Raw genomic sequence first — 70,398 nt, forward strand, 5'->3', positions numbered from 1 at the left:
TATATAAAGGGAATCCGGAAACTCAGTGAAAGGAAAAACGCAAAGTGATGATGGTTCAAACAATCTTGAAAAAAAATGTCTTAAAAAACTCCAGCCTTGTCTACAAAGGAAGACCAGTAATTATTTGGCAACAACGCATAATGCACTAGCATTGCTGTTATAGAGTGGGACGGCGTGTTTCCTTTTGTGTCTGGTGCAGAAGTGCACAACCGCGTATCGCATTTGTATGCAAGAGTCGATCTAGACCTCTGCTACCTCTGTGACGTCATTTGATTGTGCACTTCTGCACTAGACCCTTTCTTTTTGCGTGCGGTCAAACGTGCGTTCAATTTGATGCTTTTGAGCGCTACCTTGCCTTGTACAGTATTTGTCGTTTTTTATTTAACAGTGTAAACTGGTTACTGTAATTGGATATAGTAGAATAAAGGCAAATCGTAAAATATGGTAGTCAAGTAAATCAGTTCAAAATATTTAAGCTTCACAATTGGAAGTTTTACCCTTCAACCCAAGAGAATTTAAGAAAAGATGTGACGTTTGAGTTTGCACGCAAATCTCCGAATGTAGCAGTCTGACAAAATGAGAATTTTTACGCAGATCCCGTAACGTATACGCCATGGTAGTACGACCAAAACACATGAACAAATGTATGGAGTTTGTAACGTACCACTACACTAACACATTTCAATTACATCATACAAGTTATGCTACACACTGCATCAAAAAAAGCCAAATATGATGTAATCGTTATATATGACGCAATGAGCTGTATAGTTGCATGGAAAACTACCTAAAACCAGTGTAAGACCAGAATAAACAAGGGTACCTGCGGGAAGGTGTGAGCGACAAGGCACTGCATACAAAATTACGGCCTCCAATCTCATCAATAAATGATATGGGTTTTAATACTGTTTACTTACTTGACTGGTTGCAGCAAATATTTTCGGGGTTAAATCATCATCCCTTGTTCTGGTTCTTCGGATCCAAAACAAAGCTTATTTGTCATAATGAGTTATGTCTTGTCACGCAATTACTGAACTAAATATTTACTGAATGTTTGTTTATTTGATTGAATGCAGAATATTTTAAGTTGGTTGATAATAATTAAACCGTCATTTGTTTGCATAATAAACTGTTACCCGACATTTGTTTCCTGCTACAATGGTCTGCGGATTTTGCGGCATACAGACAGTGACCCAATCGTTCAAGATAAGAGTATTCTGGATGCAATGTCATATTGTGTGGCAAGTATACACGTGAAAGGAAAATAAGGAACGGTCACATTTCACGTATCACGTGACCTTTTTCCAGCGCTATAAACGACTTCTTAGCACGTCATTCAAATTCTATTTCTTCGTGTTATTTCAACAATTATGTCAAGTTGGATTCTTGGGAAAATTGTTCATGGCATGATGCCATATAGCGAACAAACATGTTGTTTATTGTCAGCTTGATTCCAATGGATTTATGACTTTCTCTCCCGTTTCTAAACAGACCCATCCTGACACTAATCATCAAATTAACGTGACCACATTTGTCGGTTGCACCACTTTCACTTAAGGTCGGACAAAACAACACCAAAGAGATTGACAAAGATAGATTACGCTGCAGACCATCAGGATTAGTTAACTCTTTAACTTGTTTAAGTCGCGTGTAATCTGATTGTGATAGCACGTTGGTAAACCGATAGCTTACAACCGGAATAAAATCCTATTAACCAACAAACACCTGGATAAATGAATAAAGGGGGATTGCGAAACGCAAACAAATGTTCGGGATAATCACAAGCAAAATCCGGTCCTGCCAATTCGCGTGCGAAGCGGTGTAATAATAACGGCACGAGACACAACAATACACTTTTATTTCATTAAATGAACTTTTCGATAATGGAAAAGAAATCCCAGGTTAAACAACTGTTAAGAGGCGCTCTCATTTAAGGAACAATGTCACAGATTTTAAAATAGAGTTGTTTACAAAACTTTCAGCTAAAACACTTCCTGCAGACGACATGCTAACAACACTTTGTCAAAGATAGTTCAACCTTTTATTTTTGTCGTGACGTTTAAGTCTTATAATGATGTTTAAGTTTGTTTAAGATAGCATCTATTAATGAAAGAACCATCCAGTTTTCGACTCCGACTTTCAAACTTGTCACCTGTGTTCAGCGATGCGTGAAACCGCTTCACAGGATGACCGGTTTGAATTTTCCCAGCCAACTTATCTGAGCTGTCATATTCACACGCCCACACGGCAAAAGCGTTCCCATAATTGGGTGAATACGTTACGTCAAGCCTCCACTGGGTTCCATCCTGATGTGTTTTAAATCCACTTCCGACAATGTAAAAAGGTCTCTCACCCTTGTTGTTCACCCATTTTTAAACTCAATGAACCCAGAAGCTGAAAATAAAAGCTGAAACGTTCTCACAGTTCACCACAAGTGCCCCAAAGCAGCTTGGATATAAGGATGGGCCAGTTTTCAATAGACGGAGACAGAGGGGGAGTGTCAATGTTATAGAGCAAATAGTAAATCCGGTAATCCATTACAAAACAGCAACAAGAACCTTAAACGACAATATCTGCATTGTTTTGTTTGCAGAAACTCACAAAGGTTAGAATTACTTCTTAAGGAGAATTATTTCCAACATCCTGACTTCTTTGTCATAGGTTCGCAAAATGACAAACCTATAAAGTGCCGACCAATCAACGCAAACCTTCCGTGTCACGTGTTAGATTGAGCCATTTCCGAAAAATAAACACTGTGTCATAAACATCTTAAAATAATACGGTGACATTTCTCGTGAACAAACTTAGACATGACTACAAGTTTATAATGGCGACGTCGAGTGGTCAAGAAGTTGACATATTTTCACACAGACTCGAACATATACAGAACAGGTCAAACGCATCCAACCGCGACTAAATTTTTGTTTTGAGCGAAAGGTATTAAGCTGCGTCTGGAAGTCAAACCTATAGCAACCGGTTTTGTCTCGATTTGACCGGTTGTTTACGTCAAAAACGACGATACGCAAAACGCCCGACAATACTAAGATTGTTCCAATGTCAACAAAGCACAGACACTTGTGGTGTCCTATGGTAGGGTCAACTTCCTCAAATTTTCGGGACAATTTCAATTAAATAAACAATCTTTTGACGTCATTGTTTTATTGTAAAAGAGAACAGGTAATTTCCAGAAATAACTTCCGATTCTTTGTTTTTTAAAGATTTGTCACTCCGAATTGGTATTACGTCAGCATGACAAAGACAAACAGAAAAAATTGACTTAACTTTCTGCTTCGAACAAACCGGAACTATGACACGGATGTGGTTTTGTAGGATGGATGCGTATTGCTGAGAGGATCGAGTTACTTTCAAATGATAGACACAAATCTATCTTCCAATTTGTTTGGATGAAAAGATAAACCATCTCAAACACATCGTTTGTTTCCTCCTACGAACTGTTTAGAACTTACACAAAATTGTGTAAGATGTCAACTGTCTTGTCAAAATTCAAAGCAGTTTATTAAAAGCACACCTGCTGGTTGAAAGTTCCAGACAATCTAAACTATGATCTAAGAAGTCAGGGCACGGTCACTGTTGCTCTTTTGTTCAGGTTCAAGGCCACCCTGACCTCTGATATTGTTACATCACAAACACAGCTACTTTGATATTAGGTCGAAACCGCAAAAATTAATCAACCAGCGATATAAGTGATTTTATCATCAAAACAAAATTCTGAACGGTTTTTAATCTTTTTTATGTTTGTTGTATTGTTTTTGCTTTTATCTGTCAACCATCAAATAAATCTATAGTCATTTCTCCATTCTTTAAAGATCAATTTTTAAAGCAGCAGGCCGCATGTACCAGGCCACAGTTTTGAGAGAAAATTAATCGAATAAATGTTTATAAGCTAACACATGTACCATTGTACCAGCTTCTGTGTTATTATAGGATTAGTTCCAAAAATATCAAGTTTTCGAAACGCTCCTTTGTAATAGAACCATTTTTGAGGTTATTATAACTTATATACTCTCTGTATAAGTTATACTCATACTGCAAGTTACGCAAGTTGAACTTTGTCCAAAACAAGGTTTATTTTTTGATACATTTCAAAATCAATTTAGGAACGAGTTGTTACTAAAAATCGCAGAAATTTCCAGCAATCCACCAATCAAGAGGCATCAAAATATTACGTCATGTTTACTTGAATGGCCAAAATTGCGCCACTTTGCCAAACTCGAAGGGAGCATTCCTGGCTATAGATGAAAAAACAGTTCCAAAAATAAAACATGGTTGTTGGTGTGGGCCTTATAGGGTCTTACAGCTGCTATTGCTTATCGATTACTTAGCGGTTGTAGCCATTGGTATTTCACCGCGTTACGAAAGACGATTACATAACTATTTGTGTTGCAGTGAACGCAGTTGCCGAAAGTATCTTACGTCATGTGAAACAACGCAAAACTTTTAAATACGCAAACAAACTAAGATGTAACAACAGTAGAGGTAGACGTATTAAAAAAATTTCTTTTAGAGCAAACCGTTCTGCATTGATGACTGGTGAAAAGCATTTCACAAGTTTTACGTATTTTTCCGTTTGGCCCAAAACCACGCAATGAAATTTGTGCTTTAATAAGTATAAGCGGGGATTTTAGGAGAAACGAAAGTAATTCAGTTGCTGCCTTCCTTGCGCACATCGTGACAAAGTTCAAAATGCGCGACTCGCTTGACCGCGTTTGAAAGGTTTAACGTTAACCCCGCTGCTAAACGCGTGTCTACACTTCTTTTGAAAGACGACGTCAAAATTTTCCAGGCTCAAGTGTGTAAGATTATGCCGACTTTTCTTTATAAAAACTACGACATTTGAAATTTTACTGCAGAACTTGGAATACGGTTTGTGCAATTCGTGATGAACCTCGCGTTAAGAGATCTATAATAATCTCTGTGTAAGCTATATAACGGTATTTTTAGCACAATAGGTTATTTTCGATGACTGCGGTGAAAGCACTTGAATGGAAAAACAAAAGAAAATTTGCTAAAAATAGTTGCATTGAATTTCCATGCTAAGCCCGTTTCCTGTTTTACTACTAATGCTAAACAAAACAAATTCAACACTTTACAAAACAATTCAATAAACCCTAAAATCTAAGTACTACGTGACTTCACAGCTAATTTCATGTTGGGTTTTAGTTTGGACTATTTATGTTGTTAGAATTACTGTATTAGCTATGGTGATTATTTATAGAATAGTACACCAGCATATGATATCACATGTCTGATAAGTTGAAGGTATTTCCTAAAATGGTATTTTTATGACGTTGTTACTGCTGACTTCTATTCTGTAAAGTGTTTGACCACCAGTTTGGGGCTGAAAGAAAAAAGTATTACTGTCGCTAAATGCCGCTATTGAACGTTTTTAGGTCCGCTTTCCTTTCTAGTGAGTGGCAACTGTTCAAACGGGTTGGATTCAAAACCTGAATAGTTCAGAGGCTCGTATCACCAAACTGTCATTTGGTACTAATTTACTATGTCACTATGCTCGTACAAGGCTTTAACGGTGCTTGACGCTTGCTGTATAAAAGTCTTGGTGAACAGTGTCACATAATAGCACAGCAAAAGATTACAAACAAGTACAAATAATAACTGCATCCATTGGAAAGCGCACGAAGATAATTTGGACTCGAGCGACGATGAATCATCACTGAGCTTAAAGTTGAGCAGGCACTTTTCCAAATCAGAAGGTAAATTTTTTGAAAAGATCTGCGTAAACGTGAAACTTCTTTGTGTGATCTCAATGGAATTCGAATTGTCATCTTTTAGAAATGACGCCAGTATTATTGAAAACAATTTTCAACTGTCAGAACTAATTTTGCTTTCAAAATAATCAGGAAATGCAGGATATAATTTTCATAGACGCATTCAGTCTTCGCAACTGTTGTTGAAAACAATCGTACAACATGACATTTGTAACTAAAATTTTTGTAGATTGGATCCACGGCGCCCTCAGTATTCAACCAAGTATTTTGCATATTAGTTTAATAAAACAAACGAATTTCCATAAACGACAACATTCCACATGATACAACCATCCCGAAAACTTGGAACCCCGCAACAATTTATTCATCGGTGAAAATTGCAAGTAATGCAGGCAAGGTTTTGTCTTTCAAGATTTCGTCATTGGATGTTGCGTCACTTGCGTGGTACGATGCAGCAAAGAGCGATTCCTACACAAACAGTGGCGGAAACTAAACTATTTTACCTATACTTGCTATACCTCTGAGAGGTTAAATTCTATTTAAGTTATTTAAATGATCTTTGTGATTTTTTTGAGCATTGCCGTGTTGCTATAAAGTCTGACCACGAAATTTCAGGTGCATTACATATTGTCGTGTGACACAATATCCTTTATGAGTTTTCGCAAGTTCTTATTTTGAGAACCGAATAGGTATTTTGCTATTCCACTTACTACAAAAGACGCTATGTATTGATACTATTCCACCTACGAAGCTGTACGTTGCTAACCATAGCAGCATTCGTTTGTATTGTACACTTGATGAACGGAGTCAAAACCCATAAGTTTTTGTTATGAGGTAACCGTTATCACATGCCGCGTCATTAGACTGCTAATTCATTTGGACAACTTTTTGAGGGGATTCTGAGTGACGTCATAAAAGACCTTTGTCGTAATAAAGTTTGACGTAATACATAGAGCCGAGGATATGAACGGGCTGGGGATATGTTATGAGGTAATCGTTATCACATGCCGCATCATTGGGCTGCCAATTCCTTTGGACAACTTTTTGAGGGGATTCTGAGTGACGTCATAAAAGACCTTTGTCGTAATAAGCCTTGACGTAATACATAAAGCCGAGGATATGTGTGGGTTCGGGTTTAACCAGGGGCGGACTGGACCTTAAGTTTTTGCCGAGAAGTTTTCTAAAGGGGCCCCGCAAACTTAATGTTGAAGCAAAAAGTTTTTACCACATTTTGTTGCTTCAAAACCGTAACAAAATTTTCTGGATTTATGCAAGTATTTTAAAAGAGATTTTGAAAAATATATATTTACATAGTGGAATCTCCTACACAAAAAACTAAGAATAGTTTTAGTATTTATAAACATAAAGTACAAAAATGTACACTGTTTTGCGCAGTGTCAGTCATAAAACCAAAATTTTATACATTGCCTAGGCTGGGAAATACACGGAAGGTCTACTTCGAAATCTATAAAAGCCGAGCTAACAATTCCCGGAAAATCTTCCTAAAATGGTTGTAGCCTCGTGTTTTGAAATTCAGCAACTAATGAAAGCTTCATGCAGCAAGAATGACGCAAAAAGATAAACGTAACTTTCCAAACAGGAAAAATGAAGTGATGCTGTTTTACCACATCCTTCAGTTTTTAGCGAAGGTAAGGTTACAAGCTGGCTTCACCATGGAGCCGTCCCCAGTGCTGTTGTGGCAACTTCACCCTGAATTACAAAGGTTTTCATGAAAATATTAACCTTTCAAATCGTATAATAGCATCACTACGCCTGTGACACGTCATCGAAAATGATGTAAGTAGAATGTATTTCTTTTTAAACGCCCATTGTTTAGCTTTTGTGATGTCATGATAACATCACAACAGTGGAAGCTACTTGTAATCATTGTATCATCAACCTGACGTAACAGAATATTTACAGTTAACAAAACCATAAATGGAAACTAGCAAAGGTTGATCTTTCAGAAGCAACCGACGAAAGAAAGTTGACTCAATGATAACCAGGTGACGTATTATATTGTTTGATGCGACTGCGAACAAAGTTCCTCTTTCCATAAAAATTATATAAGACATATGTCTTCATCCATTAGATCAGATACCTGAAGTGAAGACCAAGTTGCAGACGCAGATCACAGAAGCTTTATAACAGCGACGACCTGTCGACAACTTTTGAAGCATTTCGAAGAAAACTTCTACTTTGATTAACTTGTCTTTAGTAGAAAGACAATGATGCTGAAAATTATTTTAGCAATTTTTGGTTTCTGCCTTGCTGGTGAGTAGATTATGAGCGTTGTTACAGCATAAGATTATGAAAATGTGCTATCGCTAAATAAATTTATGATCCCTTTTTTATAAACATGGTGATACTAGTACTCAATTTCAATAGCTATTTTTCTAACTTTTTACTGTTCTCAGAAAAGACATGTTGAATTGAACTTTTAAACAAGGTTTACCGGGACAATAACTTATGACATGAAGTACCTGCTTCAAATAAAAGAATTTGCAGTCGATTTTATTTAATGCTATGATCTGTCGTGTAGAAATGCAAACAATGTGTGCAAACGCAGCAATAACGAGAACCTCTAAAAACACAGCACAAACGATTTCCGTGTCCACCATACAGCGGTTTCGTATGAATTTAGAGCTAAAGAAGTAAAGGTGAAAAATTGACCCTCAATCGTTCGCTCAGGACTCACAAACCATAGGTTTCATGTAGAACAAGGAAATGGTTGATTGTAGAAGACGGGGACGAACCATTTTGTTCTGGAGGGCCGTTTGGATTGTAAATTATCTTGATGGGTGAACCGTGAAAATTTTATGGACATGATTTAAAGAAAACAATGATTTTCCACACTCCTTGTCAATAAATACCTTATATTCGTAAAGCGTGTGATAAAGGGAACGCAAGAGATTTCTACTAATCTAGATGTTTTATTACTATGCTCTGTCGCTAAGTCGACCAAAAAAACTGTGTCCTGGTGACTCGGCAGCCTGATGAAATCGAAATGATAAGTGGGCCTGACGTTCCTCTCGTCTGGAATAAGAACGTTACTGTTCTCAGTGCAGTGTTCTCAATACACTAAATACTGGGCTATAGAGTCTGATGCGATTGTAGAAAACATTTTCAAGGTATCAAAGACGGGGTTTCCGATGGTGTATACTTTATCCCACTTTAAATGAAAAGCGTATAGCCAATATGGTGGTTAAAAATGTATCGTAAAGCAGTTTACGACCCAACCAGAAACAGTATTACGCGTTTGTTTTGTTATATTTACTGAAGCTGTAGGATGTTAAAACAAAGCAAATTTAATCTTTTAAAGGGATATCGAGGCGCTCACAGTAGAATCTTTTGCGACGACACAGCATAGCTCACCAAACTACGGTAAATGTGTCCGTTGGGGCGTTGTTTTTGTAATTTTAATGGTGTAATTAGTAATAGTAACAACAATATTTTTTGTTCTACGAGTGCCACCCAGTATTGTATATACTATATAGTATATACACTCTTTTTTAATGACAAACTTATTGAGAAACTGTCAAGATCGCTTTAGAGAAAACGAAGTAATTTAAAGATGGCATCGGGCCAAGTAAATTTTTATTTGTTGGTATTTACACATCCTGCCGTTCTCCAACGGGTTGGTTTTTACTGTAATAAGCATAAAACTACAAGGTTCTGCATTTTCATGTAAAAAGAATTAACAGTTAGCAAGATTTCAGTCGTTCTAATAGCTTTAAGTCAAACAGCCTAATAAGAATCTTACAGAGCTTTAAACTAACGAAATAACTAGTTGAACCTCAAGCATAGTGCTAGTGTTAGTGCATGATTTTCCTTTCTCCTAACTAGCCAAATCGTAGGAAGTTATTTCTCCGGTGAATACAGGTAAACAGTTGAGAAAAGTTACCCATTAATAGCTACTTGTCAGAGCACCACAAGGTGTTGTAGCAGACGGAAAGTTTCCAATGGAAGACAGCGCAACGATGAGAGAAAAAAATCTCAAAAAACTTGGTGATTCCCCTACCAGGTACTTTACACCTTGAAGACGTAAATATTCGATGCTGCCCAAAATTTTGCATAAACGTTTGGGCACTAGTACAGAAAGCGCATGAGCACCTCGCTTTGCAAAAGGTTTATTAAAGATTATTTGAAACTAAGCAAGTTTTTCAAGCTCTGACCAGAATTTACTTTGAAACGAGAAACATGAACTTTGAAAGTTATTTGCTTTTTCTCGTTTGCTTAACTGCACAAAAAGTACTAGGTAAGATTTTTATGTTTTTAATGTGGTTAATCAATGCTAATAAGTTCTGTTGTGTTGCTGGCTATGATTTTACTCAAAGCCAACGAACACATAGTTAAAGACAAAACAAATAGTCAAACACTGTCGGCTCGCGTATCTTTGTTTTTGCTTCGGTAAGCACAAACAATTGTATTCAACAGTGCTATGCGTTTCATTAATTGATACTTCGTCTATAGCTTCAAGCGAACTGTGAGAAACGACGCTGGCTACCTGCAATTTTTAAACAGGTTATTCTGAACATACTTTCGCAAAACAACTTGTAGCAGCCAACGAAGCTGTATCCAACACATCATATCTGTATAAAGAAAGTTGTACAATAAATTTACTTAATCTATAGCGTACAAGTGATCCAGTTGATGCAAATTTACTCATAATATTCCAGGTGCCTTGGGGGCAGGCGAAAGATGTGCGACACACATTTTATGTAAGGACAATCAACATGGTCCGCTATTTCTATGCACGGAACGAAGAATTCGGTGCTGCTACAACCAGGATGAATCGTTGGTGCTAACTGGGACCGACAAGAAATGTTGCCATTGTAAGTGTTGTACTCATACATCATTCAAAGCTCTTGCAAAGTGTTATTATAAAAAGTGTAAGTTCAAAATTTCCTTTGAAATATTTCCAATGCAATTCGCAGACGCGGCAAACGCCAATTACGACCCTGACACCCATCTTTGCAATGGGACCGAAGTTATCCAAAAAATGCCATTTCTAATGCCATGTGGCCCTAACAAAGTGTACCACTTGGGAAAAGAAACTTGTCGAGAAACCCTCAATGGGTACATTGTCGAGGGTAAGTGGTGCATGCCTAGTTTTTACCTGTTAAAGTTGCTATTATTCACTGGTTTACTTGATGAAAGAAACCGTATAAAAACAACATTTATTTTACAGCCAAAAAAGTTCAAAAGATTGACTCAATTTTATGCGTTATTGGGGAGTTAAACTGCTGCCGGGGTTATTTGATTCCATCGAGCCATCTGTGCTATCACGGTAAACCGATTGAAAAAAGAAACCCTTACGACGACGACGGGTGCGGTGAACCGGCAATCACATACAACACGAAAACCCATGTCAGTAATTATGATGTTCACGTTGTACAAAATTAATCTCGACATAAAATACAAGTTCTCAAAGCCTTGCTTTGCAAAATTAAAAATACATACAAATACAAAAAAATTAAATTAAATATAATTTTTTAATACAGGGCTGCGTTAACAAGACTGTCATTCCATATCCTCCTGACCAGAAAGAAATCTGTGGCAATGAATTTTACAACTCCACTAGGGATACCTGCTGTGTTGGGGTCTTATATCGCGGATACAGCCATGGTTATATTTGTTGTGGCGTCGCCTTACACAAGCAAAAACAAAATTATATGTAAGTTTTTGACTTTAATTCGTATGTTGTTATGTGACGAAAAGCATATTGACATTCGGTTCATTTAGGTGTAAAGGCAAGTTGTACGAACAAAAACCGACAAGAAGAAATGTACATGACCAGCAGAATATTTATCCCTACTTCGTTTTGGTTAAGAATGGAAGAAAGTGCCGTTACAGGGGAACTTTAGTGGTCCCGGAAACAGACCCAATGAGGGCAGGTTTTGAACGAATTCAGGAAAACTTCGTGGTAATTTTCAAGCAACGCAACAAATGCATACGTCTGCAGCCAAAATCTTTATACACAATCGTGGTTTCTAGACCTGTTCGTTCAAGCGAAATGTCAATGATATTGGGCGGTAACAAGTACGATGTGCATAAGTTGTCTAAAAAGCTGACAAAACGAATGCGGAAGCTCATTAATTCAGACCCAAAACACCGACCGAAACGTTACACAGGTTGATCGGTATTTTGTGTCATTATTTATTTTTTTTATCATATTAAGTTATTTCATTATTCTTTATTTATTTAAAATAATATTTATTTCAGTAGCCTATGGTCTTTTTTTCTTTGTTCAACGGTTGTTTACACGTCTTAGAAAAAAATAGTTAAATGTAACACACGCAGTGTAATTACTATGTACTGTAATATCAAGGTGCCTTTATTCGTTTAGTTAAATTTTTCTTTTCAAAATGCTACAAAACAAGGTGTTCGTCTCGTCTTGATTTTTTGTATCTGTGGATTTTAGTACAGCCCTTGTTAAAATAAGATAACGTTTGCACCATAAATACACACGTGTACAGCAAAATCTGTCGCCAAATATTTTTATACTTTTATACCATAGTCCATAAAAGCATAGTTTAGAAAAATAATATCTTTTCATATATATATCAAAGTGACGTTGTCTTATTGTTTAGTCTCCATGTCTTATTACTTGCTGTATTTGCATATATATATTTTTGAGATACACGCTGGTATATATTTGTATTTTACAAACGATCGTGAAAATATCTCTCCGCTGTAATTTAATTTATTCGAATGTAAACAAATAGTTGTGCATTTTATGTATAATAAAAGCTTAGACTATTTACATCTGTGCCCAATTAACGTTATTGAAGCAACCATGCATTTATGATCGAATAAATTATACAGTGAACGAATGCGATCATTGTGAAATCTCCATTAATATTTAAAGGAAAAGACTAAAAGCTTTAATATCACATTTATGAATGAGGACTCATTACAAGACCAGTCGTGCACCGGAATAGAAAGGGTAACGGAATAAAGTAAAAACGCCCAGAATTAAGGCGCCTTGACCGTCTCCTTCCGCTGAGTTAAGTCGCAAAATCACCATCAAAAAGGTGGGGCCAAGTATTTTATTAAACCAGCGCTATTCATCGTGAATATTAACAAAAGATACAAAAGTGTGCATAATTTAATGAAAACAAAATACTGTGGAAACGTTGGACGGCTAAAGCGTAGAAAGCAACTTCACAAACCCAGAAACGAAAGACGTGGCACTAAAATATATAAAATTTTAAAATGTTAAAAACCAATAAAAGAACCATGCTGAGTTCAACACAATACGGCAAGAAGACAGTAAACGAAAATAAACTTGGAACACATTGATATCATTTAAATTAGTGCAGGGGGTGAGTGAGGTTGGTTGAATCACACGACATTCTGATAAGATCATAATAAAGCTATCAACGGTTCAAAGTCAAAACTTCGAAGGATTGTGGTGGCCGGTAAGGTCAATTTGCCGTAAGCAAAAACTCAGCAAAAATGGTTGTGTTTTTTACATATGTTGAATTACTCTCATGTGGCAAATTTTATACTTGTTTCTATTTCCCCTACTTTATTTCAAACGTTTTTCTATCAAATAAAGACAAGGACATGGTGCATACGTAAATGCTAAACTATATACTAGAAAATGAGTTAAAAACTGGGTTTGATACGACATCATATATTTTGTCTGTAAATGTGGGATAAAGTTTCTACATCCACTTTCCTCTCCTCATATTCGTCTTGATCATCTCCTCCTGGATGGAGCGTGTCCGTTTGCGGCCGGTTTTCGAGCAGGGATGTGGCGAGAGGCGCGGGAATTCTAAAAATCATCAAATCAAAATCATTTTTGATATTGCAAGAAAACGGGAAGTGCAAAATTTTCTGCGTAAGTGCCGATTTCACAAGCATTTTCTCACCTTGGATCAATTGCAAAGCGGAATTAACAAAGAAACGGACTGTTAAATAACTTATACGGGAGTGTTTATGTATGGCGAGGTTTGTTTACAATAAAGGAAAAAGACTTTTCAAAAAAAACAGTTGCTGCCGTGAAAACGATTAAATTTCGATTTAGGTTCGACAAATTTGAATTGAGTTACACTTGTTCAAGTTGGGACAACCAACTCAAAACAAACAGCATGCTGTGTTTCTTTTTTTTTAAGAAGGAAACAATTTAATAGTTTTTTAAACTTTGTCGGGTCACTGGACAATGTCAAGCGCACTTGAAATTTATTTTTGTTGGAATGCGTGGGTGTTCTTAAGATCGTAGGGGTTAAACACTTCATGTGTACATTTAGTTTTCTGTTAATTTCTTATCACTTTTAAAACAGCAGTTAAAAAATGTTATGTGTATTTTGTACACACACAGCCTGCCGCAGAGGTTCCCTACCTATGACCCGCGGTGTCGTATTGAGTTTAATTTGCAATGCGGTCCGCAGTAAAATCAGTTTTGTCAGGTTCAATAATAATTAATTAATCAATACGTTTAGTATCTTTCATCTTGATTCAGATTCATGTTAGTGGTCACCAAATTGCTTGTATCTTATCTGTTACGTTAAACCGCAAGTGAACCTTTTTTCGTCTTGGTTGCTTGTGTGACGCATATGGCAGATGATTTCTTTAACTTCAAGTTATCTTTGGGTCTCTATGGACCGTTGCTCAGCCTAAATTCCGCAATAAGAATCCTAACTTAAATTTTTTAGAAAACTCGTCAATTCTATTCAACACTATTGTGCAAACTAATACAATATTAAAATTACCGAAAATCTTTGGAATAATCAAAAAATTTCAATTTATAGCCTTCCATCTCTTGTGCAATGGGCGTGGGGTATTATTCAAGTGTAGATGGGCTGTATCGCTGGATTGTGGGTACCGTTATCTTTTCAGCGCACTCCCGTTTACTGTGCGCTCCTACAAATGCGTGTTTCTGGCACTGTGCTTCCTTGTTTCTTATTTTGGAATTTCAAAATCTTTTCTTTGGTTATGGCCCGCTGCCCCAAATCGTACATTTTGACGTAGCGACCAGCAGTCCAATAAGGTTGGAAAGTCCCCGGTCCATTGGCATATCCGATCCACGTATGCACACAAGTAAGTTCAACTGTTTCGGGTAGCTCAATCTTCTACATTTCAACACGTGGTTCTTGTACATTAATGTACAAAATATATACATAATATATAACGCACGTGTACATACCGTTGTATACATAAAAGCGATAGGATTGTCTAGCACTCTAGCTAGATAAAAGACAACAACACTCGACAACATAGAACAATAACATTCCCAGCTTTCAATTGATGGGGATTTTGGCGTATGGGGCAATGTATGCTCGGGAAAATATTGCACGTAGTTTTCAGTTTAAGCCCACATATGTAAATCTAGTCCAGTGGTCAACCAGTTGGGCATTGGATTGACAAGAATAATAATAATTATCTAAACCGTAATACCGTAACCGATGTTACCTGGTGAAGAAGCACAATATATGATTTATTGATTTTGGCGTTAATATTCGTAACAATGCTTGGACAGAGTAAGGAGAAAAGCATATTTTTAACCACCGGCTAAGATAAGAAAAAAATTGTGTTTGCGATGAAATGATGTCAAACGTTTATAATATAGGTCATGAAAAATTTTCTATCGACGTTACGGTTTATAAATACCTGCTTTTGCTTTTGCAAAAAGTATATTATCTACAGTTAAAATTAAACATGGCTTCTACACGGTAACGGTACAAAAAATATCCACCCCAGATTTTGAGTATAGGATATAACAGTATTGTTTTCATATTATAAAAGAGACGTCTCAATACAAAGAAACGTTTAAAATAACTGAACGGTTTACGTCAAGCTTTAAGCAAACATTTCCATGCCAACAGTTCAATAGTTCACGTCAGGTTAACTTTGTAAACATTGACCCGACAAAATCGGTTTTGCAGAGTTCGCAAACAGGCGCTTTAGAAACCCATCAAGCGCACTTTAAAGATTACATCACAGAGTTGTGACTATGATGTAATCGTAAATAAACAATTGACTTGCTTCCGTTAAGCGGCAAACAGCAATAAATCAAATTACGCTTTTAATAGGTGGACAAAACTGAAAAGACGATGGTAAATTTAGACAATGACTTGAAGTCGATTTTGGAACAGGACATACAGAATCGAAATCACATAACGCCAAATGGCATTGTGCATGATGTCATTCAAAAATCATGTGAGGGAAACTTCACAATCAATCCACGTATGCGCAAACTGTAACCAAAGCAACCAGGAACAATGGAGAATGTTAACTTGACATAATTTTCGAAGAAATATGGTAGCAAATGAACAACCTGCATAAACCACAGTTTACATCGTCTGCTCGTGAGATATGGCTGAAACCACGTGAATCACGGAATCTATAAACGTCAACTATTGTATGTTGAAAACCGCCTGGCTATACAACTTCAGCAAGAAATAATACAGCCAGAACAATTTTTAAAAAGCAAAAAATCATCCCAAAACGAAAAGTGGAATTATTATCGCTTACCAACGTTGTGATTTTGTCAAACCAATACACTGTTTTGGCACACCATTATCAACATAAACAGTATACACATCATATTTTTATACATATTACTGTATAGTAGTATACGGTATTACTGTGTACAGCTTTTGCGGTCAAATAAAACAATGGTGACGAAATAAAAATGCGAACAATCGCGCAAAAGCACACCTGTTGCTGGATACCGACTTGGCCCCGGTTTCTCCAGCAACGATCAAATTAATGCTATAGGCATTCCGATCATTTTAAGACTTTATAATGCTTTGGGTTCAAAATTTGAAACACGTGTGAGTGTGATGATCATGGCGTTAATGGACTCAAATTTATAACATGCCTTACAAACACCGCAGCAGGTTTTTTCTATTCCCAGATTCTAACGCAAGCTGTCCCTACTCCCTAAAAATGGGCTCGATTGGGTCGGAAAAAAGGGTCTGGGTGCAATAAAGGGTGGGTTCACCACTACCAGTCTATCACCACTGGTGGCGGTTTCGAAGAGACCGAATATGTAATTGTTGTTTCAGGAGCAGTAACCGACTCCACCAATGAATACCCAAAAACTTATCCATACTTCGTCATATCTTTAAATTGCTTTTCAATTACGTGGAATGAACCGGAATGTATTCTGACGTCACAACTGCCGTATGGAAATATTTAATGCGCCTTCATCATAGGCTGCGATGTCACCATATTCCTTTAAAAAATTAGTTCTAAATAGGTTGCTGTTCCAATTTAATGCTATGCTTAGTTTGGAAACCACTGACATAGACATAGTTAGAAGACTTTCGGTCGCACCACACGTAGTTGCTGGCAGATTACTTAACCTTATGTTTGTCTTATGATGTCGCTTATATTTGCCTCTAACTATAAACTTGTATGAACAGTTGCCCGCAACTGCGATATAAATGGACTCCACAACCACACGTTGCGTTCACTCGCACGTACGTTTTGCAAAGATTAAGAAATATTAAAAAACGATAAAAAAGCAAAGTAACAATGATGACGTAATTTTAACGTAATTTTAACGTAAAAAGCAAAACTCTAAAAGAGGAGTCAATTATTCAACCATAGTACCAGATTAATAGCGCCACCCTGGCCACAAACAAACCATAGGGATAATGTACATTTGTGAACGGCTTAGAACGGGTCAAAGTAAACACCAAGAAATCAAATATTTTTAACTTTTTACAGGGTAAGACGCGTTGACAATAGCTTTTTATTTAGGCTTACCATACGTCCCGTTTTAGCCGGGACAGTCCCCCTTTTTAACGTCTTGTCCCGGCGTCCCGATCGGTCGGCCAAACGTCCCGGTTTGGCATTCAGTCAGCCAGCATAGGCATACCGCATAGAAGCCATACACGAACATTAGCATGCTCTTATTATTGTTTTTGCTGTTTAGCGTACCGGTACTTCTTGAAGAAGAATTCGTGATCTTGTTTATTATTTATTTCATTGTATTCGATAAAAATGTTATTGTGACGTCATATGTCGAAAGCGTCCCGCTTTTAAGCCACAAAATTATGGTAAGCCTATTTTTATTGGTTTATCTATTTATGAACGATTGAACGTGGATGATCGCCCTTTAAGGCTAATTTAGTACTCGGCACTAAAACACGAGCTTCCGCAAGCTATTTATAAACATAATGTTACAACTTTGGAAAGAAAAGATTAAGGGGCGTGGTTATAATATTCCCTGAATGAAAACTTGTCTGCAAAGAAACACTGGAAATAGATTTTACGACTCTGACGTCATAATATGTTTCATAACCATACGTGGTCATTTTAGCAAGATATGAAGAGACAGACGTCAGCAAATTTCACCCACGGGTTCACTCGATACCTCATGTGCATTACATAAAAACACTCTCTGTAACTCTGTTGTAAAATCCCAAAAAAACTTAACAATATCGGTGTTGAAATACTCATAACCATGACCATGACGGCTTGTGGTAATGGCCTGATACTTTTTTACCGCTAAGATCAAGGACTATGAAAAATTTTAAGAGTAAAAAACTTTCCATCCCAATTTAACAGCAAACTGCGTCAAGCAACAATTCTCAACGCACAAGCCGAGTCTATTTCAAAAGTTCTGACGTCAAGATTGTCACCATATTAGGGAATTTCCCACAGGTTAAACCCGTAAAAAATGGATAGAAAGCGTGCGACACATATACAACAACCATCAAAAGGAATACACTCATTTTCTATAAGTACCTTTAACTTGGAACATCTAGTCTGTTGTTTCGCACATTTGAGCACAACTTTTATAGCAAAAGTTTCTTAATTTTTCAACACACGGACTTCTTTTAAAACCAAAATTCACTTAGTGAGCAAAAGCTGAATTAACTGTTTGTACAGATACTGTACAAAATACAACACTAAATTGTAAGTCTTAAAAAAGCATGCAGTTTTATACATGTCATGTTTAAAACAAGTACCGTATAAAAAACAAACGATCCGTTCTTGAAAACTTCCTTAAATTTGAATTAGACCGATACCAGGATTTCTAAGCTCCCCCAAAAAAGACCTCAACAGCTTCTTAAATAAGTGCAGTGTGTTCAACTAACCAAAAGCTGTGAATCAACGTACATACAATACAATATAAACTGTTGATTCAGTGCATCTCTTCAAATTTTTTCTCAAACCACACAAGACTCCAAGTTTTCCAAGAAAAGAGATCTGGCAACTATGATTGGATAATGTAAAAATATCATGATCCCAAAGATATTAAATACGCCTTGAAATTGACGCCTGCTCGGCAGTCGGCAGGGCTTGAAATACCCGAGAAACACACTAGGATTACCCACAGTGTGTAGTTAGGAACGTGTTCATGGGGGAATACACAATGCATTTCCAGTACCAAATGGGCATATGTTTTGCATTATTCTTGACCTTATGGATTCTTACGAAAAATGGAAAGTTGCCAGCAAACCATGCAGCGACAAACATACTTTGGTTCTGCCCAAGAGATACAATTATCCAGGTAGTATCCAATTGTGACAACACTTATATTGACAATGGCAACGACTGGACTGTGGAATATTACAGGTAATCGCCGAATAAAAGCAGCAGGAATTTCGTCACACTTGAAATACAGAGTGATTTTCCACTACAAGTGAAAGTATGTCAGCTGAAAGCGCAGCCTGCGAACAGCAGAACTAAAACACGCGAGAAAAGAAAAAGAAATGACTTCTCTTCCAATCGGCTGGATACCGTATACAACATGGGAAATCCCCTGGTTATTTTATCCAACCAAAGATAAGACTTAATTTTTGCGTCAATCGTCCAAAAGCAGGTTTCATTCCAATTTGTTACCAATTGTGGCGCAACGATTTAAAGCAAAACTGTAAAAGGAATGCTTAAAACTTGGCCCAGTATGAAATATTACATAGCTGGTCGCGTAAAATGTCTTTCGCGACAGGATATTTTAGCATAGTATTGATTGATGTGTGCGCCAAGCTAAATTCACTAACCCACACAAAAGTGGTAACAGTTATCGACACGTTAACACAATTACCTGGGGGCTCTAGTTAAAAATCGAAAAACAACTACGAAAAAAATGACGTAAAATTGTTCTAATGAAAAACTCAAAATAAAAACAGATATGGAAGGACCTTTGGACCGTCAGATCAAAAGTGACTGCTAAACGCTTTAAAAAAAAGACTAAAACGGAACTCATTTTACATGAATAACAACGTTCAACCCACGCAGATCCCATGCATTCTCTCGCCTATCGGCATTTGCCCACACAAACCGGCAGTTATATATAGAAAGTGATGCACTAATGCACTTATCGATCAAGGTTAAAGTGGTCGGCCCGAATTTTCTCACAATAATGTCGGGTTAGCGAAGTTTTTGATAACGTGTACCTGTTGTTGAAAGTAGAAGGTAGCTTTGTTACCGTACCACTGTACAATCAATATAACAATACAATACAATACAATTCGTCGTGATGAGCCGCCAAGCAGTGTTCCAGTAAAAAAGCGAAAATGCCCAACTGCCCAAAACGCAAGGTGACCTTATGCATTATCACGATTGGTAGAAAGTAAGAAAGATTCATAATATTATATACCTTGACAAATTAATAGCTAGATATACGTACTGTACACTTGCGACGTCAATAACTTGTATGAATGCGCGTTTTTGTTATTTGATATTCGGAACGATGGAATTCAAAAGACTAGGGTAAACACGCAAACTTAAAATAGACTTAAAACTTGCAGATTCATAAACAAGTCTATATTTCGAATTCTATTTGTAGAACCAAATGACACTTGCGCTTACAGATTCTCTTTTGTCTGACGTTACTGTGTAGTCTTGTACAGTGTAAACCATTTTAAAAAATTTGCACGACTCAAATGTCATAAAAACAAAACTATAGCCATGAGCGAATACGTCATGTTTTTAACAAACAAGCATATATGCGAGCTTTTACGTCAATGCTACATAACTGTGCGCCAACGTAGGCATCACGAGACCATTGGTTTCGTCGAGATAGTAAACGGAAATCCCCAATATTTTTGGGTAGTTCCTTCCCCTTGGGATGCTTTATATCAATACAATATTTATGACATGACAATGGTGTACGGAAGAAAATTTGTCTAAGGTGTCATAAAATATTTATTTTCAGCAGCTTCCAAAATCGCAAAAACACGTGGAGCAGACCTTAAACGAGGTTGATTTGCCCAGGCGAGAGAACAGAAGCGACTCAGCAGCATCGTCTAGCGGGGTAAATTGCACTTCAACTAATTTGCAACCCAGACAACACTGCATTTGAGCACAGTGACATTTGGTTTTACCTTCAGTCCTTGACTATGCGGTAGAGAAATTTTTACTCCAGTTTTGCCCGTCCCAACGGCCCCAGCCTTGCCAGCGTCACCTTGTTCGTTACCCAAGCCGTTGATGTACCCCATATTTAAAGGTTGGGGCTGCACAGGCGGGGTCTGCAATCTGTAAACCTATATTAAAGAAGTACGCCGGTTACCTCATAATCGATAATTATGACGCTACACTTAATGTTGTAATACAAGGTTTATTACGTCACGCACCGGCAGATGGTGAAATATGGCCGAGGAGTCAGCGTCCGCTGGCTTGTCACTTTCCAACCCACTTTTATCCACCTGCAACGAAGTTTATTCGGTAACAATTGCTTGTGTATTACACCAAACAACATTGTACTGAAAAAAACTCGTCTACAACATCTATGATAAAATTGCAGTCGGTTTTCCTTACAATTTCACAAAACTATAGCAATTATTGGTGTTTTCTATTCATCGCTGTAACTAACTGATTCCAAGCCGCTTACTTTTGGCTTAACTAGTGCACTGAAGAATTTTTTGTTTCGGATTTCTATGACATTTAAGTTCCCTTGGCTCGGCTGCTGATTGGTTGCTCTCTGCGTCTGTTCACGTACGTAGGCTGAACGACGGAACGGACGCCACCTAGGAATTAAAAAAATTAATTTAATTAAACGTGGTAAGGCGAACTTACTTTCGTAAAAAATGCTGACAGCAATATATAAAACCAGCCACATTTTTCTATATAGTTCAATCATAGCAATAACTACCGATGTCCACTTTACGCAAAATGCATACCGACTGCAAAGCAATGAGTAACAGTTTGCAAAGCAAACATATCTCTAAAACAAGAACGTTTTGAGAAATTTGTACCTATCTGCGTCAAACACAAGAGGGTATTCGTATTTCTTCGTTTGAGGTTTTCTTCGTCCGCTGCGAACGTTAACGGGGTTCAAGGGGCCTTCAGTGATGTCATAAGGCAAGACAGGGCTGGAAGGTAGCGACGGGTCACGCTCAACGTGCCATATCCTGTGCTGACCGAAGTAGCCTACATAATGTCCACGATGAGGATACCAGACTCTGCAGAGATTATTTAAATGCTGATTACTGGAACTCTAGTTAACAGAATTGGTAGCTAGCAGTAGTAAAGTAAGGTAAGATGACCAGTAATTTAGAATTCTCTCCCATGAACATAAAAATATCATCAACATCCGACGAGCAAGAATCTAATTTACAACACTGTAGTAAGTTAGATGTAAGTTCAGGAAGAAGCATCATAACAAATACAACAACATGATAATAAGCTACCTTACTGAGCCGTCCGTTGAAGCTGAGATAAGAACACGAGATGAATTGACATAGGAAAGTGAAACAACTTTCATCAAGTGAGCTCGCCAGCAGACCAACTGTTTTATCAGCTCGCTGCGGGCTTGCAGGGCGACAGAAGCAGGAGCTTTTTCCAAAAATTCCGACACATCAAAAACGGTTATGTAACCCTCTAAAGAGGACAAACGCGCATTGCAAGTTAGAAGTGCACCAAAAAAGATATGAAGCCAACTGACCATGGTATTCATGATGTATTTGCCACCTGCATAAGCTCAGTGCGTGACTTAACAATTTTCTATCAGAAAGTTTCTTTCAAAATAAAGGCTTACTTGCGTCTGCACATATCACTTGATCCGAAAATTCATCACAACAGAGCGCAGTGAGCGGTGATAGCACACGCGTGCTTGGAGTGACCGAACACAAAAGCTCCCCACTAGTGGACCAGAATCTAAAACAGAATTAACTGGTTAAGTTAATTTTACTTTAATGCAAAACATGCAAGTTTAGCAGAAATCGGTATTTTCCATAGCACAAACTACATTTCAATTTCAGATAGCTGGCCATATGAATGAAAAGTTGAAAGATGCTTAAAGTTCTAAATACCAGGACAAAATTCGGCACTTACCGAAGATTTGTGTCTTGATGGCAAGATGCAATGACAGGAGGAAATACAATTTCAACCATCTTAATAGGCTCGTTGTCGATGCCGTAAGCAAGGTCACGATGCTTACTATCCTGATCCGAGATGCTCTCCTCTTCTTCAGATTCCTATGCAAGTAAAGCATGATTGTGAACTGGAGTTCACGGAAGATTAATATCGATAGGATGTTAACACTTGTGCTCCAAATCAGTTGTTGGAATTCTCACCTGCATGTCTAAATTCACTTCTTCTGCAGGATCATCATCTTCTTCTTTCACATCCGGATTTTCCTTTTCATCTTCCTTGGCAGCACTTTCCTCATCAGCATCCTTTGTAATTCATATAATACGATGAGTTGCATTGTACAAGTATCAACTATGATATATTCAATCACAATACACAGTGGAACTTCGACTGCTTTTCGAGCTGAAGAGAAGTGGTCTTATTTCCAGGGCGGTCTCATTGCCAGAATTTATTATAAAGAAAAGGTTGGCCAACTTTTTTGCAAGTGCAATTGTCTACTGCTACTACAGTATTAAGATTGTACCATTTTCTAGGCTATACAACTATCCTTGGTACTAAAGGCACAAAGAACACCTTATTATATTTTAGCTCTAACTGTTGTCTCGGAGCTTTTATTTTTTCAACAACAAGTAGCAATAGTAATCAAATAATTGGTTGTGTTAGGACAGTAATGAAATACTGAAGTTCAACATTTGGGACTGAAAAATAAATCAGCTGCGGGTCTAAAACCTATGTGGTTACCTTACATGGACTTGACTGCAGGTAAAATAGTAGGGAAAAATGCAGTCACGCCAAATGACTGTGACTTGATTTTGAGAAACGTTTTACTACATAATTTAGTTTACATTTACTCAGTGTTCTCGTATATTTTAGTTAAAATTTTATTGTCAACTTTCAGCTTTCGATGTTTCTTTGTTAATCAACAAATCGCCGAAAGTAAAAATGTCAAAATGTCACAAGTAAAATAATTTTTACACAGGGTAACCTAAAGCTTTCTGTTTATTCATCTGATACATGTTCACATCGTGCAATTGCTTAACAAAAGCCGGACCTACATATTAAAACTTTAAATTTGCAGTTCCTATCCTTTGGCGCTAAGCCACTTCCAATACCATACTCGTCAGTGATAAGTTAGTCCAGATCTTGCCCAATAGATACATCATACACAGTGCTTAAAAATGAAACTCCAAAAAACTCTGTACATGCTGCAAAGTTTTGTGACCTTGCAGATGTCTTCAGAACCAAATTCATTAATGATTCAAAAAAATGTTTAAGGTATTTTATTTTTATTGCGATAACTACTTTAACTTAAGTACATACCTTTTTGAAATTCAAATAATACTGGTAAGCTGTCTGCTTAAGCTGTTATCAGAAAACTACTTTACTTGGTTACAAAATCCTGCTTCTATTACCACAAAAACTTAATATTCTAAACCTGCTAACTCGCGGTGTTCGACCTTCCAAGCTATTAAACCTAATCTTTAAACTTAAGAGGTTTCGCATTCGGTTGAAGACCGAGCTATAAAAATAACAAATTTATATAAATTATATAAATTTTATATATTTATATAATGAATATTTTAACTATACTGTAGTTATATAATCAACAAAAAGAAAAATTTTAAATATCACGTCAACCTCATCTTCTACTCCTTCCTCTTCTTGCATCCTCTTCTTCCTTAGATGCTTCCTCCTTTTTACCTCTTCCGGATCAGGACGGAAGATCTTGTGACAGAGGGCGACAACATCGTTAACTCGATGTGGGAACTGATCCTTGGAGCGATGGCGGTGGCTATCGTAGCTGCTGGCAAGCTCCGCTTTTGCAAGTTCAAACCTGATATGGCAAACTAATGTTAAACCTTGGATGCAAATTTTATCCTGATTTTAATTGCAAAATAGTTCTCTTCCAGTGAGGCATGCATAGCTTCAAGAGCAATCAAAATTTAAGCACTTTGTTAGGACCGCTTGGGTACTTTGAGTTACCACAAATTTTGAGCTAACAACAAATAAAATATCAAGCTTTCAATGGATAAGACTTTCTACTAATGTAGAGTTCAGCAACAGAACAGACTGGCTTGGCATAAGAAATCAATGAATAAACCAAGCTACTGAAATAGTTTAAACGTAGAACTCCAAACATGATTGAAATTAGGCAGGTTTTTCAATTTTTCTTAAGGTTCCTTAACAAATTAATTTTTAAAAAAGGGCTTTAAAAGACTTACACATTGCTAACATTTTTCTGCTTGTAGCTCCATAATATCAAATTTCCGTTTGAGCAACCAGTAACCAAACTGTCATGAAGGTCAGCATGATCAAGCAGTGTGTAGCAGCATACTTCATTTAAGATGAGAATGTTGTCCTGCAAAATGATCCCACGATTGTTAATTAAACCAGATAGTTGGGAGTCACAAGCAAAATTAGTGCCATAAGGAGCTGTTAGTTTGCCACCGAGCAGCGAAAAAGATGATAATGTTTAGATAATGAAAAAGTTATGTCACCTTCCTCGGAACAACATCATCTCCATCGTCATCATGAGCAGCTCTCCGATTTGAGTCACTTCTAGTTGGGCTGGTGGACTACAACAAAAATGAAATGATATCATATAGGTCTGAATCAACTTACCAGTATCAGTAAAGAAAAACTGAACCGGTGTTTAACGACAGCAAGATGTGTTGAACCAAATAAAAATGAAATGTGTTAAACTGGAAGTTGTTAACCTACCGATGTAGATGATCTAAGTGGAGGGATAGGCCATTCATACATTCCGTCAAATTCAAAGAGTAAGGTAAGTTCTATACCATTTTCATCATCCTGCATGTGACAATTTTATTCATTACAGAGGTATGTGCCTGTAATCTGGTATGAAAATCGTGAATGTTCAACGTCTAGATTAAATGCTATAAATTTCTAAAGTTTTTTTACCTCAAAGATTTTCAGCTTGTTGTTCCATCCTCCGACTAGAACCTTATGGACTGTGGGAGCCTTGACATCCTGCATGTCGAGCTCTTCCGACGTCTTCTCATTCTCCTGCTCATTCATATCAACATCTTCCTTCTTCATTTAACAATAAAGATTTAGATTTTATAGAGCAAACGCAATATAGATCGTTCTAGTGGAAGGTTGTCTAAAAGCAAAACCACTACTTCAGTCTCCATAAGGTATTTCATCCACAAGATGGATTGATCATGGTCTTCATCTTTTGTCTCTTCAATAGAAAATGACTTTATTTCTTGCCCGCTACCAAACTCCCAGACTTTCATCGAACCTAAAAAGTTACAGGCGTTAATAAAAGCCGAGCTTTAGCTCTTGGAATGATAAATGTGGTATAAGATAAATATAAGAATCTTTATCTTTGGATTGAGGACAGTATTTGATCTTAGTGATTAAAACTCAGTGATAATTCCTCACTGCTCGATTTCTGCTGATCAAGTTGGTCCATGTGCATTTCCAATGGATAGTTTTTTGATCTGTCTAATTTTTGTGGCATTGCCTAAATTTGACTCTGTTCTCCAAAACCAATCAACAGGAGAAAGTGTCGTTAATGTCATGGCCAATAGCATTAAAAACAACAGTGTGGAGCCACAGAGTATTAAGCCCAGATTGCATAGTTGTATGTTAGCCGCTCCACCACTACACCACCGAACCAGAATAAAATAAATATGGTAGTAAATAGAAAACAAATATGTAATTAAAGATATAATTTAGATTATTCACCATCAAAAGCTCCAGTTATCATGCGAGTGCCAGCATAATTAACTGTAGCTGATGTGACTTCAATATTAGGCCCATGAGCGTCCAGTATCTGATACATCTGCCTTCCCGTTTCCACCTCCCAGACCTATAAAATTTTATATATTAAAGTGAATAACTTCAGTCTTACAGCACAAACTATGATTGTGCTGTATTTAGCTCATGTTCAAAATGATACAAATATGTAGCAAACACCCAACTGCAAAGTCACAGTAGACTGAGCATAAAGAACAATCAAGTGCTTATACAGCAAGACTTTAGGAGCTATTTTGAAGGTGCGATTGCTGTTAAACTTTATGATACCAATCCAGATATTTTCAGATATATCTCATAAATGCCAGCACCCTATCCTGTTGATCAGTGACAGGAGCCTACAATTTTTAAGTAATGGCGGCCTGTAAACACTTACTGCTATACCATTTATCCACAAACATGAGCAATTGAGCATACTTATATCATATGTCACGTATAGGCTATTAAGTGCAAACCTTTATGACAGACTCAGTGCATATGGTGACAATCTGCAAAATGGACAAGTTGAGAATGATAGTGGTCAGTGGATGGTCGTGAGTGTGAGGAACTGACATGGTATCTTGGACTGTTCTTGTCATTGGCCACATATCTATTGTGCTCGAGCCTGAAAAAAGAATTTTAACTTTTGTAACAAATACGATGAGTTAAAACACCTTCACTTATGCCAAACATAAATTATACTGTAATACAATACAAGCATACTTATACAGAAAAGCACTATACATATACTTGGTACCAGTAAAAAGCCTATCTCTTCTTCCATCAAATAACATTGTTGAAATTCGTCTATCACCCGATCGTCCATCACTGTCTGTGAATACCTGATAAGAGGTACCTACTGTGTTCAGTATAATCTCTACACAATAACCAATGGTTTTACTGTAACACAAATATATTTAGAATAATGAACTTCTTGTACAACATTTATGTAATGTATCATATTTCAGTGTTGTGATTTTCAGTTTTCAAAACTGGAAAACACATGATTGTTACCTGCAAGCATGCCAGTGTATGGATGTCCCATACTCTAAAAACACGAGCAGTTGATAAACTGATGATATGCTGATCCTTTTCATTTATAACCAGGTCGACAATTGTGAAGAGATGTCCAACCATCTTACCTGTTGGTCGAGACAAGATATTGGGATGCCAAACACGGATAGTCTTGTCAACGCCACCTAGATAAAACCTCAATTACATCTCTAACATAAATTTAGTCATATGCACGAGATGCAGATCCAGTATGCAACTTAACAAATGTTTCTTGACAAACTTCTCAACAAATTTTAAGCAAACTCAGATACGTTAAAGGAATGCTTCATACCTGTTGCAAAAATGTTCGATTTCTCTGAATAACAAAAAGCATTGACACCACGTGGTATGGCTAGCTCGCTAACAGCACTACAAAAAATGCATCAAATAAAACAACAAACATCATTTATGATTCAAAGAGAAAAAACTTCAACTGATTTTGTGAATATCACTCATAAAAACCTATGGTATCATACCCGGTATCATAGATTCTCTTAAAATTGGCAATAACAAAAGACAAACGGTCCCCAGGTGAACAAGATGCAAAATGTTTTATATCAGGTAGATACTGAACTTGAAGTACCCATTCATTGTGAAACTTTCGACGAACTATCGGACTGAACATGCAATATAGTAATAATGCACAATAATATTAGTACTTATATTGAAAACTTGTATGTTCTAAGTTATGTAAGTCTGCGTATTTGTAGGATGTATTTATTCTAAACCTTACACTGTTAACGTGGAAGGGTCGATAATGTTGTATTTCAAGACACGCTTCTGATCTTTGCTTGCTTTTACAACAACGTCATTGTGAGTCAGTTGCACCAAATTTATAAATCCTATAAAAACGTAACAAAACACTGCATATATACAGATGAAGCAAAAAAACTAAATAAAAAAAAACAACTAAATATGAAAACATAACCATGAAAAAACTGTACCATAGGTATCACAAAGGCTTAGGGAATTAACAGGTCCTAACAGTACTGAGAGATGCTCTGCACCATGTGCACTATAGCACAGTTTGGGCACTATGATTATCTTAGCCTTTATTGTTGCTACAACCTAATAATTACCTAATACTGGAATTGCTTGTGTGCAGTGAAAGTGTTTAAAATATACACATAGTCCATAAGTATACAAAAATAATCAAAATGGTGTATGTATCATACACAAAGTATATATATATTTATATATATATACACAGGGACATTTTTTGAAAAACTCGGGGAGTTTTCAAATACAGAGAGCAAGTGAAGTGGTTTGTCAAAAAATAATTTTGTCAAACCTGGTATTTTATGCTTCACTTATGAGTAATAACTGCCATACACCAATATTAATTAGTGATGTGGTTAGATTAGGTTAACTGTATGATGCTGATGCTCAACAAAATCTTTTTTGCAATAAAAAAAATTGTTTATTTTGCAATCTTGCTTTGTGGTGTCTTCAACTACAAAAATGTTATCCTAACTTTTAAAGTTGCTGAGCCTAATAACTGTAACAAGAAACAAATAAAAAATAAAAAAGCCAGTGGCAATTTTTGGGTTATTGGGTAAACTGCACCCAGTACTATAAAGTTGGATAAGCTACAACATTTAATGTTGACATAGTTTCACCCTGGGCAGGTTTAGAGCGAGCTGATTGGCTTGGTTCTGTTTTTTCTCTTGAATGGCACTGTCACCTCTTGAATAAATGTCGTGAAACCAAAGCAGAGTTTTCAACTTTAAAGATACATACGCAGTGACATGGGATAAAAAAATAAAACAAGTATACAAAATTAGCCTTAAAAAACATGCCTGCGTGCTGTGTAGCTCAGAGGTAACCAAATGCGGCTTTTGAGAAAAAAATTTTGCCACTCTTAACAAACCTTTTTCATAAACTCTCGTTTATGATCATGAAAACTTCCAAACATAACTTCAAAAATCATAATTTTTAATGAGTAAGATGTCAGTAAACCACTGTGAATCTCACATAACATGGGCGTTGCTACCTTATGTTAATTTTATGACCCTTAACCTTAATTGTATGACAAATGAGAGACACTAGTAAAAGGAATAATTCTTCTCGTGACAACAACACTGGTCATGTCATGCTTAAAGAATTCACTAACAAAGAATATCCAAATCTCGACAACATTTATGGCAGTCCAAAACATTGCAGAAAATTGAAGTTATATACCCTGTATGTTTAAAGGTATGATAATATCCCTGATAAATACACACATCTGCTAAGTGTTTCTGTATCCATAAATACAAGCATTCTTAATTTCTAATGTATAACATATGTGCCCTCATATATCTTTAATAGTTTTAAAAATGTGCAGAGATTGTTGTGTGAAGACTAGGGGTGTTCCGCGAGGAACATTATTCGGGTTCGTGCGAACCCGAATATCATGAAGGTCGACACGAACGAATCCCGAATCTATTCGTATTAGAACTAAACAATAAAATTTCTTCCAAAAGTTGTCAAGTCTTGCTTGTAACATGATGTAATCAATAAACTAATCGCTTTCTTTCGAAAAATAGTGTTTAAAAAATGATAGAAAAAGCAAAATCGTCAAAAAAACGACCTTCATTGCAAGTACTGCTGACTCTAGTTTAGCTTTGTCGGGAAAATAGATCATCATTTTTTACAAAAGTCAGTAAATTTATAAGTAATATTGTATTCGGGTTCGCCATTGTTGGTATTCGTGTTCGTCCGAATCTTCCATAAAGGCGATATTCGGCGAATCTATTCGGGTTTGGGTTCGTATCGGCTCGTCCCTAGTGAAGACATTAGGGATTTGTTTGAAAAGTTAAGAAAGTTTGCACAGAACAGTCTTGAAAATACCGTTTTATAGCATGCACTACTGACCACATATATCAAACCAGCCAATGCAGCCGTAGCCCAGTAACAGAAGGGCAAACCAAATTTCAACCGCACGTAGGTAACTTCAAATATGTAGACTGTACAAGACCTTGAGCATATATTTCGTCGTACCTGCATCATCGCCAATTAGAACAGCATCTGAATGTTCATCTTCAGATGGGACAAGACACATACATTGAGGAGAGTGTTCAAGAGGTTTTATAACATGGATGTTGGATTGGTTCTTGCCTTTTGCACGATGGTCCCAAATAACAATACTTCTTTCTGTTGTTGCCTAGTTACGCAAACTTGACAATTGCACTAGAACCAATGGTATAATTCATGATATTACCACACTGTCACATCTAGTTGTTATTTAACTTAAAACTTACAATAACTTTCCGAAGTTTTGGTAAATATTGACAACTTGTCATCCATGCTGACTCCTATAAATAAATATCGCTTAAAACCAAACGAAAGAGTGAAGCACAATCAGAAATTATTAGCCCATATCTACATGTCTAAAATTGTAATGTCCAAGACCAAAATTGCAAATCAACATTTTGCATTACCAAAATTATTCATAATCAGATTATACTCACATTAATGTCAATGCAGTTTTGTAGGCGAAGCTGCAAAACAGCAAACTTTTTTATTAAATATATCTTCAAACAGTAAGAGCCCGGTTAAGTTCGCAACTTGAATCTAAGCAGTTTGTTTGAAGTGATGTGGTAGGTGCGAACTTAACAACTATGGTTTTGTACATACAGTAGCTATAAAATAGATGTATTATTACATAACATATACATCAGAAAAACTGCAGGTGCTGACGAGTATCCATTCAAGACTGATGGATGCGTTAACTGAAGTTAGCCTAACTTTTTTGTATGTATAACAGATGCAATTTGTAAATATATGAGCAAATATGCATCAGTTGACGATTCATGACATGTTTAATATATCTAGAACATATATCTAGTAAATATAATGCAGGTTATATAATTTAACTAAGTTCAAACTTGTACGCTCACGATCACAAACTACAAAACCTCCATGCAGAAGTTAATATATCTAGGACTACACTATATACAGTTTATAAATGTAGTTAGTATGTTCGCTAATTGTCACACATTTGTTTACAATTTCATTTTGTTTTGAGTAGTAACCCACAGAGATTCTATGCTTGTTACCTTAGTTATGACAACATTTCATTAGTTTACTCATGTACTAATCCGTTAACTACACAAAGAAATGGATTGTTTATATCCACATTATTGACATCAATTGCTTTCTAAATTTATTTTATATACCTTGCCGTTATATATAGACAGAGCACCCTTTTGAGATGCAGTGACGTAATAGTCAAACTCTGGAGAGTATATGACAGACTGGATTGTGTCTCTGCGCTTCTTGTCACCTTTAAAAAAGTAAAATACATATCACAATACTTAAGGCTTATCTGAGGCCACTACCAGGAATCAGTTATTAAAAAATCAATAACCCATAGCCTACATCAAATGAAAGTCCTACCGTTACATAAACTATAGCCTAAGCTAATACTGTATACTTTCGTAAAAATCTAATTGCTTTATTTGATTATATTTCTACCACAACTGCTAAATTTTTAGTGTACACAAAAGTGCTTCAGCACAAACTTTTTACTTCTGTGTACATTTTAACAGTACAGTAGCCTACTATTTGGTATAGATTTCTATCAAAGTGGTAGGCCTAACGTAGTAGTTTGAGTTTGCACATAAAACAAACCAGTTTTCAGCCTGACTGGAAAGTGGCAATTTCAACGAGAACTTGTGCGTGCAAAGACATAAATTTTGAGTGATGAGGTGCATTGAAGCCTCAATTCTTTGTTTATTTATTATAAATTGTCGTTCAATTAATCAGTTTTTCTTTGTTTATTTCTTATAAATCAGCGTAAACATAATAAAAGATCGGTATCAATGTTGATGAACCTTCTCCGTGCAGGTGCCACAATTTCCACTATGGGTTTTGAGTTTGTCACACTCACAGAATAGGACAGATATGTAGATAATTATTATCAGTAATCACTAGGGAAACAAAATTTTAAAACAAATGCAAGGCTATTTGGTGAGCACTTTGCAAAGCTAGCAGGTTTGCCGTACGCCGTTCTATAGGTCTAGCCAGCCAGTGTTACTAATACCACAATACAATACAGCTAAGTTTCCAAATCAAAAAAATCTTACAGTATTAGACATATGCTGCAGCCTAAGGGTTAAGCCGAGTTGACCCACATACCTGCTGCTTCACCGATTGTTTTGCGTTTTGAAACTGTAAATACACTGATCTCTTCATTTCCCGCTTCTGCCTCTTCGTTTTCAGCTTGAAAATATCCAAATACCTAAATTACAAGTTCAAAAGCTATTCCCAGAAGAGCAATGTGCAACCAACCAATCAGATTAAAGAATGCAATGAAAACACCCAACGCATCATTGGTTTCAGCAGTTAGATGATAACAAACTTTGCTTTATATGACGTCAGATGACGTAATCGTTTTTATGTTGTGCCCACTCATTTATTGCCTCTTCTAACAGCGCATTATTTCATGATTTTTATCACATTCGGTGCTGCAACGTATCATAATTATTCCTGTGCTGCGTAATTTTCGTCTCATCATTTTTACCATGTTTTTCATATTACAGAATCTCATCTTTTAATACTTTTATAAGATCTTAAACACCAACCATTTAACATACCTCGCTCCAATCGATCTTCACTTCAGGATTGGTGCTTAGTTTACGATGAATTGCTTTTAGATCTTGTGACTTGATGTCTGCTCCAAAGAGAGTCCGCACATAATCGCAAAAATACTCATAACGAAGATTGTCTGTGAAAAATAGAATCAGATCGTCTCACAATTTTAAAGAGACTTGAACATCTTGTAATGAAAAGTAGTATATGTTCCCTTAACCTGTAAGGTTTACCCACTTACACTACAAAGTCTGTTTCCTTGTGTATTACTTAACAGTGAACTTTGATAGACTTCAGCAATAATGACGCAGGAATGACTACTGTATAATCTGATTATATTTGAAGCTTCTTTGAACGAACAAATCAAGATAGAACATTGTGACAGCAACAGCACAAAGACATGTTGCGGCGTTGAACGTAGAAACCAAAAGAGACTGAATGAATCAAAATGCACGCACAAGGGAACAATCGATTACGTCACGCAGTGTTATGCTTCACTGATTCCATAGATGAGAATTCTATGTCGTACACAATTTTATATTATATTAAGTGATATATTTATCACATAACCTTCCGCAAGAAAATTTCGTAAGTTTTGAAAAAACTCACGATATTTTCTGATCATGATAAAAACAATTCTCGGTGAACAATAATTAAAACAATAGTGTTGATAACAAAAGTCAATATAACACGTTAAATGTAGATCACATAACAATAAACGTTGAAACATAGGTACAATACAATTCATATTGGCAATACATTCGCAAAAAAATAGTAATATGTTTTCTGTAACACAAAATTAGTATACAAAACAAACAATGATGACATTTATGTCACGACTTTAAATAGAAAACAGAACACAGGATGTCATTTGACACACAATGCATTAGCTTCTATGAGCATATTCGCAAAATTAGGAAATCGTCAGCAAATTTTTCATCTCACGTTTCTTCACGCCGTTTCCGTAAACAACGTATGGTATGAAATTTTTGTATGCTCACGCGTTCTGATCAACATAAGAGAAATTTGCACTAGGCATTTTCAAACATAAGACCATTCAATCATATTACAGCGTCTGGTTTTCCCAGTGTAGCTGCGTGAATATTTCACTTGGAAATACGCGTTTTGCAAAACATATATATAAAATTAGTCAAATACGTTTTGTAATTGACATTCAACATAGTGTATCGGTGTTAGCCTTGGGCATTTGTTTAACCTTCGAAAACAACCGCTATGTTTTAAAGCATAACAAAATAACACAAAGAAATATTTCTCCACGGCATGACTTAAACCGTTTAGAGAGTATGGCAACTAAGCCACCATCAATTAAGGTAAACTACACAATAGCGCTATAATATATACTACATAGAGAAAAAAAACAAACAAAAATCATTACTGAATGTCCAAATACCGACAAAGTGTTTTCACTGGAGTGCTTTGTTCGTCGGTCATTCTTGCATTCGAAGTTGGTCGAAGTCCAGGCGATTCTTCGTCACCGTCGTTGTAGTTGATTTGTTCGAATATCATATTGTCGAGATGTCTGTCGGCTAGATCCAATGAGTGTTGTATGGGTTGTGGATGAGACATATCTTCTAGTCTGAGATCACTAGACTTCTCTCAACCTCAAATTTAATTGTTCATAGGTTGTTCCCCAAAGAAAAGCGTAGTTCTCAGCGATTTCGGCTCCACCACACTTGTAATGGAAATGTCTTTTTTTATCGTCAATTCGTCCTCACTCGGCTGCATCAGTTTGTAATGAAAAGTGGTATATGGTACCTTAGCTTGTAAGGTTTACCCACTTACACTACAAAGTCTGTTTCCTTGTGTATTACTTAACAGTGAACTTTGATAGACTTCAGCAATAATGACGCAGGAATGACTACTGTATAATCTGATTATATTTGAAGCTTCTTTGAACGAACAAATCAAGATAGAACATTGTGACAGCAACAGCACAAAGACATGTTGCGGCGTTGAACGTAGAAACCAAAAGAGACTGAATGAATCAAAATGCACGCACAAGGGAACAATCGATTACGTCACGCAGTGTTATGCTTCACTGATTCCATAGATGAGAATTCTATGTCGTACACAATTTTATATTATATTAAGTGATATATTTATCACAATCTTTAAGCATTGTGGGCTGCGAATGATATATATGTCCACATAACTGTTTAAAAAAAGTGTGTAATCTTAGTATAAAACATTTATATGGTTTTTAGTAAGTTGTATATTTTTGTCATCAACATTTATCAAAAAAGCGCAGCAACAATTAACTTACCATTTATAGACTGACGTTTCTCTTCCGAACTGGCGTCAGAATCTTGCAAGGTTACCTCTGCAATGAAGCTTTGAAACTTGTCCAATTTTCCTTGAAAACTTGACAGCGAAAGTGGTCGTTCAATCGGAGTTTGCATGGAATAAATTTCCGCCATGATTAAGCAGATCACATAGCTTAATTTCAATAAAACAACTTTTGTTTTATGTATTAAAGCAGGTTACCTGGCAGCACCAAATTCTAATAAAATAGTCATTAGTTTAATTCGAACCAACTTTTCACGTTTTAATTCTTTGATTTTGTTTTTAAATTAAATTTACTATTAACTACCTCGACCAAACTGTTATAAGTTCGAAATTTGGCAAAGTCTGCCAAAAACATTTTTATCGAAGCGCCGCGTCGTTTTGTTAAAAAATGATTTCACCGCTTATTGTTTTCATAGTTATTGTTATTTTTCAAGGCATAGTTCATATAATTTTCCTATGCTTCTTCAGATTTTCATTGGGGCGTACACTCTACGACAGCGCTCCAGTAATCTTTCCGAAATTATCCAAAATCAATCAGTTATATAGCACATGGGTGTGACTGAAAGTTCGTTCATAAAAAGGATTAGGCTTACTGATGCTCTTGGCCTAAGTATGACCGGGGCCTTTCTGTTGTTAAAAAACACACCAATAGGCTTACTCTGTAGCTATATTTATAGGATAGCTCTGCTAACCTGGCATTATCTAACGGTCAAAAGCTAATGTTTATTTAAGCAATCGATAAGAATGTAGATTTCACTCGTAAACAAAAGTGATATAGTTTTCTCTGTAAATACGAGACATTCTGGCTATTCTACAAATGTATGGAAGAACAATTTTAAGTACGGTCATTTGACATTGCTGGTACATATAAAGCCACGACAGATTATAGGCAGATCTAATTTCAAGCTTTTCCACAACAACCGCTATTCAATAAAGTACATTTCTTTTAACAATTAGCATTCAGTTATTGTTATTCGTCTCCCTTTGTCGACTTTGTGGACTCCTTACAAAACACCGGGCATTGGTTAATAATGTAATTCATTACAAATGAAATCAATATGAAAAACTGATGTAAGTCATTAAACCATACTCGAGAAAAACACCACAATTTTTTCGCCATGGTGGTTAGTTTTTAATTTGTAAGCTTTGCACCACGTAAAAATTTGGTTAACTAATGTATGTCGTAGCTAAAATTTGAATTAACAAGGTGTAGGCCCACAACGTGGCGTAAGCGTTATATTCATTTTTATTGAAGAAAATATAGGCTACTAGTAGCCTCCTATACTCGAGAAAATGTGGCTTTCTTATATAAAGATCAAAATGTTGAGAAGTATAAAAACATTTCAAGGTTGTGTGTTAAGTTGCATGGCCTAAACATGTTAAGAGAGTCTACAAACAAGCGTTTTTAAGATTACGGATTTCTAAGTAAAATATTCAGTGGCTGCTTGTTTTGCATATAAAGAAAGAAGACAAAGTCAAGCAGAAGTTTCAATGTGTTAGGGGACACTCCATAAACCTAAAGTTTCCTTTACGTCACTCGGTAGCCGAGTGGTTTGAGCGCTGACCTTGCGATAAACGTGGCTCGTGTTCCGTATTTGATACCGAGTAGCGCTGTAGGCCTACCGTTTTAGAACTCATGGGCAGGGCATCAAAGACATTTGCTCCTATTTAGTGGACCTGGTGAATAGTTTTAAATTACCAAATACTATATAAAAAAATCAAAAATCAAAATGAAAAATCTGTGACAACCGGAACTTGTTCCAAAGCTAGCTCGGTAATCGGACCTCGAGCGATGAGCAATCATTGTCGGGTTTAAGTTGTGCAAAGACTTTCCTTAGACCGAAGATAAAAATTATCATACCATGCCATACCATAACAAAAGAATAAAAGCGCTTAGGCTTGACCTTCCGAGTGAACACTTACGACAAAGCTTAAACCCTACACCTACTGTACGTACTTCGAAACCATATACGTTTCTCTTAAAAGCTATTTGTGCTTTGCACCAATAATACTCTACTACTAATTTTATATACAGTAGTACCATTACTTTGTACTGTGTTGTGGTCAAGCACATAAAACAAGCAGGAATTTCCTTATATTCAATGGCTGCCGCAAATTTGTAAACAAAACCGCCAGCTCATCATCCAAGCTCATATTTACCTAGTTTTCTTTTTTGGGGTTTGACGCCAATCGCCCAAGCTACAAGGGCAAAATAGGGGAATAAATTTAAGTCTTGCGTTTGATGTAGGTAAAGTTTGGGTTCGAAATGTGACATTAATGTAAAATGAAAATACGATGACCATAATAATGTCTTAACAGAAAGTTCAAAGTGAAAGGAAAAGACTTTTTATGGTAAATATATATAAACTAAGTAAACAATTAAAATCTCGAATAAAAATTTGTAAAGCAGTGTATGGCTCTGAATCGTATTTTAGATGTATTTCAAAAAGTACTTTTTTCATGAAAAAGAAAAACTGTAAAAACCCCCCATTTTTGCTTCTACTTTTTGTGCTTGCTAGCCATAGCGCTTTTAGTGGCGTACTGTGTTTCAATAATTGTGATGAAGTAAGATATAAACCATCAAAAAATTCCATTCTTAGGCTAGAAGATTGTAGTAAAAAGCCAAGGGAGACCGTGAAATAAACATCGACGCCGGCGATTCAAGTGGAATCTGAAGACTGATAGATTGGTTCCAATCTAATTCTAATAAATTTTAAACAATTAAAATAGGCCTACAGTATAAATTGAATTATTACGGTAGTTTCTTTTACAGTTTTAGGGAACCGTAAGTTACCACAAGTTACGCTTATAACTACAGACAGACAAGCAACAACACTCTGACCATGAGGGTAATGAGACTACGTTCTAATCTGATACCCCAATCTTTAAAATCTCGTCATATTGGTCTAACAACAGTTTTTTGTGATGGACATCAATCCTTGCCTTCTTCAACAACAGAACAGGATAACGCGGCCGAAGAAACAAATCTCAACGTAAATTTAGTGAAAACGTTTATAAACCGCAACCCAAGAAACTTAGAACGCTTGGCTTTAGCACACAAAGATATTGGATGGGGAAGAGGGAGGCATCATGTCTCTACCAATTTTCCGAAAAGAGAGTACTATCATAGAATATGTTTGGAAAGAACAAATCAACACACTCATGCATGGCTAGAACACTACGCTGGTAATAAAGTGGCCGAGGCGTCCACCAAAGACTGGAAAGTTCGAAAACACCTTTACAAAACCGTCGATGTCAGTGCATCTGCTTGTGTTGCTTCAGTGTTAATGGAAAAATGCATCCGATCTGGATTTTCATGTGCGCAATGGTTTCCTTTGAAGAGTACTGAAGGATCAGAAGTAATGGCAACATTTAGAGACACTATACAGAAAACTGGATTTGTACTTGAAGAACCAGTGCAGGTAACATTTCGAAGAAAGCTTCCTCATCATAAGCGATATGGGCCATCTCCACCAAAACAAGTATAATAAACACTTTGTGTCCATGAACATTTTTATAGTGAATGTGCTTGTTAATTAGTATATGATATATATAAATCGTAATTTTGATGGGAATGTAACCTTCATTTTCAACCTGCCAACGATGGTGTGTTCAACAAGTTAAAGTTGTTTTGTTATTTAAAGAAATATACTGTGCAAGTTAAATGTTTTTGTTCAACAGTGACTGACCGCTATCTATGTAATTGCTTGTTAACATACATCTGACACTCACCTAAATTCGCTTATTTAATATTTTGTATAAGCATTTTAAATTTAGGTCATGCTGCTAGCTTTGCAGAAATCAGCTTGTCGAACTCCTATGCTAGAATGCTATCAGCTCAAAAACATTGTTTTGGCCTCATAAAGAAGCAATAAAAAAGAATGATTCTTAGTAAATTCATGTTTGTATTGTATTGAGTCAACATATAGCCTTGGGTTAAATCTGGGGTGTGCATTGTTCTGGCCATTTTTTATTCACGAAGCCAATTTTTTGGCGCATGAGTCATCCAAACGCCTCTTTATTGCAAAAATATTCCCTATTCCTGGTTGTACCTTAGGCGTTAATGAAATATGAATTTCTTTTTGTTGGCTCAAATAGAAAATTATACATGTATGGTTTTGAGTTTGTGCAAACATGCCTACTGCATAGGCCACTGTTTCTCAACTTGTGCGCAATACCCTTGTCGTGGTTTTACAACTGGGTTTGTTTACACCCCAGTGATTTGTTGAAATTCATGATGCATATGCTATATACATACTGTATTTTTCGTAATTGTACAAATGGTTGTAATGTATGAAACTTGTAGGTTTAATATCTCCAACAAGTTTCAGAACCAAGTGTGCTCTACAGAAACCCATTAACATCATTTTTATTAGTTTTTCAAAAAAAAACAAGCGGCAGTTGACTTGGTTGGCTATTTTTGTAGTCGTTTTTAGCAGTCATTGTTATCAATAAATACTGGGGTTCTGCTCAATCCGGGTTGAGAAACACGACCCGTGTTACATTGGTCAAGATCATCAATGCCCAGCCTCGAAATTAGAGCTATGTGTTACCATGTTGTATTGATATTGACAACTTGATTTTAAAATCTTTGTGTTTTTTGGCAAACAGGTTAATCACAGGAAAATTGTATGTACCTTAAACTTGTATTGCACCACAGATACTTTTAGTGGAATGATCACTCAACGCCAGAAACGAGACATTTCATAATAAAAACTTTTCATATTCAAACACGATGTCAGACGCATCTAATCCTAATGGTGAACTTGATCAACAGCTTCTCAGCTTAGAGAAACTGGATCGTGCTTCCCCAGACTTGTGGCCTGAGCAGATGTCTGGTGTTTCAGATTTTATATCTTCACTCAAGAGCCCAATGTCACCAGGACCATCACCTCACTGGTCCGGAGAGGTCGAGGATGACATAGATATGCTCCAGGAGTTTGGGAGCTTAACAACTGCTAGTTTAATGGAGAAAGTAAGAGATTTACAAAATCTAGCCTACCAGCTTGGTTTGGACGAATCAAGAGAAATGACTAGAGGAAAATTTTTGAATATTCTTGACAAACCAAACCAAAAATCTTGAAGTGCGAAATATACAGTTAAGCTGTTAGTGTCTTTTTCATTGCTTTTCTAAACCTCAAAACATGTAAAGCAAAGAGTTATTTTAATTATATAATGTGAAGTCCTGTACAATACCTAACTTCTAACTTTTCTAAAAGCATTTCAGTCTTAAAAGTATCAGTGTTTTTCTAACAGTAAAGAAATTGTTTGAAATGCTATTGCTCCAAATTTTACTGATATATGATAGTAGTTGCAATTTTTATTCATATGTTTTCTGTATTTCATTGCTTTTAAATCTTCATTTAAAAATTACCTTTTTATTAGTTTTTACCTGCTACAAGAATAAGTAAAATTTGCAAAGTAAAGTAAAGTTGGATATAACATTATGTAACATATATTGTATTGTACTAATTACAGCTTATTCGGAATCTGTGTCATCTTTTGTACTTCTTTGTATGGAAGTATTTGACAACGTTATTGTGACATTTTTAGGTATGAATAATTTGTGTGTACTTTGGAATATGGGGAAATTGCAGCCATTTCATTGTTTTCATTTTTGAAACAAACTATTGTGTAGTCATACTTTTTTCATTGATGTTAGATAAATTTATGATATATATACCATAGTAAACAACAGACATCCCATAAGATTAGGAAAAACTGTTTCACACAATCTTGCGATTTGCTTTTATTTTTATTGTGTTAGTATTAAAATTGTAGGGACATAACTAGATAAATCAGTTTAATTTAATAAAAATTCATTTTATGCAATCAGCATAAAATGAAGGCAATTGTACAAAGGGTATTGAAAGCCAGTGTCACAGGTAGGTTGTAAGTCCAACTTTTAAATTAGAAATTCAATTTAATTTTGCATTTTGTAGCTCTTTATTTTTAACAGTGGGGGAAGAAGTAGTTGGCTCAGTTGGTCAAGGAATTTGCATTTTACTTGGAATTTCAAGAGATGACAATCACAAAGACACAGAATTCATGTAACTTGTTCCTGATTTATATCTTTTACTTGTGTATTAATTTTATGTGAGTGTATTGCACCAGTCTCAAACATGTGGCCATCCATACAGCCTACCGCCTAATTTTTTGAGGCTAGCTTAAAAAATTTTAGTACTTTATTTGCTGCCAACGCTTTCATACAGTTCAAGTTGTTTACCAAATTGTTTGTTCAAATTGCCATTGTTCAATCGTTTTTGGTGTCACCATAGGCCGGAATTTTTCTTAATTAAAGGGAATACACACAAGTGACACAATTATATCTATCAGTGAAGTATTATGACGTCTTTCAACGGTGCAGTCTTGTCCATAATTCCATGGGCTAAAGATTTTATAAGCAACGGAATTGTTATTGTTTTACAAAATGTCTAGGATCTGCCTTTGAAATCAAGGTTCTGACTCATTAGAGACTGTATATTGTCAGTGATCACAAAAAGACAGTTATCATAACAAGACACTGCTTTAGATTTGTGGTGATGCCGGCTAGCTAATTGTTCTCTAAGTAACTGCAGAACTGATCACTTGATTGACATAATATGTTGAATGGCTATCACCAGCCAATTATTATTCTCCATAAAAGAATGTGGTAAAAAGAAAAAGTGAAGAAAACACAAAAACTGAAGCGAAAATGGCTCAAGGTGTTTTGTTTTCTGTATTGCACAAAACAAGTTTATGACAAATTTGTTATGGGTACATGTATGCATAGGTGGGCAGTGCCGCGGTACTTTTGAAAAAGTACCGAATTACTTTTTTCAAGAAATTTCGGTCGGTCCTGGTACTCGGTACTTTTGACGTGATAATTTCAAAATGTTAACAAGTATGTTTTCAAAAATACACATTAGTTAATCCTTAATACTAATTTTACCATCTGTTGATCTTTTTTAATCTAGAAATGCCAAGTAAAATTGCAAGCGATTAACGTCACGTACGTTTTGACCTGAAGTAACCTTTACCGTGGACGTAATAGTGGAAAAACATTGCATTTGCAGCAGCATCGTTTACACAAAAAGTACCGAGTACCGAAAAAATACGGGACTACTTTTTTTAAATAGTACCGAATACCTGAACTGTCGGTACATTTTTTGCCAGGAACCGTTACCGACGGTACTTTCAAAGTACCGACTGCCCACCTCTGTGTATTTTGCAGCCCTTCTGGCCTACAAAAATATTTTTAGTTCGCTCAGTTTTGAGACCTTTTGCGTGGTGTATTAATTAATTACATTAAAACCAGTAACATGTGGATAACATTTTAGTTAATGTTACTTTTCCTTAAAAGCCAATAAAAATACCTGTTATGCGTTCACCATTTTGCAAAAGTATTGATCACTATGCCAATTTAGGGTGCGAAAACTATTAAATCTCAGACTATTTGAAGATGAAAACGGCAAGAGGTGGACAAAAAGTGTAAAAGAACTTAACCTTGAGGTCCTCTGTGTGAGCCAAGTGGGTGAGAGCCATCTTGTTTAAGTAGCGTCACATAGCTAGGTATGCATTGTGATCCGCTGCAAGAACTAACAGCTTTTCCGCACATTTATTCTACTTACTGGTTTGTTACAGTTCACCCTACAATGTGTCTTAAAAGGAAACAAACCTGACTTTCACGGTGCCATGATGGCTGACAAGTCGGAAGCGTTTTTTGAGGATTTTATGGACAAACTAGCAAAGAGTTATAATCCAGATAAAATAAAGGGTATATTAGACTTTAAAATACTTGCCAGAAAATTACAAAGGCTTTTGTGTTACCCCAAAATTATTAAACTGCAGGTGGTAAATTTGGCGCACACATGCAAGTTCACATGCAAAATGATGGTCCGGTAACCATAGAAGTTAACTCACCACCACCTAGACAGGTTATTTCCGTATTTCTTGACTTACATTGTTGCTCGTTTTTGTGATATTGTTATTTACCACGATGCATTGCATCCTGGCAGAAGAAGAAAACTCAACCAAGAGGAGAAAAAGAAGTGGAACAGAAAGAGGAGGAGGAAAGAATATCAGAACGACTAAATTCAACTGAAATATGACGCTCTTGGCTCTCGCGTTTCATTTGCATTTACAAACTACAGTTCGCAACTGTGCGTTGCTTAGCACGTGTTTAATTTTGTTGTTTGTATGACATGCAAGTATCTATTTGATCTTTGAGGTATTCGTAAGCGTGATACTAAACGAATACATCATTACCGCCGGTCTGCTAGGCAGGATTATGGTATGGATTCCAGCTCGAATCAACCTAGAACAATCCAACTAACGTCTGCGGGTTAAATGATCTCTGAGTTGAAAGGAAAGGTTTAATTGTCCGATGACTGATTTGCGCTGGATTTAATCGACCGACCACCGTCTGATAGGATAATTTTTATCTTCGGACAGTGGAAAAAGTCATTGCAAACCGACGATGATTCTTCATCGCTCTAGCTCCGACCGTAATATGGCGAGTCCAGTGCTCAATTGTGACAGTTGGTGATGGTATATTTAAATATATACCTTGGCATGGATTGGAAAATCAAACTGAAATTTTCTGCATGTAGTTATGCAAAATTTTGGTTTTGCTTACATTTCAGTGTAGCGCTAGCAGGAGCTGTAGGATTAGAGAGCAGTCAAAAGCTTTGCATGGTGTATTGTATACGGCAGGGAGGCGTGTAATTAGTAATTACCAAAATCGGCGATATTGGTTTATAACAAAGTGATATAATACATGGAACCCGCTCCCTTTTTGAAAAACACTTTCCCGCTTTGCGTAATCCCGATAAACATTAGGCCGTCCAATTTCAACAAATTCTTGACTAGATTAAACAAGCTTACCGAAATTAAAAATCCTATAAAGACTTGAAACAAATCGGCCCATATCCGTACTATACTAAAAAGCACAAGTATGAATCGGGTATTAGGGTTATTATCAAAAGGGAATTTTGCTATTCGGAATTTTTAGTTGGATTTTACTTTATATGTATTGTTTATACTTTATAAGTTTAGTTTAAATTCGGGATTATGGCAACAGTCAAGCGGGGAAGTGTCCATTATGAAAAGTCCTATTGAATAAAGCGTTGTAGACTCACAGTATATGCAAGAAAATAACTGGCTGCGCGTTAATAAGATTTTAACAACTGTAACGGTAATAATTAATGAAATAAAAAGGCGATGAATCAAAGGAGAATGTTATGTTTTTTTGTAAATCGGAGCCTGTGGATGTAGCTCCTTGGTCGTAACTGGCCCTCTTAAAGTGTTAATGAAAAACACTTTTCTTTCAAATTCATTAAATGTAATTTAAAGTGAAGCTTTCTTGTCTAAGAACACGCATGCAGCAACAAAACGAAGCGATTTTGTAAAAATTCTTAACATTTTTTATAGACAAAAACGGTATTTTTGCTTTCCGTAAATGGTTTGGTTTTAAATGTAAAATGGCTTGAATAACTCGAGTATAATTTTCTAAATGACTCGAGTTTACTTGAGTCACTTCTACCAAAAGGCTTGACTGGCGAATCGAGATTCATGACTTGGTTAGGACAAAAGCTAAATCAACTTTCTACATTTCTATTCTTCTAACCTAACTGCCTACAGTAGTATTTCTCAAAGTGGGCTCCGCGTACAGTGAGAGACGTCCAGGTGCTACGTAAGCTGTTTTTATCTTTTTAAAATTTAAATATTTAGTTCATTTTATAAGCTGCATTTATAACTATCATTCAATTAACAGCAATATACAGTCGTATTAGGCTGCACATTTTCGCGTAATCAAAGACCAAATCTAAATATCAAAAGATAGAATTTTAAGAATCGTGAATAGCCTTCCCACGCTCTATGGTGTAATAAAACATCTTTATCTTCGGACTAAGAAAAGTCTCTGCACGACATACTAGGCGATGATTTCTCATCGCTCATGCCCCAATTACCGAGTTCGCCTTTGTGCAAGTTCCGATAGACACACGTTTTTTATTTAGTTTTTTGATTATTTTGTAACATGTTGCCAGAATTTAAAGCTGTTTACAGCGGTAGCATCACTGCGTATCGAACAAGGGCTCCATTATTGCCAGACAGTCGGTTTACGAGCCGACACATTATCGGGGTCCCAGAAAAGATCATTGGGTCACTAAGAGCCCATAACATCCGCAACTTTGAGAAGCGCGCTGCTGGCCTACAATACCTTGAACAGTGGGCCGTGTGACCTATATTTAGCCTATGGTTTAATAGTAACTTTCTAAAGCAACTGTAGCCAAGTGGCGGTTCTTTTGTGTGAGACTTGTGTTGCTGAGGCGTAATCAAAAAACGCTGGATCATATCGAAAAGTACAGCAAATGTAACAACGAAAGAATTGGCGTTATTTCGCTTAGTTAGAAATTGGTATGAGTGATTTCATACAACTAAAATTTGCAAATGGCTGCATTACAAGAATGGCAAGGATCAAGATAGTTCTGGTCGTGATACAAAATTTCGTATAGTTGAGCCCTTTTCATTGATGTTCGCCACTAAGATAGGGTTACCATACGTCCGGAATTTCCCGGAGATATCCGGAATTTCGGTGTTGAAATCTGTGTCCGGAAATAATTCTAAAAAGTGCTCTAAGGTCCGAAATTCGACCGTCTAGTAAGTTGTGTTTATTTTGAAATAATGTGTACGTGTTATGAAAATGAAAATTTCAACTTCTTACGGACTTCTAGGCCTATCGGGTGAAAGGCGTTGCCCTAGTGCTAGTCTAGTGTGATTTTTCAGTTAACTTTGCTTTGTGACATAGTAATTTTCATTATTTGGTATTTATGCGAATTGACTTTTTTATTGTTCGAGTCATTCGACAAGGTTAGTGTATTTTCAATATTTTGTAGAATCAATTTTGCTGTTTTCTTTGTAGTGACTAACTTTTAGGCAGTGCATGTAGCCAAATCGGTCTCATTTTAGTTAAGCGGTAAAACGTCTAATATTAATAAAACAGAAAGTTGTTGGACTAAACAAACAATTCTATGCTTTCTTCTCTCTGTGACAGTGATGCTGTCTTGCAGAAAAAAATGAGCGTTTGTATTGGTAAGATGTAAGAACATAGGCTACTGTAAAATACCGTAGGCCTATAGCGTGTGTTTTGTGCTGCGAAAGGTGGTTATTGAGATTGTCAGGAATTTGGCCTTTTCAGACATGGTAACGCTACACTAAGAACAACACTGTTGAAATGCATTACCATTTATCACAACTCCTATATCTGTTGCTACGCAATATTGTGCTTTGTTTTCGAAGTGGAATTTCTTTTTTGTCAAATGCATTGTTTGGGCTTATTTTTTGTCAAACACGGTGTTCGTTTCAGCATTAGGAGTAAAAATAGTGTTATTCGTGCAAAGTTTTCGTTAAAACTTCTTCTCTCCAACTAACGTCTTGAAACGGCTCAGTTTTAGTGTTTCAAAATGACGAAACTAAAAACGTAAGATAGCCAAATTTGGCAAAACCTTTGCTGAAGCCCTATAGCACAAACAGCTAAATGTAGATAAAATTGCTTTTATTTGCATGATTTTTACTTGAGCTTCATTTTGGATAGATTGCCACCGTTTTCTGCTATTTTTCTCTACCATTATGTATTGCTTGTTGGCAATTGAAGGTCGTTGTAGCATATTATAGGCTATATTGTACCGCTACTGAATGGTAGCACTGCCCAAAGTAGCTTTCTTTATATCAAGGGAAAACTTCATTTTTCAGTTAAAATTTTAAGCGCATATTTTTGTTCGGAGACAACCTTGCGTTTTACTGCATGTTTCTAACTTCGTAGAAGTTGCTGGCTACCGTACTCAGTATGTAGCTTTCTTATCTCTGCGGTGAGTTGTATCTCTTTGGGCTATTTCTCAGAAACCGCAAAATGTTTTGCTTTGATTTTTAATTCTCATAACAAATGCACTACGCACAACATTTTTAGAAGAAACATTAATAGTTTTAGCGACAAATAATAACAGAAGTTGCAACTCACCTGTTTTGGGAAATATTTTGGTTTAAACAGAACCAAACGCCGTGCAAGTGGCGTCAACTCAGCAAAGAATAAAGACTGATCAAAGCCCATGCAAAAGAGTCACAATCAACAATGAGTTGGACGTAGGGGGCTACACTATATACAACACCATCACGTATCTCATGTATTGCAAGTTAGCCTATATAGACAAGCATTAAAATAGAACCCCAGAACTAATAGCCAAGCCGAAGAATCTACTTTGCTTGCCTTCATGCATTTGAAAGAAACGCTGCTTCCTTTGCAACCAACCATTTCTCCAGTGTAATTCGAGGCCTGCTGGGTAGTTTTAGCTCTGTAACAGCTGGAACATACTAACATCTACTGTAAACACTAAAAATACATGCTTACTAATCTATCAATAATAATAATAATAATTAGCATAAGGCTTTTTCATACCATTCCACCACTAACATTATCTCCAAGTGCATATCCTGCAGCATGCATAACAAAAATGCATAAATTAGAAAACTTGCCACGAACATTTTATTTTGAGATTAAAACATACAAAACCGTGATCAAACACAACGACACGCTTGTGACTATTTCGTTTCATATTAAGATAAATTCCAGCAGTTTCAAGTTAACGGTAATAGGATTGAAAGTACTACGAAGTAATCTTCCGGAAGATCCGGAAATACTCCTCAATCGAAGTGTCCTTCCAAAGATAAACACCCACTAATGCAACCGACGCCTATTAAATTGATCGTCTTAATTTCGAAATCGACACGCCTAACCTGCTTGTTTTAATTTCTTCGTACTGGGCTAAAACACGGCTTCCACAAACTATAACGATTTTGATTTACTTACTCCATGCGGATAAACATTTTGTCCATTTTATTTGTACATTATACCGAGTCGCAGTCAATCGTGCACAAAACTTGCAATTTTTCAAGCGCATAACTCCAGTAAACGACCTGCTGCCCAAGGCCTGGTGGGAGATATTTCGCAATGTGATGCAAGAATCTTTTGAAATAGGCTAATTCTTTATTCTAAAAACGTGAAAATGATAGCATTTCCCTGTGAAAATGATAACGGAGCGCGAAACTTCTGTTTGAAAATACATGTATTTGGTTTAATTTACATTGTAGCCATTCAAAATTCTCGAACACATCAACATTACGTAAGGGAGATAAATCAATCACGATGTGCAACTAGGCAGGTTAAAATAGTCAGGATTTCGTAGGGTGCTTGAATATTGGGGCAATCCTAAGAATAGAAAATGTAATGCTCTTTCTGCTTTTTGGTTACAGGACAATTTCACATCCGATAATTCCACTGTTCCGGTACTTTTTACGTGATAATTTCAAAACTTTGGCGTGCATGTTTTCAAAAATACCTTTTAATTAATCCTTAATGCTAATTTTAGCATCTGTTGATCTTTTTTAATCTAAAAATGTCAAGTAAAATTGCAAGCGAAACGTCACATATGTTTTGACCTGGAGTAACCTTTACCGGGGACATAATAGCGGCAAACATTGCATTTACAGCAGCATCGTTTACACAAAACGTACCGGTACCGAAATACTTTTTTAAAATAATACCGAATATCGTAACCGTCGGTACATTCTTTTTTTAAGTACCGGTACCGTTACCGTTACCGACGGTACTTTCAAAGTACCGAATGCCCACCTCTGATTATAACCTACCCTTTACTGTGGAGAGTAGAAGCACAATCATTTTCTATGAATCTCTACTAACTTAGCCAGCATTTTTTAAACCTGCAAAAGAATTTTCTGAACATGTATCGGAAGAGGACACTATCTTTTCAGGATTTGTTTAAATTGAGGGGCAAGTCAAAAAACAAGTTGATCCTATACCAAAGAACACTATGCACTGAGTATCCTTGTAAAATAGTTTTCAAAACAATTCTTGGTTAGGTAATAAAATAACTATAAGCCAAAGAAAATCACAAAAATTGGGCTTAATGGTGAGGTCGATCGAAGCATAAAATAGGCAGAGATCAAGACTAGGGAAGTGCATTTTTGGAAATCGAATCCAAAACTATTCCGTTCTTATTTTTGGAACTAATTATATTCTGATTACAATCATTGTCCAGAGGTTTTGATTTACCTCGTATAATCTTTTCGAACACGATTATTATAGACGGTTTTACTTTACATGATGGTCACCACTCAACACAAAACGCAAAAATTATTATAAATTTAATAAAAGTGATGTGACGGCAATGAATGCATCGAACTGCAGCGAAGGGAAAAGGCGACAAGTGTATGTGCGACGGCATGTGCATTTGAAAAATTTTTTGATTAGAGCAGTGGTTCTTAACCTGGGCGCTACCGCCCCCTAGGGGGCGCTTTTGATTTTTAGAGGGGCGGAAATACTCAGGGGGCGCTATAGGGGGCGTTATATTCAGAAGGTGTAACGATATTTACCTCACTGCAAATTTGCTTTAGTAGTTCTGCTAGATCAAGATCAATGTATACTCTTGCTTTGTATAGGCCAGTGGTGGTCAAACTGCGGCTCACCGGCATGTTTTTTGTGGCTCTTTTTGTCGAATCGTAAAATTCCAAAAAAATTGCAAAGGCTACCAAGAGTAACGTTTATGAACGTTTCTCTCTTTTTCTTTTTTTATTTAGGCCAACATTTCATTTATGACGTAACAATAGACATAGAATCCGAAGAGTTAGTTAACAGCAAGTCAACGCAATTTCATTGCTAAGACAGTAAGCTTTAGCTCAGTTCAGTCTACAGAGAAGGGATTCAGTTCAATCTTGCAACTCTTAACTAAGCAGAGAAATAGATTGCAAATAAGTAAAAAGGGTGATCTGAGGCTCTTTTTATCAAATATTGAACCAGATATACTTAAGTTGGTGTAAGTATAGTTAAGCTATTAAATACATTTTTCCTGCTTTATTAATGTGTATTTTTCTATATCAACCATTCTCTTATTATTTCTGTTATTATTATTATTACTATTATTATTACTCTTATCAATATATTAAATAATATCGCTTCTCCCAAATACAAGGCAACCAGATTGGTGATTAAGCCGGTCTTTTCACTAAACACTCATCATTTTTAACACAGCCCTTTCATTATGGTGGGCAGCGGACTATGGAAACCTCTGAAAAGGGGCGCTGGTGGAAAAAAGGTTAAGAACCACTGGATTAGAGGAACGTACACAAAGGGAAAGCTCATTGTTCACAAAAGCAATCAAGGAAGTTTTGAACAACTCTAAGCGATTTATTTTCAAAAACACGCTTGTATAGAATGGCGTGAAAGTCGGCTTTCAATTACACTTTGCTCTCATGGATTTGTTATTACGTTAGGTTTATTCACATTTGTATGGATGCATGATCACTGCAACGTTACGATAAGAAAACATTTGTCCGTGCAGCTCGTCTTTCAGTTACGAAACTACTTGAATCAATATCACGAACTTGTAAGAAGTAACGCATTAGCAGACAAAACTATGCCAATACTACAAAGCCTTCTTTGTATAACATCTGGCGATATTGGAATGCAGTTACGACATTAGAAGCTGACCTTTCTGAAAGTCGCTTAATAAGATCGCGAACAAAGATGCACGAGATAGAACTGCAATGTTTACCATGTTGATTAGACGTTGCAGATAAAGACTAAGTATACAATATTTATGTTTACAATTTCTAGCTTTTTATATAACCAATTTATTATCGCTGTTACAGATAGCGTATAGTTTTGAAAGATTCCATGTGATTTGAGGTCAAATGTTGACGTAACTTAATGCAAGCAAAGCCAAATAACTCAAGTAAAAACAAAAATGAGCATTCAAAAGACGATTTTGTACTATGGATCCATACAGAGATTTCGCTTGGGCGCTTGTTCCGTTTGCTTAACTTAATTAAGCCGGCGAGGGAGGAAATTGTTCAAGTTCACTTACAACATTCGCAAATTCATAAATGCCTATTTTATATCACGTAGTATCTGTTACAGCTGTATAGATTGCTTTAACTGCAGGGCTTGACATAAGTGACAGCCTATAGCCCAACCACGACAACCAGTACGGTACGGGTAGCCTATGCGGTCCAAAGGAAAACGTAAAACGACCGTAATTTATTTAATTACAATGCTTCACGTTGCTAGTTTCTATTGACGTCTACCTGGACATAGGCTAAACTGCTACGACCTACACTTCAGACTTCACTTGACTATCGTGCAAGCAAAGCAACAGCAGCATGTTGTCAAGCAACTTGACTAATCTATGACATAACGAGAGCCCTGATCTACGTCACAATGAAGGCCAAAAAACTGAGACTTTCTGTGATTTTCTTTTGCCGATTAACCATCTGACCACAAATTATTTTCAAAAATATTTTGGTGGATAGTGGACACTGAACCCGGGTTAATTTTTAAGCGAGTGATTGGGAGCAATAATAAGTTAACAGTTTGCTTATTTCCTTGGAAGTTGTACATTATTAATATATTTTCTTCTGTTTTAGGATTCGTTTTATCAAGCCGCAGGGAAAAATTATAAAACTCTGTTTTTTACGCTGCATAGCTTAGAAATAAACAGGCCTACTGGAACTAGTTGAATCCCTACCAAACGTAGTCTCCAATGTTGGCTTATCAAATGAGTGTATGATGTAAATATTGCTGGCTTTACCATACCAAATATTGACTGAGATATTGAATTGGATACCTTGTAGTTTCGGTGGTTTTGTGCTGAGCTCTGCGCTGGTATGCAAGGCTCACACACTTCATTTACTTTTACCGTGGTAGCAGATACTGGCTTCCACCAAATTATATTGTGGTCGCGAGTATGATTTTAAGAAAGCGGTGCGAGCGTTTGCCGGCTATACAACTTCTACCAAACGAAATGACTTAGTGGTGCGGTATGATAATTACAACGTTAGCGCCAATGGGAATAGGGACCTGGTGCATTGCAAAGTTTATGCTTATGACTAACTTGAAATTATATAATTACAACGTTGACCTTGTCGAAATATTATTCTCTGTACTGCCAGTTGTTATCGGGGATTTCATGTCAAATAGTAATCACTGACAATGACATACTTGCAACTTAATAAAATTACAGTTTTGAGCATACAAATTGGACCATAGTCTTTTATTCGTTGTTTACTACCATTTTGTCTCATTAAAAGATAAGTCTAAAAAGCTTACGGTGTTCACTAAAATAAAAATTCAGTAAATTATTATCGACTTAAATTGCAAAGATTCACCATGGTACACTAATTACTGTAACTTGATGACATATTGGTTTCCGGAACTTTAAGAACAGCTTTTATCTACATGCTAGCTAGTACATTAGTATTTCAAAAGTTTCAAAGTCAAGTGCAAGATTTCAAATTGATTATAATCTAATTCACTGCGCTACACGACAGCAAACCAATCTAAAACTGTAGGCGTAGCCTTCTTACAAAATCGACCGGTACTGGATATATAGATGTTTCGGATACTTAGCAAGGCTAAAGTATTTGTAAACGTACCAGTCAACTTGGTTGCAAATGCAACCAATCCATATTTTGTGCAAATACACTGCATATGAATGCATGGGCACATATGTTGCAAACCTTTTTGTTTACAACGTATTAACAATATGCATGCAGCAAAACACCAATGAATGCTCTATACATACCGACCATCATCAAAACGACAAGTGACCATTTGTTCATACTTCCATAACTCTCATAAATGTTGGCATGAAAGCAACATGAACCCTTCTTATTAGTTCACTTTCCCTCAGTTACATCATCAAACAGTGTCAAGCAACCTGCAGCAATATCTGTATCTGGTGTTGTCAAACAATTCAAAGCGCACGTATAAAATCTGTCGACGAACATTAAGACTTCGCAAAAGTTGTATTTTCGGTTGCATCACTGAACGGATCGATAACACTTCGCCACGACTTTAAAATCACATACACATGCTTTTCGCAAATACGATCATTGTTTTATTAAAAAGAACGGTAAACGAAAGTAACCTCAGGCGAAGGTGCTATACACGATATACAAGACTTTTGATGAAAATCGAAGCAGTGTCGCAGTCGCAGTCGCAAAAGCTAAAACTCGGATATTGACGAATGCTGATTCACGTTATACAGCCTCGAGTTCATAAGTAATTGTGACATAATGGCGTCGTGTGTCAATGCATTTGTGACATAACAGTACTGGGAATTGTGCACGAACTTGTACTTGCGACTGCACAAGTCGACGCCGCATGTCTAGTACCCTCCGTAACGGTCGTTAGCGAAATGATCTACAGCGGCAGCGTAACGCTCAGCAGCACCGGCACTTAATCGACCATAGCGCGAAGCAGCGGCGCCATATCTCTCCAGGCCAAGTTCTGATGCGTTCAAATCAGAGGCGAAATCAAAATCTCCAGCGGCAGCGGCACCTCGATACGAATCTGCGGCAAGCGCTTGTGCATCAAGTCGGCGGGCCAACGCTTCTCTTTCTCTTAACAAATAATCTCCAGAACCAAGCAGTGAACCACGACGTAGAGAGGCGCCTCGCGCAATCAACTCATTATCGTACATGCCTAACCCTCGATCAGCCATGCCATGTGGTAGTCGTGGACGCATACCTGGCCTAAAATTAATCGAAAGGAATAAAATGGTAAACGTTAAACGCACTCCTTAATCGTCAGGGCAAGCAGCTAATTGCAGAAAGAAGTTTTTCTCAAGGTTTCTGGCCGACCTAAAGCGGTCCATTAAATGGTGTTCACCACTACCTAACACCAAAATCACACCGTAGTACCTTCTACCAAACGGTGGTTCCATAAAACTATCTTCTCCAAATGGTTTTCCACGAAACCGTGGAGGCATTCCACCTCTCATGGGACCCATAAATCCTCTTCCACGACCACCTCTACCGCGTCCACGAAAATCACCAAACATCATACCTGGTGGTCCTATAAAAATAAATTAAGTTAAAACCACAGCCAGATTTCAGTACTTAAACAACCTGTCATGCTTTTCCAGAAATCCAGCACATTTTTTTAACGCAGAACTTATGACACATTGCATAATTTAAATTAACAAAAGGTATAGTTGCCTTCATCCATGCGCCTTGTTTTTGACATTTGGACAGCAATTTTGTTGCCATTGAACATGGTGTTGTTTAATCCATCAATAGCATCTCTAGCCATTGACTCTCTTCCCATATGTACGAAAGCATAATTTTTTACAACATCACACTCTATGACTGTGCCATATTTCTTGAACAATTTGTGGATCTGAAGAAAGCCAATGGTTAATTTTAAAACACAATTAGCAACATCTAGTCTGACAGCATCAAAACGGATAGCACAGGAACTTATTATCTATAGGTCTTACGTCGCCAGATTTTGTTTCTGGTGGCAAATTTCCCACAAAAAGTTTTGTCGCTTTTGCGACTTTGGTTGTTGATAGCTCCACATTAATCACATTTCCATCAAGTTCATGCTTGTCCAACCCACTTTAAATAAAAGCATACTATACAAAATCCAAAAAATAAACACTAAAACACACAAAACTAACTAATAACAAATGTTGATGGTATCACAGTGTTAAAAGCAACACAGCATCAGATTCGATGCTCAAAACATACCGTATACACTCGAGTATAGGTCGACCTTTACTTTTTCGTGGAAAATCGTAGATATTTTTGTTCTCTTGTGTTTAAGTTGATTATTCCCTAGCTTGCTAGTACTTGCGTAGCAATTACGTACTGTGAACTGCAGCAGCACCTCTTTAAGACAACCGTACAAAGAACTCGCCTGGCGCAAGTCATATTCGTCTCGTGGCTTTAAGCGGCAGGCATGCGAGTCGTTGTGAAGTTATTTATACGAAATGGCCAGTAAGCGCAATAAATTCACGGTAAAGCTAACCGTTGCTGAATTTGCCAAAAAACTAATAATTCTGTCTCTGTTCGTGAGTTTAACACGTCAGAAAAAAGCAGCGATAATAGTGAAGAAGATTTTGATGGATTTTAAAACTGACGTATTATCACAATGTATTTTCTGGTTTTATTACATTTTGTTGATTGCATTTACTATTTGGTGTTTTTGTGATTGAAGTTTTTCCTTTAATTGGAAAGCTCTCCATACTTAGTATGTGCCAGTGACCGTTCTGTCAGCTGGACTTGGAGGTTTTACTCTAGCTTGTCCCGTGCATGGGTCGACCCCTGCTTTTTGAGGTGAAAATCAGTTGCAAAAATCTCGACCTATACTCAAGTATATATATGGTAATTAGAAAAAACATTTGCTTCGTTCTTTCAAAGCTAAATAATTTTGTGAACAATCAAAATCAAAACAATGAATGTATACTGTGTACCAGTAAGCTAAAGATTGATGCTTACGCAATTGCAGCTTTTGCTTCCTCCATGTCAGCCATATGTACAAAACCATAGTTTTTTAAAACTGAACAATCTGTGACTTCACCGAACGCTTTAAAAAGTTCTTCTAACTCACTCTTTTTGACATTTTCTGTTAATCGCCCAACAAAGATTTTCACCATTGTGACAAACAAGTTTATACGCTAATGCTTAAAATTTATTGATGATTATATACTGAGCTCAAACAATCTTGAAAAAAAATTACAAATATATATAACTTTATTTTAGCACTTGTTCCTTAGCATTCAGAGTAGGGTTGATAACTATGATTACTATAGTTTGTTCTGTAAATAAGACTTCAAAATCTTAAAATGTTACTTCACCAGTTATCAAGATCAGAACAGCTACTGGTAGCCTGTAGGTTATCAAGGTTTGATCATGGTCAGACATAACTATTATAAATAGAGGCTATATTTAGACTGACAGCTTTAGTTAGCCAAACTTTAAAATACAAAATCAGAAGGTGGACATTAGCTGCTAGCCTTTCTGATTAAACGTATGACCAATTTTATAATGAGAAATCGAGACTAGTGCTTAAGTGCACGCACTTAAGGTGCGTTATTTTGTACTTCATCACTTTAACAAAACTTCTGTGACCTCCATTTTCAATAAATTTAAAGATTGAATACATCAAACTGTGTAGGTCTACATTACATTGATCATTTTTCGCCATTAACTGTGTGGAGCAAAAGTTACTATTTTAATAATTGTAGTTATAGTACAATAAAACACATGTTCACTAACAGTTGACGACAATAACAGTTAAGGTTACCGGTACATTACTGTGTAATTGTGTGTTAGCATTTCTGCACACCGCACTTGTCATGTTTGCTGCACCCAAGATCTTGCTGAAAACAGCCATATTCCGTAGTCCGGAGTACAGCAACAATACACGTACAGACGTAAGTAACAATACACGTCTGCATAACAGCAGCGTATATAGGCATACGGTCTGACGGTACCGTACAGACCCCAACTTAGCTAGCTTATACCATCATCTAACACAGGTTTTTGATGGCATAATGTGCTTACTTTACAAAAAAATCAAATAAATATAGGCATCTTAACACATGCATATGCAAACCAAAACAAACCTAAATAGGCCTACCATCAACTTCTTGACAAGTTTGAAGAAGCCAACATGGCGTCAAACCTTTATCATCCATTTCTGGTGACAGTTCGATCACGTGCCATTGATATTGTCACGTGATATAAAAAAACAGCCGAAAGCGCCCAATTTTATTATAAGTGAAAGGGGTTCATAAATGGTTACATTTATTAAATTTCCCAGTCTAATTTACGCTTACCTAACTTGTCGTCTGACTATCTGTTAACCAAAATAACCACAGCTGACTATCATATCAGCAGCTAAACACCAGTCAGTCTAAAATATGATAACTTTATAAATGACATCTAATTACTCCACAGACGACATCTGGATAAAGCAACTTTAATGAAAATTCATTAAAGTTAGTATTTTTGAGTTAAATATTTTTGTGGTTTTAATTAACATCATCTGATCAACCCTTGTTGGTGGTCGTAATTGACGTCAGCCAATTAACGTGTTTTCTGTCAAAATATGATTTCATACAAATAAAATACGTTTACAGTGAAGTTTGCATATACGCCATACCAACCTAAAGATTGTCTCAACCATTACAACACTAACTTTTTTGACTGAATTTTATTTGGCCACTTTAGGCAGTTTAGCCGATTTGTTCTTTCTTAACTGCTCAGCTTTTTTGTAGATTCAGTTTAGTTTTGAATTCAAAATTCTTTGTTATTGTTTATTTTTGCTCATTGAATTCTTGAAATTTTATTGTTCTTCTTGTTATTAGATTAAACTCTCCGAAACTGGGCATTTGCGCGGTAATTTTATAGTGGCAACAGAGGAAAAGACAGTATACTTTTTCGAAAAAGTAATGATACCATAAGAGCTACTTTTTTTACTATCCACTACATTTTTTTCAGGTACGAAACTAAAAAAATGGTATAAAGCTTGATCATTCTATGCAGCTATCGCTAAGGTTAGTCAAGCTTGTTGTCTTGTACATCATGCAAAAGACTAAGAAAATGAATTACAGAATGCCAAATCTAGGAGAACTGCGTCCGTATCTCAAAAGATTTGAGTCCAATTATTTTTTATCGAACCCTGTATAGAAACAGGTTAATAAATGGCAAAAGGCCTACCGACTTTATTTACTTGCGTCACTTGTTTTAGCTGCAGTTTTCCTATATGAACACAAGTTCGCCATGGGAAACTCAAACATGGGAAAGTTTGTCTCTAGGCTACTAGTGGTAGCCTATTTGTCAAGAAAATGGTACAGTTAAACTTTATTGGAGAAAATAGATACATCTTCTGCATTGCCCGCCCCTACGCTCGACACAGACACAAGTTTTAGTTTGTCTATAAGGTACCTGTACCGAATAAGGCCCGGTCCCTAATAAGGCCCATTGCTCATATTTCGCAAACCCGTGCAAATAAATGAAAGATTTTGTCCCTACATAAAAACTAATATAAATTCATGATGGTTTACCAGATTTCATCCTTGTCACGTGATCAACCGATTCGCTAGAGCACAACAAAAATTTGATATTTGCAGTTAAGGTGGTTTTGTTAATTTAGAAAAAAAGTAAGTGAGAATTTGGCCGGTTAAATGAACTGTTGTCAACCGGCTGAAGTTTTCATATAACAACCAACTTAGTATTGAAAAGGATAATGCACTTTTTTTTGCTAAAATTTTTCTGATGATAAAAATGTGACATTTTTTTCGTGGATGCCACATGCGCCTAATAAGGTCCATACAAGATGCTTGGCTAATTGATGTCCAGACTTCAAGAGTGGTTCCAGTCATCAGTTGGCAAATTGTTGCAGTTACTTTGATGCGCCTAGTGGAATCTTTTTAAATGTTTGTACAACTTAAAATGTGAAATTTCTAATAATGTTATATGTTGTCTATTACTATGTTTTGAATCAAAATACTCACAAAATTGGTGAGCCTATGCTCCTAATAAGGCCCATTTTTTGGAATTTTTAATTTCTTTATAAAAATTTTTTGGGGGATTGTCAGGTATTGTGGTTTTAATATGTTGTAGTCATATACCCTCACTAATAGAATACGATTTTTCAGTCTATTCTCATTTATGGTTCTTGAGTTATTTTCAAAAAAGTGTTAGGTGGGCCTTATTCGGTACAGGTACCTTAAAAGTATAGTGAGGCCTACTAGCAATTATTTCTAGTAGAAACCGATGTAATTAATGCAAATTAAATTCCAGCAGAGCAGATATTTTTAAGGGGTCACTATCCTATGCAAAGTGATATCGACTTTTTAATGCAAAGTAAATTAACTCAACGAGCTGTTACCAGTAAACTGAACCTGAGCTTTGACCAGAACCAGTATCACTGAACTTTGGCTAGCAATGATATCTAGTCTAGCATCACCTACACTTCTTGACAAAAACTTCACAACAATTTTTGAGCATAAAATGTTCAGAGATTCGAAATTCACCGACATTTAAATCCCTACCAAACTCAAACCTCACCTTAGACATGCTATGTGTGCAATCAGCTATCGCCAAAACAAATACCAGAAGTAGTTGGCTAGCCAGGTCCCGCTTCAATACACAGTAGGACGTAGCAGTGGCGAATAGTCACCAGGCAAGCCATCCGACGGTTGCAATCAGCCGAATTCACAGAAATTAAAAAAAAATCACTTAAAGCTTATAAAGCGAATGTCTTATGGCGGACGTCACTGTACAAAAATTAAATTAAGTTCCAGTACGATGGTATGTGATGTCAACGTGGGTTGCCTTGTTATTATTTTGGCGACAACAGGTTGCAATTAAGTCTATATATAAGTTAGACTAAGATTTTTAATAGGTGGTGATTCAAATCTTTCGTGATTTTTTGAAGGTTTAGCTGAAAACTTGTTGGAGAGTTTAAGTGGTTTGCTTAGAAGCTCCAGTGCATGCGGTTTTTGTCCAAAATAGAAATATTTGCGTTTCTAGCATAGATATCGTCGATAATCAAAATTCGAGATTTACAGTACATTATGTCGTGGTTTACCGGTACAGCACACTTGTTAAAAACCTGCCATGTTCATTCTGTCACATCCATTTACAAGCAGGCTGTCGTAACCGTGAAGTTTTACTTTGTTTACAAACGATTTATAAAGCATTCTACAATGTAAGAGGTTTTTATTTAAAATTGCTAAATGTCATTGAACTGCTTAAAAAGAAATAGCCCAGTTAACAAACCAAATTATGTCAGTTATGGCAAAAGAATGACGCTTGAAATAGGCGGCAAAGGGCAATGATACAGACAAAGTGTGAAAAATTTTGTTTCAAAAATTTCATTCAATTTTCAGGGTTGAGGTTGAGGAAAGGTTATATTTGTGTTTTTTGTTATTCTTTTTTATCGAAAATATTCAAGTACACTTCCCAATTAAGTGTCTTGGGCTAAACAATGATCAAATGAAAGCTACAGGTTATTTCATGGGTTAAATTGCGAGCGGTACAATAATATACAAAATGCACAGGCGCCGGCAAACTTTGGACGACGCCGGTCCTCTACTATTAACAAAAACGTTAGTTGAAAGTTACTAAGAACGATTATGTTTTGTTAATAGCGGTGGTGATAACCAAAAATGATTTCACTGTTCAACGCAGTTTTCAGCCCCAGGTGGGCACTTGCAGCTTCTGCCGTTGGGAACAGGAAGACAAAGGTGGCTACAACCCCCATTGTTTCTGCAGCCATTGTACCCTATACAAGGAATTCATTTCGTAAGCACGTGAATTTTAAAAGTACAGATTTTTACAATCACTGTAGCGACTACAACCTAGATAATTACAGCAGATACATGTAACTGAGCATACAACGAGTACGCTTGACTTAACTGAAGTCATTTGAGTAAAGTCGAGAAGTTAGCAAGTCTATTGTTGAGTCATTGCAAACCTCACTTACCAATACGGCATTGAGAGTGAATAATATCCAAGCCATACATGGGGCCATGGGAGCCCAACGGTCCTCCAACGCTCACAACATCATTGTTTGCTGTGTTGACAGCGTACAGCCGATTCCTGAATAAATTAAAGAATAGTTTTGAAAATAAATATGACAAGTTATGCTTGGTCAACTCAAACGAAATACTTGCTGTGATCATTGTAAATACGTCACAGTTGCAAAATTTACTGTAAAAATGGATCAGCATATAGACTTATAGGCTCGCTAAACTTACCCCCGACGATCTGTATAGTAAATCGTTCTTCCGTCAACGGCTAGGCCAAACGGTGAATGAAGTCTGCTCATACCCACAGAGAAATCATACACCACTGATCTTTGTGAGCCATCAAGATTCGTACACTCAACTTTTCTGGTACCTGAAAGAGTCTTTGATTAATTTTGTGCAAATAAAGTGTGAACTAATAAAAATAGGCAGTTAATGTGACAAAATATATCTAATAATGACAAAATATATCTAATAAGGACAACATGCTACAGTAAACGATATGTGCTTGTTAAGCATATAACTGCAGCCTATAATCTGTATAACGCGATCGCGGTCTTACTACACACCTCCATCAATAAAGCAAAGTCGACGGTAGTTGTGATCAATTGTCACGTCATTGGGAAGCACAATACCTTCGGAAAGGAAGACTCTGGCGTCACTTCCGTCTAAATTAGACCACATGATTTTAGGGTCCGATCTGTACCAATCGCTCCAGTAAAGTTTTCTGGAAAAGATAAAAGCTTTATTTCAGATTTCAAAAGGCCTGCCTCAATGATATACAGCACTAGCTTCGCAATTCTATTAATGTTTTGTTGCTTTAGACGCGACGTTCAATGTCAGCTGTAGCCTGCGTAAATACCGGGACATAGAGAAAATCGTGGAGTGTGCGGATTAGTATGTGAAAAACTTACCCTCCGAACGGATCCACGGCGATTCCTCTTGGATTGTGAAGCCCGGTTGAGATCAAAACCATCCTGTTTGTTCCGTCTTTCTTTGCCACCTCGATGCGATCACGGCCGGAATCCGTCCAGTATATATTACCAGATATGAAGTCGACTGCAACACCTATCAGAAAAACCAACAAACTTTTCCGTTACTGCATTGCATAATTTATACTTTTAAACGATTGCTCACTCTTTTAACGTCACGGTCAACCGTATACAGTATGTAATATCAGTATATATATCAGTATCAGTATCCGTCATAAACGCATTTGCACTGATATCTCATCGATTTCCTTTACGTTGGCGACATTTCCCTTAAACTTACCTTCGGGACTCCTGAGTCCAGTCCGGGCAAAGACTGACCGAGAATTAAGGTTAGATACGGGAGCCATGTAAATGACCCTTCCAGACACATCGCTCCAGTAAAGGTTGCGATCGTCGCAATCATAAGCCACACCTACTACGGTCTGCCCAGAGCGAGAAAATACCCGCAAGGGTACGCTGTTGGACGTGATAGGCAGGTTAACGGAATTCAGGGACAGTGCTGCAAAATACAATTTATGATGATTGAAGAGTAATGTTTCGAAAAGGATATAGAGTGAGTTGTTTATACTTAAGTAGCAAGTGAAAAACAATTGAATAAATATTATTACAATTTTTCAATTTCTGTTGTGTTTCAATTCGTACAGTTTACATCCCCATATATAGAAATGCGTTTTCATAATAATAAAAGAATACTTTCATCAGTGAAATACGCTCAAAATGGTCATTTGAGTAACAACATCAAAAGAACAAATTGAGCGTATTTTTTCTGTGGTTAACTCAATACGTATTTGGTGTCATTCCAATATGCATCAATTTCTTTCGATGATGACGTTATTTCCTTGATGCAAGTGATATTCGCACCCAAATAAATAAATTGATAAATAACATTGATTGTTAAAACATTAACTTAAACTATAGACCAGTGGTTCTCAACCGATCTGGGATCTGAAATATCCTTTAACTAATAATTTCGAAGTTGGGGTTCTGTGAGAAAGCAATTATTGCAACTAGGAGTCCGCAGGTAGAAAAAGAGATATGAGAACCACTGCTATTTAGGCGAACATTTATTTCGATGCAAAGACTTACACTGTGCAAAGATAACGCTAGGGGCGGTTTCTTGGACAGGTGGAGCATCGTCTGCAAAAGAATGAAATAGATAAAATAAAACATGGATCGCATCACTGCATGCTCCAACGTTGATGTCAAAGATACGTGATTTGTTTTCAGAAAGAGCCACTATCAGGGAAAAATTCTAGTGGACAATTACGGACTCAAATCAATAGCTCACATCTATCGCATTCCAGGATTTCCTCGTTGACGTCATCGGGATTTTCCGCCGAAGTCCTAGTCCCACCAACCTCTTCACCGTTCTTGTCGGCACAGAAACAAGATCGGGTCGTCTGATCGCACTTTAAATGGAACCCGGGATTGTCAGTTGCGAAGTATTGTACAGTACCGAGTGGTTGCAATGATTACCACGAAAGCAGTTATAAACATTTCATTGAATAAAAGTTAACATGTTTCGAAAAACATTTGTTCTTTATAAAAAAACGAGATGAATTGAAACGGATTATTAGGGATTTACATCCATACACCATTTTCTATACGATATAATTATAATAAGAAAAGGGAATGAAAATATTATATAAATAAATACTCTGGAGTATCAGCGGACAGAAGACAAATACAATACGAGAAACTAATGGTAACAATGAGCTCGCGGTGTTATTGGGCCTAACGTTTTTGGGATATTTAAAAGCAAACAAAGGAATTGTAAAAGCCATAATACACTAAACATGATAAGGTACCATATTATGGAGTCTAGTAACTTTTCATAAAAAGCGAAGTGCCATTTTCGAATGCCAGTCAGGTCACTGGTATATGGTATAATTAATAACGCTTTTCGAATTTTGGCCTTATTTACACCCTTTACAGGTTTCTGCACATACACTTTTTACATGCTATGTTTTGATGGCTGATTTCTTGTATGCATTTTGTATTTGTGTGGTTGTTTTAACTCTGGTACTAAAATGGTGAGAAATCGTACTAATAATGAAGTATGATCGGTATCAGATATGGACATGTAAATTAATTGTTACATTATTATTACAGCATATCCACAATATTGTTGTTGAAGCAATAATTCGACGTGGGCCCCTGCCAAGTGTACCTGCACTCTGCTGAAATCCCCATTCTCGTCACACTGGGGCACAAACTTGTTGGTGCCGCCAAATACGTTATCTGTCCGAGCGTAGTACTCTTGGAGTTGGCACGTGGTTTTACCTAAATAGAATAGGCGTGTGTGCTTCCGTTAAAAAGTCCAAGTCAGTCGGTAGATTAAGGAACCATAATATAATCGTTGCATTAATTCTAAGAGAAGTAAATTGAATGTTTTTCCGCTGCCAATTAAAAATTCCATATAGATTTACAAAATCTACAAAAAAGTGAAGTCTCAATACATTATGTAAAGAAATTGCAAGCATTATAGTCGGAAAATAAGTGGTCGTTTAAGGTAAGCAATAAGCAAAACAAAATTCTCTACTGCGTACAAAACAAAATTACAATTCATTTAAAACAAAACCGTGCACTCATTTTCTTAATGTTTTTATGATAGTTTTTTACTTTCACAAAACGAGAATACTCACAAGTAACAAGCAATACTTACAAGTTGGTTCAGAAGTGTGTCTGGATACTTCCACTCCGTTAAAGTCAACGCAGATAAAGTAACCAGCAGGGTGGAATTGTTTCGGTTCAAAGGCACCAGCTGCGGTACATATAGGTACAAGTACTGGACCCCTAGCCGTGTTTTCGGCAGCCTGTGCTCTGTCTCTCTCCTGCTGGCATTGGGTAAGTTTGATGTCAGCGGGTACGTTGTTATCGTCGCCTGAATTTGATTGTGTTGCAGCTTAGTTAAAATATGTTATATACCCTGGATTGGTTTCCAATTAGCGCTTGGACTTTTCAAATTTTTTGATGGTTTTGCATTCTAAAGGTTCACGTGTTATTACTTGACTGCATATGCAAATTATGTACAAACTGTTATAATTGCATAAGAAAAAGCATGTTTCTTGCCTAAATATCTTAATAGTAAATAATTAATAAAAGCGGCGAAACATGAACACAGCGGTAGAGCTTTTTTGTCACCATAAGATTAGAATAAGAGACAGAGAAGAGAGAGAGAGAGAGAGAGAGAGAGAAAGAGAAGAGGGGGGGTTCTCTTCTTCCAAGTTGTGGAAAAAAGTTTCGTCAAGCTTGCCAGCCTATAGGTTCAAAATCACTCGAGCATAAATAATCATTTTCTCTCTCTTATTTTAACAGGTGATAAAAAAGCTCTACTGAACATAACAGTCACTTGTGTAGAGTTTGAATTCGAACAAGAAAACAAGAGCCTAGTTTGTAGATAATTATCGCATCCTTGCAGTCAATAAAATTGCAACAGAAGTATATGAAAACCATACCAGGGCAGACCAAGGTGTGACCCAGGTCCATGTCTGTCCTGGTACTGTGGTCCACCTCTCCCGTCTGTGGGTCGACGCACCAACAGACATTGACAAAACCGTTGCACTGTCTCGGAGAGAAACTTCCGTCTTCTGCACAACTAGGGTAAATAGGTCCATCTTGTAATCTTCCCTGACTGGCCTTGTGGATCGCTTCAATTTCTTTGTATCGTCTTTGGCATTGGGTGAGAGGCTGATTTTCTGGAACTATCAGGGAGATAACATTCAGTCAATAAAATTACAACGAATGAAAGTGCGATAGTATAATTTAGGAAGAGTTAAAGTGGCTTTGAAATTCCATGTAGTTGCGATTACAACTTTATTTAATTGTGTTTATGGTATGCGGTATTGTAAATTAAGCGTAAAAGTAGTAATTATTCTAATTTTAATAAAAGGGTTAAGTGAATACAATACTGCGACATAAAACAGTATAAAAATGCCTTTAAAATGTGTTTAAGATGAGCACAAGAAGATGTTCAAACCAGTATCTTAATTCCTCGAGTCACATATTCCAATGACTTAGCTCGACTCGAGTCCAATGTCCAAAATGACTCGAGTCACATTATGACAGAGCCGCGGCAAAAAATAGTGCTGGGTACGTTGGTAATAGTGCTAGTAATAATGGTAATAGTGCTGGTGTCAGCGGGTACGTTGTTATCATCGCCTGAATTTGATTGTGTTGCAGCTTAGTTAAAATATGTTATATTATATACCCTGGTTTCCAATTAGCGCTTAGACTTTTCAAATTTTTTGATCGTTTTGTATTTTAAAGGTTCACGTTATTACTTGACTGCATATGCAAATTATGTACAAACTGTTATAATTGCATAAGGAAAAGCATGTTTCTTGCCTAAATATCTTAATAGTAAATAATTAATAAAAGCGGTGAAACATGAAAACAGCGGAAGAGCTTTTTTGTCACCATAAGATTAGAATAAGAGACAGAGAAGAGAGAGAGAGAGAGAGAGAGAGAGAGAAAGAGAAGAGGGGGGGTTCTCTTCCTCCAAGTTGTGGAAAAAAGTTTCGTCAAGCTTGCCAGCCTATAGGTTCAAAATCACTCGAGCATAAATAATCATTTTCTCTCTCTTATTTTAACAGGTGATAAAAAAGCTCTACTGAACATAACAGTCACTTGTGTAGAGTTTGAATTCGAACAAGAAAACAAGAGCCTAGTTTGTAGATAATTATCGCATCCTTGCAGTCAATAAAATTGCAACAGAAGTATATGAAAACCATACCAGGGCAGACCAAGGTGTGACCCAGGTCCATGTCTGTCCTGGTACTGTGGTCCACCTCTCCCGTCTGTGGGTCGACGCACCAACAGACATTGACAAAACCGTTGCACTGTCTCGGAGAGAAACTTCCGTCTTCTGCACAACTAGGGTAAATAGGTCCATCTTGTAATCTTCCCTGACTGGCCTTGTGGATCGCTTCAATTTCTTTGTATCGTCTTTGGCATTGGGTGAGAGGCTGATTTTCTGGAACTATCAGGGAGATAACATTTCAGTCAATAAAACTACAACGAATGAAAGTGCGATAGTATAATTTAGGAAGAGTTGAAGTGGCTTTGAAATTCCATGTAGTTGCGATTACAACTTTAATTAATTGTGCTTATGATATGCGGTATTGTAAATTAAGCGTAAAAGTAGTAATTAATCTAGTTTTGATAAAAGGGTTAAGTGAATACAATACTGCGACATAAAACAGTATAAAAATGCCTTTAAAATGTGTTTAAGATGAGCACAAGAAGATGTTCAAACCAGTATCTTAATTCCTCGAGTCACATATTCCAATGACTTGGCTCGACTCGAATCAAACATCCAAAATGACTCGAGTCACATTATGACAGAGTCGCGGCAAAAAATAGTGCTTCATATATTAAAAATGGATACTTTTTAAACTTCTCTGAAACATTTATTAACCAGACTACTTTTTTAATCAGCTGTGACGTTATGAAAACTAGCAACGCGTAGGCTGGCGTTAAGAATTTTTAAATTTAAGGCATTGACTAGACTTGACTCGAGCTACAGTTTAAGTTGACTTGACTTGACTACAGACTCGAGAAAAAATAAATTTGTTAAAACCCTGGCCAAAATTGTGTAGTCCATGAATTTCACGTACAATACCGGTAGCCTTATACCTTAACTGCAGAAAACAAACTTACGACTGCAGTCTAGCAAATATCCTTCGTCTGGATCTGTCAGTGTGCCTTCCACCATCACACCATCAGTTGTATCGACGCACCAACAAACATCCGTGAATTCGTTGCATTGTTTTGAGGCATAAGTTCCGTCTTGGTCACACGTGGGGAAATCAGGGCCATCTTGGATATTGGGGTGATTTCGGAGATATGTTGCGGCGTCCGCGTACTCTCGTTGGCAATTAGTTTCCGAAGGGGTTTGGGTTTCGCCTAAACAAATATTGATAAATACTGGAGCAATAACTAATAATGAGAATTTGGCGTTATAGCTCATCTTTCTGTTCAAGAAGATTCCATGTCAGTTCTACGATTGCCAAATACGCCTTAATCAATTTTATCTTTTTTCACTTGAACAATGATAAATAATTTTATCCAAAAGAGGTTAAAAAAGCTGAACAGAGCTGAGTTGTTTGTGATTAAATTGACCAACCATTGTTCAAAAGTGCGCATTATCCACTGTGTAGTCTAAAAATAACATAAAGCTTACTTTCTGCTGGCTTGTTGCAAGAGTCCTCGCCACAACAGCGCGTGGTACATCTTGTCAACCGGGTTAAACCGGCTTCGGGCGGAATTGATCTTTCTAACTGAGCACAAGTCATAGCGTCACACACGCTAGATGGAATGCACTGCCCCATTGTTAAATCAGCTAGAAAAGATTTAAGAAAATCTGGTAAACATGTTCTTATAACAATTATAAGAACATGTTTCTTCATATTCAATTTTATTTTGGCTTAATTTACACAATAAAAAATCAACATATGTTTGGTTTTTATAAATTTTTTTCTTCAAAAGATTTTAACTAAAAAAATGCCAGGTTTAAGGGACACAATATCTTTATAAAATTTATAATAAAATTAAAAAGCAGAATTTAGGGTAGCACTCAAGGATCAACTTTTAAAAACTTGACATAAGCTTTCGCAAGTTTGAGCTTTCTTCATCTGGTGTACTACGAGATTAGCCATCTCAGTCATAGTATACTTGATGTTCAAGCAGGCTGAAGCTTGCAAAATCTCGAGACATATTATTAAAAGTACTGGAGTACTGCACGATATTTTCAGCTTTTTATTTTATTATATGCTGAAATTAGCATGGTTTAGCCACAATCAACTTTGAAAACTATGTTATCTTTTGGGCGTGATCAATGACCATCTTATACCTGTAAATTTCGCCGAGCCAAACGTTTGTTCAGTCGTGGCTGTCATTTCCAAGCAACTGGAACCAGGATCGCAAGATGTCAAAACCAAGTTGTCTTGACCCTGGCCAACTGAAGTTGTCATCTTCATCCCGACGTAACAACGAATGTTTTCCTTCTCTTCCTCTCCGCCACCTGAGCCGCAGCAAAAACACAAAGGAATAAAAATAGTTTACATCATTACAATTTCACTACTCGACAACCAACAAAACTAACTTTCGGGGCATTGATCCGCTGTCACGCACATGTCGCCGTTTTTGAAAGTCTGCGGTGGGCAGGTGCATTCCATACGACATTGCAACGTGCAAATCTGGGGTCGACCTCGATCCTCACAATTTGTAACACATCCAGCGCACGTCGAAAAGACCTGGTTGCCAGGACAAGCTGCAAAAAACGTCATTTGCTTTTGTTTTTGTGAAAGGCGACTGATTTCAAACGTAAAGTGAAGCATTTGTTCAAAATTTGCACAGATGGTTTTAGGAATGTTTTCTTTTATCTGTATCTTACTTATTTCGGCACAAGTAACGCCGTCGCCTTGAAAACCCGGATTACACATACACACGAAAGAGCCAACGATGTTTTCGCAGCGAGCGTTCAACGCACAGTTGTGTCGATTTTCAGCGCACTCGTCAATATCTGGAACAAAAATAAAGTGAATTTGTGCGCTAGATTAAAACGCAACAAGTTGTTCAAAGAACAAAAGCCACAACAGGTACCTTCACATGCTCCATCTTCGTAGTCATACCCTTCCGGGCACTCACATCGGTAAGAGGTACCGACTTCAACACATCGGGCTGCGCCGCACGGATTGGCAGTGCAGGGTGCGTCAGAGACAACTGGTGTAACTTCAGCTAAAACGATTTTTACAAACAGTTCACCTTGATTGAATAATAACCACAAATCGCACTTTCAACCTTCACGTATAAGACGGTAAATGTTTTTGTGAAAACAGCGGCCCCAAAATCGATATGAAGAGAATCGATAACAAACTGGAGCTCATCAAGCAAGAATATAATCGATTAATCTTTGTGACGACCAATGGCACAATGGCAATTGAGTCGCCAACTTACATTCTTCGCATTCCCCTGTTTCCACATTCATTTCGAACCCTTCATCACACTCGCACTGATAAGAGCCGACCGTGTTGTAACAAACAGAGTTGGCCGGACAGCGGTTACTGACGCATTCGTCCACATCCTCGCAAGTTCTTCCATTTCCTGCGAATCCCGAGTTACAGATGCAGGAGTAATCTTCCCCCTCAAGAGGATCGCAGCGGGCGTTTTCGTCGCATCCATGGTTACCAACCTGGCATGGACTGAACGGGATGTTGCTTGCTTCTGCACCAAGTAAAACTTTCATTGCATAAAATCTTGCTCGGGTAAGCAATGGAAAATATTTCAGGGATCAATGACCGATAA

The 70,398-nt window shown here is 36.7% G+C and overlaps 7 protein-coding genes across 11 annotated transcripts in view; 4 read left to right on the top strand and 3 right to left on the bottom strand.

Annotated features, from left to right (window-relative positions):
- Positions 1 to 7,490: 7,490 nt before the first annotated feature.
- Positions 7,491 to 12,583, top strand: LOC143463075 (uncharacterized). Of its 2 annotated transcripts, XM_076961443.1 has the most exons (8): positions 7,491 to 7,544; positions 7,671 to 7,753; positions 7,840 to 8,021; positions 10,427 to 10,582; positions 10,685 to 10,840; positions 10,939 to 11,117; positions 11,252 to 11,424; positions 11,493 to 12,583. In XM_076961443.1, exons 3-8 carry the CDS (start codon positions 7,976 to 7,978, stop codon positions 11,884 to 11,886), a joined length of 1,104 nt encoding a protein of 367 aa, XP_076817558.1. In that variant the 5' UTR covers positions 7,491 to 7,544; positions 7,671 to 7,753; positions 7,840 to 7,975; the 3' UTR covers positions 11,887 to 12,583. The 2 variants fall into 2 exon arrangements, with proteins under 2 accessions (XP_076817558.1, XP_076817557.1); XM_076961442.1 differs by lacking the exons at positions 7,491 to 7,544; positions 7,671 to 7,753; positions 7,840 to 8,021 and adding an exon at positions 8,046 to 10,005 and having other exon boundaries at positions 11,493 to 12,582.
- Positions 12,584 to 12,785: 202 nt separating this feature from the next.
- Positions 12,786 to 35,933, bottom strand: LOC143463074 (WD repeat-containing protein 64-like). Of its 4 annotated transcripts, XM_076961438.1 has the most exons (29): positions 35,701 to 35,933; positions 33,422 to 33,552; positions 32,964 to 33,066; positions 32,003 to 32,109; positions 31,295 to 31,324; positions 31,085 to 31,138; positions 30,825 to 30,987; positions 28,576 to 28,684; positions 28,319 to 28,459; positions 28,135 to 28,211; positions 27,804 to 27,988; positions 27,547 to 27,631; positions 27,266 to 27,414; positions 26,742 to 26,865; positions 26,171 to 26,292; positions 25,950 to 26,081; positions 25,749 to 25,838; positions 25,526 to 25,603; positions 25,250 to 25,386; positions 24,666 to 24,861; positions 23,231 to 23,332; positions 22,989 to 23,131; positions 22,693 to 22,811; positions 22,346 to 22,535; positions 21,911 to 22,117; positions 21,547 to 21,682; positions 21,290 to 21,361; positions 21,041 to 21,199; positions 12,786 to 13,530 (listed from the first exon to the last, which is right to left on the bottom strand). In XM_076961438.1, the coding sequence occupies exons 1-29, from the start codon at positions 35,852 to 35,854 to the stop codon at positions 13,456 to 13,458; spliced, it is 3,570 nt and encodes a 1,189-aa protein (XP_076817553.1). In that variant the 5' UTR covers positions 35,855 to 35,933; the 3' UTR covers positions 12,786 to 13,455. The 4 variants fall into 4 exon arrangements, with proteins under 4 accessions (XP_076817553.1, XP_076817554.1, XP_076817555.1 ...); XM_076961439.1 differs by lacking the exons at positions 32,964 to 33,066; positions 33,422 to 33,552; positions 35,701 to 35,933 and adding an exon at positions 32,457 to 32,844; XM_076961440.1 differs by lacking the exons at positions 31,295 to 31,324; positions 32,003 to 32,109; positions 32,964 to 33,066; positions 33,422 to 33,552; positions 35,701 to 35,933 and having other exon boundaries at positions 30,825 to 31,013.
- Positions 35,934 to 38,328: 2,395 nt separating this feature from the next.
- On the top strand, positions 38,329 to 40,334 carry LOC143462261 (large ribosomal subunit protein uL18m-like). The gene has a single exon (XM_076960344.1). It carries the CDS (start codon positions 38,567 to 38,569, stop codon positions 39,209 to 39,211), a length of 645 nt encoding a protein of 214 aa, XP_076816459.1. The 5' UTR covers positions 38,329 to 38,566; the 3' UTR covers positions 39,212 to 40,334.
- A 116-nt stretch (positions 40,335 to 40,450) lies between these two features.
- Positions 40,451 to 41,490, top strand: LOC143462263 (protein lin-52 homolog). The gene has a single exon (XM_076960347.1). The coding sequence runs from the start codon at positions 40,459 to 40,461 to the stop codon at positions 40,804 to 40,806; it is 348 nt and encodes a 115-aa protein (XP_076816462.1). The 5' UTR covers positions 40,451 to 40,458; the 3' UTR covers positions 40,807 to 41,490.
- Positions 41,468 to 43,988, top strand: LOC143462262 (D-aminoacyl-tRNA deacylase-like). The gene is made up of 6 exons (XM_076960346.1): positions 41,468 to 41,608; positions 41,683 to 41,773; positions 43,130 to 43,232; positions 43,347 to 43,479; positions 43,554 to 43,639; positions 43,721 to 43,988. Exons 1-6 carry the CDS (start codon positions 41,566 to 41,568, stop codon positions 43,811 to 43,813), a joined length of 549 nt encoding a protein of 182 aa, XP_076816461.1. The 5' UTR covers positions 41,468 to 41,565; the 3' UTR covers positions 43,814 to 43,988.
- A 6,895-nt stretch (positions 43,989 to 50,883) lies between these two features.
- LOC143461805 (uncharacterized) lies at positions 50,884 to 56,302 on the bottom strand. Its single transcript, XM_076959690.1, has 5 exons — positions 56,058 to 56,302; positions 55,055 to 55,175; positions 54,774 to 54,954; positions 54,477 to 54,630; positions 50,884 to 54,308 (listed from the first exon to the last, which is right to left on the bottom strand). The coding sequence occupies exons 1-5, from the start codon at positions 56,213 to 56,215 to the stop codon at positions 53,942 to 53,944; spliced, it is 981 nt and encodes a 326-aa protein (XP_076815805.1). The 5' UTR covers positions 56,216 to 56,302; the 3' UTR covers positions 50,884 to 53,941.
- Positions 56,303 to 60,270: 3,968 nt separating this feature from the next.
- LOC143461672 (nidogen-2-like) overlaps positions 60,271 to 70,398 on the bottom strand; it is a 15,684-nt gene continuing 5,556 nt past the window's right edge. The window contains exons 11-29 of the mRNA XM_076959487.1: positions 70,051 to 70,317; positions 69,697 to 69,831; positions 69,488 to 69,616; positions 69,197 to 69,364; positions 68,945 to 69,115; positions 68,276 to 68,434; positions 67,753 to 67,998; positions 66,827 to 67,072; positions 65,550 to 65,795; positions 64,757 to 64,975; positions 64,262 to 64,374; positions 63,380 to 63,500; positions 63,178 to 63,228; positions 62,372 to 62,590; positions 62,014 to 62,167; positions 61,669 to 61,826; positions 61,331 to 61,472; positions 61,057 to 61,172; positions 60,271 to 60,855 (exon numbers count right to left, since the gene is read on the bottom strand). Coding sequence (XP_076815602.1) covers positions 60,746 to 60,855; positions 61,057 to 61,172; positions 61,331 to 61,472; positions 61,669 to 61,826; positions 62,014 to 62,167; positions 62,372 to 62,590; positions 63,178 to 63,228; positions 63,380 to 63,500; positions 64,262 to 64,374; positions 64,757 to 64,975; positions 65,550 to 65,795; positions 66,827 to 67,072; positions 67,753 to 67,998; positions 68,276 to 68,434; positions 68,945 to 69,115; positions 69,197 to 69,364; positions 69,488 to 69,616; positions 69,697 to 69,831; positions 70,051 to 70,317 — 3,170 coding nt within the window. The 3' untranslated portion in view covers positions 60,271 to 60,745. The remainder of the gene's footprint in view (positions 60,856 to 61,056; positions 61,173 to 61,330; positions 61,473 to 61,668; positions 61,827 to 62,013; positions 62,168 to 62,371; positions 62,591 to 63,177; positions 63,229 to 63,379; positions 63,501 to 64,261; positions 64,375 to 64,756; positions 64,976 to 65,549; positions 65,796 to 66,826; positions 67,073 to 67,752; positions 67,999 to 68,275; positions 68,435 to 68,944; positions 69,116 to 69,196; positions 69,365 to 69,487; positions 69,617 to 69,696; positions 69,832 to 70,050; positions 70,318 to 70,398) is intronic.

The sequence above is a fragment of the Clavelina lepadiformis genome, chromosome 6 (genome assembly GCF_947623445.1).
Source record: "Clavelina lepadiformis chromosome 6, kaClaLepa1.1, whole genome shotgun sequence".
NCBI lineage: Eukaryota > Metazoa > Chordata > Ascidiacea > Aplousobranchia > Clavelinidae > Clavelina > Clavelina lepadiformis.

Excerpts from the sequence above, each read along its gene's own strand:
- LOC143463075 (XM_076961442.1), top strand. The coding sequence starts at position 9,948 with ATGAACTTTGAAAGTTATTTGCTTTTTCTCGTTTGCTTAACTGCACAA. Across the intron at positions 10,841-10,938 it reads CAATGGGTACATTGTCGAGG|CCAAAAAAGTTCAAAAGATT; the intron begins GTAAGTGGTGCA and ends TTTATTTTACAG. Across the intron at positions 11,425-11,492 it reads AAGCAAAAACAAAATTATAT|GTGTAAAGGCAAGTTGTACG; the intron begins GTAAGTTTTTGA and ends CGGTTCATTTAG.
- LOC143463074 (XM_076961438.1), bottom strand. The coding sequence starts at position 35,854 with ATGGCGGAAATTTATTCCATGCAAACTCCGATTGAACGACCACTTTCG. Across the intron at positions 31,139-31,294 it reads AAAACTGCATTGACATTAAT|GAGTCAGCATGGATGACAAG; the intron begins GTGAGTATAATC and ends ATTTATTTATAG. Across the intron at positions 25,839-25,949 it reads ACAAGCTGAAAATCTTTGAG|GATGATGAAAATGGTATAGA; the intron begins GTAAAAAAACTT and ends TGTCACATGCAG.
- LOC143462261 (XM_076960344.1), top strand. The coding sequence starts at position 38,567 with ATGAGGGTAATGAGACTACGTTCTAATCTGATACCCCAATCTTTAAAA.
- LOC143462263 (XM_076960347.1), top strand. The coding sequence starts at position 40,459 with ATGTCAGACGCATCTAATCCTAATGGTGAACTTGATCAACAGCTTCTC.
- LOC143462262 (XM_076960346.1), top strand. The coding sequence starts at position 41,566 with ATGAAGGCAATTGTACAAAGGGTATTGAAAGCCAGTGTCACAG. Across the intron at positions 41,609-41,682 it reads ATTGAAAGCCAGTGTCACAG|TGGGGGAAGAAGTAGTTGGC; the intron begins GTAGGTTGTAAG and ends TATTTTTAACAG. Across the intron at positions 43,480-43,553 it reads TAATCCAGATAAAATAAAGG|GTGGTAAATTTGGCGCACAC; the intron begins GTATATTAGACT and ends ATTAAACTGCAG.
- LOC143461805 (XM_076959690.1), bottom strand. The coding sequence starts at position 56,215 with ATGGTGAAAATCTTTGTTGGGCGATTAACAGAAAATGTCAAAAAGAGT. Across the intron at positions 54,955-55,054 it reads CAGAAACAAAATCTGGCGAC|ATCCACAAATTGTTCAAGAA; the intron begins GTAAGACCTATA and ends GGCTTTCTTCAG. Across the intron at positions 54,631-54,773 it reads AACAAGGCGCATGGATGAAG|GACCACCAGGTATGATGTTT; the intron begins GCAACTATACCT and ends TTATTTTTATAG.